Source organism: Harpia harpyja, chromosome 10 (assembly GCF_026419915.1).
Source record: "Harpia harpyja isolate bHarHar1 chromosome 10, bHarHar1 primary haplotype, whole genome shotgun sequence".
Taxonomy (NCBI): Eukaryota; Metazoa; Chordata; class Aves; order Accipitriformes; family Accipitridae; genus Harpia; species Harpia harpyja.
In genome coordinates, this window is record NC_068949.1 from 42,320,609 (window position 1) to 42,392,697 (window position 72,089).

A 72,089-nucleotide genomic window follows, 5' to 3' on the forward strand; every position below is an offset into this window, starting at 1 on the left:
CATGTAAACCAGTGCCTGTTTTTCTTAGCAGGAGATCCTTTGTTTTTACTGTGCTTCTTCCAGCCAGCCAAGATGCTTGGCCCAAACACACAAGGTCTTACAGAAAACACATTTCACATTCTTCTGCAGTAGCAGTGAGAATATTTGGAAACGACCCTTTCCTCAGTGCCTTTGCACTCAGGAAAGCTGCACCTTCGCCTGATTACTTCTGTTCAGCAGAGATAAGAGTAAAAACACAGTATGAGACACACATTTTCTGTGGTCTTTGCAATGAGCCACTGCTACACTTCGGCAAACATGAAAATATATTGTCTTGATAGTAAGTCCAATTTCTTAGCAAAATACTGTTCTGGGGATATAGGTCCACTCAGTGCTACAGTGAATAATAACAATAATACTGAATTCTTTCACAGCTAGAATTGTCAACAGAAAGGTAAAGGAACTGGAAGAACTTGAGGTGAGCCTTATCCTATGTAGAGATTTGCTGGGAGACTGGAGTGAAGCCACTGAATGGCAGTGGTACACGGCTCTGTGGCTGAGGAAGAGGGGTCTGACACCCAGCGCTGCCACATCACTCAAGAAAATCAAATGCTATTTTATTCTGAGTCAACAGATCAATACTATTTTTACAGTCTGGACTAGAGAGCAGCATCCTTACCTCCAAGATGCCCTCTTGACAATAAATGTGCTACTTTTTGATATTTAGTCACGCCACAACCCAACAGTATAAGGTTGCAACGTGTTAAATCAAGAGATCGTATTTTGGAGACATAAAAGCAGCCTCACTGGAGACTTCACTTTCAGAAGGACCACGGGCTTCTAACCACAGCTATAGCCCCTTCCCCATGTGTTCCTGTGCTACAGCACAACATGATGACACTCAGTGGACCACCAGCTCTCTCTTTGATCTCAACAACCCTTGGGCACACGTGGTCACCACTGTCCATCTTTGTACAGGGAACCTTCAACCTCTCTCCTTCCTCTGAGTCAGAACTAGGCAAGGTCTTGATCTAGCAGGGTGGTGGGTATGAGTCAACCTAAAACAGAAATTTTGACCGTGAAGAATGTTTTGATTTAGATTATATACATAGACAAGGGGCAGATAGAATCTCCCTGAACAGTGGCGGGCTGCTGAAGTCTGCAGGCAGAAATTAAGAGTTCAGCACCATACATAGGGTGGCACAAACTAGTGTGTGTGATTTGTTCATGGAATTAATGCTCACACTAAATGATAACGACAGATACATCCATTAGCTTTTAGGACTGGTAAGATAATATCATTGGATCATGGTTTTAGCTGACAACTAAATGGAAATATTTGACCATGGCAGATCAGGTTAACAAACATTCTGTATAGTTATCCTGACCACACAGTGTTGACTAATTCAGAGCACAGCTGGCAGAAGTCTTTAGTTAAATAAATTGTTGACTGAAAATTTTACATTTGCAAACAGTGGTGAATTCTTTCTGATTTTCTGATTCGTGCTGCCACGATACTTTTTTGGTATTACTAAAATAGTCCATTCTCAGTTCTCTAACCATTTTTGGTCTGTAAGTATTTCTGAACTAGAACTAATCTGTTCTGGTTGTCTAGAACTACTTCCCTAAATTACGTATTTTAGGCTTTCCAAACACCAGACTGAATCCTTTTTAAACAGCTCATTGCCAGTTGGCAAAGGACCTAGAAAAGGACTTCTGTTACAAAAAAATCTCCCATCATCCATCATATTTGTGTGTGAAATGTTCAGGATTCACAAAGTTTTCAGCATTACTTCTCAATTTAGAAACACAGGAGATGAATAACGTGTCCCCGTGGAGGAGGATGGTGAATAGTTACCCTGTAGTATTTCTAAATGTATTTGTGAATCTGTCAGTGAGCTGTATTGTGGGGTCCAGCATAAAGGTCGAAAGGACACATGAAGCCAGTTAGAGATGATTCTTTGGGCTTTTGATACCTGCTAGCTAGATACCAGCTTCATTTGACCCACTCAACATGCATGCAGGGAAGAAACGATCAGTTTAGCCCTTGAAAGGAAATTATCAACATGCAGCATTTTCATTTGTCTCTTAAAAAAGTCCCTAGCTTATGTAGACTAGGCTGGCCAGTTCCACCTGCAGGAAGACTGCAGACTGTAGCTGACGGTCCCCCTAACCAGGTGTGTTTGAAATCAAATATTGAATTACTGTGCGTTTATATAGAAATCCGGCCGTTTTAGTCAAATAAAAAACTTGCAGATAGACCAAAGTTTCTCTATAACTTTTAAAATGTTTTTTTCTCAAGTCTGCATATCTCAACCTTTTTAACTAGATGTAGACATCTTTCCTGAAGAGGGTAACACATAATGTGCAACTAATTCATTAGGTAACACATCCTTTCTATGAGGATACAAGATACTTTGTATCCTGTCCATTTATGCATATAATAACAAGATTTCATATTGATTTTAAAATGCATATTTCTTTGCAATGGAGAAGAGTAATTGTGTAGGACCTAAGACAAAACTCCATAAAAGCTCTCCATGGCCAGCAATGGACTTTACATCAAGCCCATTAGTGGTTTCCTGGGAAAAATGTGTGAATGATATGAATAAATGATACGTATTCAAATTTACATGAACAAAATGTGTAAGACAATGGATTCACTATACTAAACACTAAATGTGGCCTGTTGTTTAGATTTCAATCATCCATTCTTACCTGGAATATAAAATTTTCTTTTACAAGAGCTATGCCTATTTATCTTGATGATATAAATTAGACTTGGAAATTTATGTAAATGCGATTATCCCTTATCTTCGTTTCAGAATTAAGGAATCATTAAAACCTTAGTGCAAGTGAAGACCATTTGTGAATATGCTGACAAAAAGAAACAAAATTTTAGGTTGAATTCAATTAAAAATTTTAATGACTAAATGACATTGATAGTTTGAAAAAATGAATGAATAACGTATACTGAAAATGAGATTATAAGCGTAATTGTAGGAAACTGATGCTAATTCTGTGTTGCAGCATCTTAGAGAAGGTTAAACTCCAACATCCCCGTGGAGAGTGTAAGACATCATCTTTGTACTAATGCTTTTCCACTCTACTCTTTTGCTGGGGTAAAAGAAGTTGCAATAAACTGATAAACAAGATGCTTTACATTCTCACAAGGAAAATGTGGTATAACTGTCGTGAAGTGTGCTGACTGAAGGTGAGAGTCTCAGCTCATCATCAATCGGCTTCTCTTTGGAATGGGAAAAAATGTAAATATCCACGCACAAAAATAGAATTTAAAAAAATAAAAACTCCTTTAAGCACTGTATTTGTGGCACTAAATTTACATATTATGTCCTCTTCCATAAAAAAGCATCATCAAAAAGAACTTGTGCCAGTTTTGTATTAAAAGGCCTATAGAAATCTCTTAAAATTGCCTTCGTTGTTGGTAGCATAGGTCCCAGGCTTCTGTCTTCAGGTCGTCGAGTGTTTGATGCAGGACTCTTTGTAATCAGAGCTTCTTGTTTCTCACTTAAAGGTCCTGTGGAAAAACAGAATATTACCTTAAAATATTTCACCAAAAATGCCCACGCTAAAGAAGACAAACGACTAAATCAGAAGGTTTGCCAAGGGAAGACAAATGGGATTTGTGTTAGCAGCGATGATGTTTCAGAATATTGAATACAGGCTTAGATTAGTAAAATAAATCACTGTTAGTAAATATGGAAATAATACATTTTCCTTTCATGTTAATTAATCGTCTTTACAACAAGCAGCACAAATCATTTCTGGCGGAAAAAATTTGGTTTTAGAAAACAACTATGACATTGAATATAACTTGTGTCCATTTTGGAGTTACAATTATTTTATACTGTTACTTCATTTTATGATGTGAGTTGTTTAATACCTGGTAGAAACTCCACAAGCCTCACTCATGTAAGCCCTTTTTTTGTTTGTTTTTGAGGTTGTCAGTAGGATCAAAGTGCTAGACAGATATAGTGGTGCCCCTGTTCCAGGGATAAATGTAAGCCCTTGACAATGTACTTCAGCAAGATAAAAATCCACAGACTTTTCCAGCATAAACCATATTCAGGAAGAAGATGCCAAGCTCTTCATCTGCTCAATCTGCTACATTCAAACTTTCTCATCATCTAGACCAGTGTTTGGACCAGCCAGACTATTTTGCAGCCACATTTTCATCCTCTTGCTACTGTCAAATCAACATTGGGCAACATTTTGTCTGCCAGCCTTTCTCTGAGGATTAGCAACAGATGTCTCAATCAACACAGCAAAAACACAATTTCCCCCTTCTCCCCGGCTAGAAATGCAACCTTTCATCATACTCGGATTTAGACTCTGGATTGGTGCATGCTGGCAACAGCATGCACATCACGGTAGCACTTCCATTTGTTTAAATTGCGTGGGATGATAGCTCTTGCACCCATGCAAGCCCATGACAAACAAGCCCCAACCGCCTTCAGAAGCAGGACTGGCTTCCGTGTGGTAAGATATATCCCTACATTCTGAATGGGTTTGATTTTTTTTCTTGATGTAGTCTTATTAAGATCTTCTAATGCCAGCCTTTCTATGGGAATTTGGGAATTTTAGTTTTGCTTGACTCCAGGCAACAAGATTAATGCATCCTTCAAGACGATCCCCGTGCTTCTACTTTGTGTCTTAATAAAGCAAAAATGACATAGAAGAAGGATAATAATGATTTTTCACACTTTTCTCAAAACAGCCAGAAGACACCTACCCAGATCCAGAAACTGGAATACCATGTGCATGGTGTATTTCACATTTGATGCATGATCCTCCAAGCGAAGAACGAGTATCTGATCTTTGTCAAAAACTGTCAGCCAGTCCAAAAGATACACAACATAGAGTCCAACCTGTAACCTTACCTGTAAGCACAAACCCCCCAAAACAAATATAAATTAATTCATCTTACAACCTTCCAGCAGTAACAAACTAACACTCATCTCTGCCTCCTGGGCAAAAATCCCAAATATGTGCTGTCGAGGAACCATAAAAAGACAATATCTGAATATTTTTTTAATCTTCCTCTTGTTTCCAGTGCAGCTTAAGGAAATCTTTGCAAATGGCCTCCCTGCTGGTTAAAGATGTGATTTTTACTAAGGGCTTGGCTGTGCGCTTGCACACAAGGTCTGCATAAAAGCACAGAGACGAGCGTACGCAGAAGGATGCTCGGCCACCTCACCTCTGCGCTCCTCCGTGCTTGGGATGACCCAGCCTTCAGAGAGAACCTGAGGGCTTTCAGCCCCTGCCTCAACAGCAGTGGAAGGGGAGATGCTCAGTCCTGCTGCCTTCTCCAGGTCCTAAGGCTGCTTATTTCACCTTGACTATCAGCTGCGCCAGATCACACTGCCATGAGTAGTACAAATACTCTGATTTGGTGTCAGGAATTAGATTTGGGTGTATTTGCTTTATCCTCTGATTGCAATCATCAGATTTAGATATAAGCTGCAGTAGCAGCGGCTGCTAGACAGTGTCTGAGTACGCAACGAGAGCGCCAGACTGTTAGACCAGAGATGTGAAAAGGCAGTTTTTCAGCCTGTCCTGACCTAATCTCTTGTTTTTCTTCCCTCCTCAATTTTACATAACAATTTGAAACATAAAAAGGGTAGTCTGGTGTTCTGAAAACTCCAACCTCCAACTGCGCTTATAAATATTTTTCTAAATCCCTTCAGGCTCAGAAGAGAGAAACATGAATCTCAAGTCATAAGCATCTTTCATAAAAGAGACTTAACATCTTCAAGTCGCATTACCCCAGAACCCATGAAGTCAGATAACAATAGACTCCCTTCTTACACTGACTCATGTGACGTACATTGACACTTAAATTCCAGTAAAATAAGCTATATTTTGAATTATTGCTAAGTCATTATTATCATAATGTATGATTCTGATGTGTGTCTTTGGCTGCTTATAACAATAAGCCTCCATATTTAGCAGATTTCTTTATACATGTGCTACAGAAGAATTTGAAAGGTCTTATTTGATTAAAACACCAGCCTAACATGTAATAATACTGGCAGGGCAGCACTCCAGCCCTCAGTCAATGCCCCAGTTCACCAAACACTGGGGCAAACGTGCAGCTTAGTGATGGGTTTTGCTTTTCTTTCTCCTGGGAGATGGAGATGAGGGAAAGGCAAGCATTGGCTGCATGCTATAGTTTGGGATTGCAGCGCTTTCCCGCATGGGCTTACAATCTTTTTTAAAGCTTTTCATCAGAAAAAGGAATTTAACTAGTACGTCCCCATAATCTTAACTAATATGTCCCCGTAATTTTCGTTTTTCTTGTGATCAGCAAGAATCTTGATTTTCTTCCCTATACAGTGTGTTGTACTGACTTCTTCTTCATCGCTGTTCTTTGGAACCAGATTGTCTCCTTCCATAAAGCTCCAGTACTTCCCCCTATACATCAAAGGCATCAGTAGAGTTTCCCAAGCCATTCTCCCCTCAACAATATCCATTTTTGCACTTTCAGTTTGATCACCCTGGCTCCGCGTGCCTTTCTCCGGGTAATATACTTTTCACTGATTCTAAGTGAGGATAAGCTGACGAACACCCCTTTCTTTACAGGTTAGCATCTATCAGCAGCGACAATGTCTATGACAGCTCTCCTTTTTCAGGAATATATTAACAAATAACAAAATAAAATTCTTCTGGCGTAGTCGCACAATTAGCAATCTAATGAGCTCACCAGGGAAAATAATCCCTACCTTTTCAGTATGGAGCAAACCATGCACATAACAGACTTTAGCAACTTGGCTGAAGAAACAGCTAAAAAAAGCCCGTTGAGGAGCACAGTTAGCATTTGTGTTTTATTATGAACACCTGCTTGTGGCTCTTTGGAAAGAGGCATCCTCTGCTCATTTTCAAAAGTATCTTTTTCAGAGGGCTGCCTAAGACAACAAATGAAGATTGGTTCTGCACCCTAAGGACGAAGATAAAAAGAGGACAAACTTTCCTTCTGGTTTTCTCTCTGCCTTTCTCTCCCCACACTGAAAGAAACGCATTTGTGCAAGCAGATGGCTGGAAAGTACTGTGATACCACCCGGCAGCAACTGGTGTGTGTGGAGGTCCTGGAGGCTATCATCAAAGACGAGGAGCTCCACTCTACCTGCCAAGGTAAGTAAGAGGAATGTCCTGTTTGCCCTACTGCTGCGGGGCTCAAGCTGTGCGATACACTCTTTTATGGCTATTTTATCGAGTGGAGGAGGCAATTAACTTCACCCCGGAGACAAAGGAGGGAAGTATTCCCTCTGAGTCCTTTACAGCCTGAGCAAATAAAATAGGATTGAATGGCAAACCGGCCTGACATGATACTTCAAGTCAACCTCTTCCATATTATTCTCCGCCCTCAAGCAAAATTTGAAGTCAGTTCTACACTAAAAATGTGAATTTTGGCATACTGAGCCTGTAATACTTCTCCACTCCCCTGCCAGCAGTTTCTGTATTTCCTTTTATCATTTTCTGATGTGCACAGTTTAAAAAAGAGAAAGGTTTTATCTAGTTATTGGTAGTCTTTTCTTGAGAAAGAATACATAATTTATTCTGATTTTGAGGCAATTCTGCACCACAAAGATCCTTGCCAGAGCTACTTTTTGGAGAGATCTGCAAAAAGCTTACACATTAAACTGTAATCTTCACTAAATGTGCTCTCCATACACTTGCACAATAGAAAGACTGTATTATTACTGTTGGCATTCATCGGGGAACAGACTGAGGAGACAGCTGAGCCAGTACATCAGCTTTTACATGCTTACATATATATTTATGTCATCTGCTTTACAAATGAAAAGGGAGAAAGTTTTATTTCTTGATGCTTATTTGCACAGTATTTTGGTATTTTAATAACCTTGACACAACGTACCATTAAACAAGCAAGGAATCAAATGTTCTTGGAAATACGTACGGGCATGGCATTGTTCAGGGTGTTGTTGTAGACACAGGCTCTCAGTGAGTAATCCAGCATGCAATTTTCAAACAGCTGCAGTGATTCTGCCACTTTTTCATGAAAATCTTCCACAGATTTATTAGCACTTGCAAAGTACAGATAATCGGAGTACAATCTGCGAATGAGATACGTGTAAGTAAAGGACAGAGGAAATGAAAGAAGATTTATTTACATGACAATGGCAATCAGTTACGTGAATCGAGGGAAAGGGTGCATGTGTGTCACATTGTGCCACGGACAGCCTGTTCAGCCAGTGACACATTTTCTATTCATTTTGATGGGTTTTGGCTCAGAGGAATGGAGTTGCTAAACAGCACCCCTGCTTTCAAGGTCAGCATCCCTTGGGAACCTGACCCTAGTAATTGTGCGAGCCAGTATTTTCTCCTGAAGGTAAATTTTTCAAGTGTAAATACTTTAAATCTGTGTTGCCTACGAACAGTAGGACTGGTCTCAGCTGACATTGGCACCCCTCTATATTTGGTGCTCCACACTGCCATGGATAGAAACAGTCCTCATCTCAAAAGCTTAAAGCCGATTTCAAAACCAACAGAGGAATGGGATGGGTTAGAAAGAGTGATTTTTATATGATTACCAAGCTGGCCACCATCAAGAGTAGGAAAGAGTCCAGATTTCCTAGTTTTTTTGCAGAAAGCTCCACCTCTGATCCTAGATTGACTTTCCATCAAAACCTTCCGATTTACAGCATTCCACCTCTTGGGTTTTTTAAGCTGTAATACTACAGCTAGGTGAAGGGTTCACATTTGTGCTACGGTCCATAGTGCTGCTTTCCCCAAGCAGCCCCACCTCGGCTTCGAGGACAGCGGGACGTGAGCCCATGCGTGTTTGCAGCTTGCAGGGAAGCAGAGCCCCTGCATCAGCTCCTGTTGGGAGCAAAAGCCACCAGCAACAGGAATTTCTGTAAGTTCCAGCAGAGGAGTATCCCCTCATTGCACATTTTTAGCGCAAGTTTTACAATTGCTTAATATCACTTAAAAAAAGGTTATCTAAATTCAAATCCCTTTGGGGAGTGGGGGTGGTGAAACAAGCCAAAACCTACAGGCAAGTAAAATATCTACTTTAGCACTAATCCCTGAAACCTTGATTAAACTTTTCCAAGATAAACATGGTTCAGAGATAAAGGAAATGCTCTGACACGGCATAAATATTAGAACTGCTGAACATGGTATTTTAACTTTTTTTTTGCATTTAGGCTTAGAAACTATGACCAGAACCCCAACAATGCCACAGGGTTTTAATTTTGTAACACTTGAGAAGGAGTCACTTCCCCAAGTGTGTTTGCAGCACAAATATTATGCCTCCATAGCACCCACCTCTCGACAAAATTCAAGAAATCCTAGATATCTTCCAGCCTTTTTCAAAAAACACAGGTGTCTAAGAAATGATCTAAAAAAATCGATTTATTTAGGTCTCATTTTATTGCTGCAGTAACCTTTTGTATTGCACTTTATTTATTTTTTAACTTCCCTAGATTTCCACAGGTACTTAAAAATTCATCATTTAATTTAGAAAGCTTAGGCCCTAATCCAGCAAAGCACTTAAGCACAGGAATAGCCCCTCTGCACTCATTATTTATGTTAGTGTTTTAAAAGAACAGGATTTTAATTCCCGTATGAAACAAATGAAGACTGTCTCTTCATTTTGAAAGGAAGAAAAGGGATACATTTGTTGGAGGATGCTTTTAAATCAATTTTTACACACTTTTTAAAAGAAAAATCATAGCGAACTGTAGAAGATGAGGCAGAGGCACCCAGCACTATCTGTAGGAATCACCACCTAAGAAAGAGAGAGACCCTGATTTTTATCCCGTTCTTCCCAGTCTGGCAAATGCACTTCAGACAGTTTTCTTTAAATGAAAAAACTCCATCTCAGAGCGGAGGGAGGGTACCAAGCTTGGACCAGACCAGTCGGGCAGACTATTTCAAAGTGATGCCCACCGGTGCTTGAGGACCACAACCACGGCATCACGTGTGTCCTCTCCCTCTGCCATGGCAGACCTTGGATCCCTCATGCTGCCCCCATCAAGGAGCCACCCCACCAGCACAGGGTACGAGGACAAGATGGGGAGAAGCTAAGGGACAAAGCCAGCTACCTTCAACTAAATGAGGCACACAACAGTATCTCCTGCTTGCAGAAAAATGTGTACATCAAGACTCGGGCTTGCCCAGCTTGTCCCAGGGATGGCAGGACTGACTGCTCCTGGCAGAGCAGGTGAAAAGCTTCTTGCTGGGGGGAAATCAGCTGGCAGGCATCACGTACAGAATGGGCCCGGCTGCAATTTTATTTAAAAGGTTTAATATGACTGCCTAGTATTTCTAATCATCCATTAAAATAAATGCATCATTTTAAAGACTTGCTGACATCTTATGGAAAACTATGTTCTTGAAGACAAGTTCTCTCTCCGCAGGGCAGTTGAGATTTTCTATGTTTCTTTCCATCTGTTTTTAATTCTGGGGACATCTGCCTGGAAATAAAACCTTTGCTGATTAGGATTTCAGCTGTTCGGGCTAGTTGAAATCATTACCCTCAATCACCTTCCACTACAATGAAATAATGGCATCATTGACACCCACCATCGCAAACCTTGACATCCTCCAAATATCCCCCGGTGGGGGATAGACCAGACCCTGTGCAGGTTAGATCAGACCCTGTCCCAGACCCTGTGCAGCACCCACGTCCTCCTGGCTACTGCAAAGCAACTGCCCTGCATCACCGATGAAGCTGCCACGGCTGCTTTTGCTCCTTGTGGTTCAGATGAGTTATCAGCAACAAGGGCACAGGGAATCATAAACAAGAAGAAACCGTTTTATCATTAATACAGTAAGGGAGATGAAGCTGACTTTTTCTCTCACCCTTATTAAAGCTGGCAAAGAGCTACACCCACATTACAGAGGGTGGTTAAAGCAATCAGGGAATTTGTCGGTAATTTACACGAGGAAGCCACTTCAGCCAGCTCTCTCGCATAAAATTACCATCTGTTAAATCCTGAGGTCAGGAGATGCCATTAGAAGTTGAGAGCTGTATTTCCTGACATGGGAGACGGGAAGCACTCACACAGCTCTGCCTCTCACCGGTAGCCACGTCCTACCCTCGGGGAAGCTCGTCAAGGAGCACCCGTCCTTGCCGGGCAGTGGGGTATGGTTCCCTGCACGAGCACCCACGCCTGCTCTTCTCCCAGCACCCAAGCTCTCACCAGAGCCTGGTCCCCATCACCATCTGCATCCCCTTCTCTTTCCTGGGTGTTGCTGGGGCTTTGCCCTCGAGCACTGACTTAGCCCAAAGTATCTGGGATATCCCCATGGAGCTACAGAGAGAAGGAATTCACACCCCGCCTTGGTCTGATCCTTTTGGACTCTGCCTCCGTCCCCTCCACGCTCCCCGTTACCCTCATCATTATCACCCTCCTTCAGAGGACACAGTGGAAAGAAATGTGCCAGAAATCTGGAGGAAGACTGGAGGGAAAAAATAAAATGCGAGTGGAAAGAAGGGCATTCCTGGTTAACACAGTGGAGAACCATTCAAGAACAGCCCACAGCTTCAGAAAAGCAGAGCCCTTTCGCTGCAAAGTCAGGACAACCAAGGATGAACTCCAAAGTAGCTGTTGGCTGCGTAAGCTAAAATTGTCTAGTGAAGATTTAAATGAATGTTGCACCAAACATTTTTTAAATTAAAAAAAGTTTGTATCATTTGCTGACTCTGGAGCTATTTGCAATCTTTTAGTCATTTTCAACAGTATGCCCCTTGAAGACGTAAACCTTATTATTTAACATGAATTGAAGCATTTCACAGGACCACTTATGCTGAGACCTGTAATATAGTGCCATACGCTGTCTAGTCAGCCCTGCTGAGAACCAGGGCTTATTAGCTCAGGTAATAGAGTTATATTGCATTTGGCAACATATAAATCCTTTTTTTCAGAGAAGCTCATAGATCCATGCATGGCACTCACTGTGGCATTTATACTCACATGCTCCTCTTTAAAACACTATCACAATTACATAAGCCAAAATACACAGAATAAACCCCCTTGGCAGCTCTCCTCATAAACCAAGTACCTGTGTCAAATACCACGTGAACATTTATTTGCATCCAAGAGAGCGAGAACAAATAAAATTATTATAGTAAGAAAATTTTCTTGCGTATTTAGCAACGTGATCCTTACCTTTCAACAGGGTCTCTCAGCATGATGATAAGTTTGGCATTCGGTTGGAAGGCATGGATAAAATCCTGTATTAAGAAGGGAGGTTCTCCTTCAGTACTGTTGTCATAAAAGAAAATCCAAGCGTTGTTGTCCCACATCGTCGAGGCACTGGCCTCCCCTGGAAATTAAAAGCATCTCTGCTAGTAACTCATTTCATTCTTTGTATTGGAGTGGATATCAGCTGAGTTTTGAACTCATGTAGACTGATTAAAACTGACTCTATTAATTTCAACATACTTTGGTTCTTGCAAATTGATCAAGTTAATGCTCCCCAGAGCCAGATTAATCACACTGCCTTGTACCTTTGTCAATGTAGTGATGGTTAAGGCACGTTTTATGTAATTCCACCTGAAATACTACTGTCCACTAACCACACTGCTTCCTGTTAGCGGTTAACACATGCAAATATATTTGATCTGGGCTGGAACAGACTGCTCAGGGTTTTGGCCCACCCTCCAGCGAGGAGGCAGGAGCTCATCGCTGCCGAAGACCTGCCGTGCTCTCTGTAGCACCCCAAGGGCTGGTTGTAATGCTCCTGATCTCAGAGAAGTAACTTGCTAACAGATCGTACAATTTGACACAAACTAAAGAAAAAAGCGGAAACCGCCACTTCAGCAGATCAATAAGGTTTAGAACATAAACGGGAGAGTCGGTGAGCACGTGAGGACAGGCTGAGAGAGTTGGGGTTGTTCAGCCTGGAGAAGAGAAGGCTCTGGGGAGACCTTAGAGCAGCCTTCCAGTACCTAAAGGGGGGCTACAAGAGAGATGGGGAGGGACTTTTTACAAGGGCCTGTAGTGATAGGACAAGGGGTAATGGCTTTAAACTGAAAGAGGTAGATTTAGATTAGATATAAAGAAGAAATTCTTCACTGTGAGGGTGGTGAGGCACTGGCACAGGTTGCCCAGAGAAGCTGTGGCTGCCCCATCCCTGGCAGTGTTCAAGGCCAGGCTGGATGGGGCTTGGAGCAACCTGGTCTAGTGGAAGGTGTCCCTGCCCATGGCAGGGGGTTGGAACTAGATGATCTTTAAGGTCCCTTCCAACCCAAACCATTCTGTGATTCTATAGGAAATATATAAAAAAAAAAACCAAAACCTGCACTAACGAACTGAATTGTGCCACTGCGGTTTGAAATACCCCTTTTTGAGAGTTACCCATTATCAGAGCTTTTTTATATAACTACAATTATTCATGTAGATTAAGTCAAATATAACTACTTACTATTAGACAAAAGGTCTATAGAATAAATAACACATTTGGTTAAATGCCAGAATCTGACATCCTTAGTTTCTAAAGAAGCTTACTCTAAATGTAATGCTACAGGGAGAAACACAGTTGGTAACATCTCTGCCAGAACAAGGTATACGATGCTTCAGCTGCTAAATAAATGATCTGATACGATGTTTTGAACTGTGTAATCTTCCCCATCTTTTTAAGTAATACTGGCATTTATGTGGCACACTAGCATTTAATAAAACATATACAGAAGCTTTTTGGAAACTTCCACTCTTTGACAGTCTAATGAGAGCTAATTCTTGTTAATGAGGTTTTTTGAATCAAAAGGAATGAGATGAAAAAATAATAATGTTGTAGGCTTATAGACTTGCACATGATTTCCCTTCCCCCCCCCCCCCCCTCTCCTGGGAAAGTCCAATAAAGATTTTAAAAGATGGCCAAAACTCAACATGAAAAAGGTACTGGCTCCAAACTTCAGCTTAACATAATGTGATTCATTAATAAAGTCTGGGAGTTGTTAGAAAACACATTAATCTTCTGTCATGTTCATTTTGCCTCTTTTCAGAAGGAGGAGATCAGGTCCACTGGCTAAAGCTGGGTGTCCACAACAGCTCTGCTTTTCCATTCTAAATTAATTAACCAAAGCACTGCCTAATCATCGGTGGGCTTTGACTTGTCAATTAAAACTCAATTAGCCCAGCTCCCACACTGGGTGAAGCAGAAACACAAAAGACTAAATATAGGACAAGAGCTGAGATAGCCGTACCACAAAAACATCATGCAGCTATTTCTGCGCTATCAGAAGATGGTGTAATGCAAATGGGTGCGAGCACTTGCATACACGGATTTACAGAATAGCGCGTTCCAGGGATGAGAGCGACCTTGGAAAGTCACTGCTACATCTCTGTGACAAGAACGGCTAGACTTAAACTGCTCCCTCAAAAATGTTTGCCTAAATCATGCCAAAGATTAAAGTCTGTGACCTCATCAAGCCACCCATTCCTCTCTATAAGATTTTCTGATCTTGCTTCATACCTCTCTGCTCTGTAGACCTCTGATCGTATTTGGTGCTCTATCGGATTTATTCCAATTAGCTCATATATAGTGAGCAAACCTAAGAACATCCGCTTACACGTGTGTTATCAGAACTAAATAAAATCAGTGCATTTACACATAAATGGGCAGATTCTCTTAACATCATGGACCAGAACACTCCATAGACATTGTTGGATCAGCCGCCACCATCGAAAATCTGCAGGCAGCGCACGAGCAAGGGAAGATCACAGGCACACAACGGAATCACGCTAATGCATTAACAGGGACTCAAGGTGCTGCTCTAATGCAGTCACGCCAGGATAGCCTGGGTTCAAGAAGGCCAATCTTCCCAAAATGAGATGACTCTCAAGAATTAAGGGGGGGGGGGGGAATAAAACCCCCCCATCATTCTGGTCTCTGCTGACTCTTATAATTTTAATTTCCTGAAGCAGCCAAAAATACTCCTGACAATTTGACGGCAGTCCTTTCTGGTTTGTAATACAGATTTAATATCTGCAAAGAGAACCAGCCATACTAAACATGAGATAAATTAATCAATGCTATAGTAATTACGTCAAATTACTGCAGTGCAACCAAAAATACATTAATTTTCTTATGAACTTAAAGAACATAAGAATTGCTAAATTGCCTAAGGAATAGATGTATAACCTCTTTACTCAGTCATTAGCGGATTAAAATCATACTGTGTTTTCACAAGACATTCCTCTGAATTTATCCTATTAATGATCACAAATAAACAAGGCCTGCTCAGAATGCCTCAGGCTAGATCCCCATTGTCCTCTTTGGTTCATCTCTAAGAGGATGTTGGTTTTGGGGGGAAAATGCAATTATTACCCACTAAGTATAATATACAGAGAAGCTTAACTTTTCAAAATAATGTAACATGATGAACTACTGAAATGTTTGTAGTCTTAATTTGATTTTTTCTTTCTAGTCATCTGAAATAAGAAAATGGAGGATTCCAAGCAAACCTGATATTCACACAGATTCATTTCAGACTACCTAGCTTTGTTTTGTTTTTTTTTTACCAAGGTCATAAAAGACTGACTTAATGAGTATAATCATTCAGGACTTTTCCTGTAAACTTAATAAGAAAAGCGAACAGAACCTTAATGAAACAAGAAATGAGACTACAGGAAAAAGAAACACAAAGTGAACTCCAGAAAAAGCTGTAACAGGAGGTAAGTAATCAAAGATGTACGTTGCCAAATAGATTAGTGAATTTAATTAGTATAAGCACTTCACCCATGAAAGGACAGGAGATATTATTGTAAGTAGGAGGAAAATCTGCAGATGTCCTTGATGGCAACATTTCTTAAGACCCCATCTTGCAAATTTTGCTCAATGTTGAATATTTAATAAAGTGAATGATACACTTAAATGGAGGCTGAGGAAGTATTGAACAAATCTAATTACAGCCAAGTCTCTGGTTTAAACAACATAAGACATTGCCACCAGTTCATCCATTCAACAATAGGTTAATTTTTTTGGTTAGAATGAGGCCAAAAAAAAGGTTATTCTGAGGACATTCCCTCTGAGGGCAGGCAGCAAAAATCTTGTCTCTATTTTCTGTAGAATAGTGACTTCAGGCCTACTTGAAAAATCTCTTTTCACCAGGGAACCGTGTCTTGCACAACTAGTATTTTCATGGAATGTGTCTGGTTTCCCAGGGAAATTTTGAGGTGACAGAGTAAGACTGGTAAAATACTCTTCCTCTCAGTTTTCTGGTTTTGGCAGACAGCAAAAGCAGAATTAAGAAATTTCTGCTGACATTCCTCATAGGCACTGGAAACCGATGGCACCATGGACCACAGTGGATGAGCACGGTGGATCCACCGCTGCGTGTCATGGAAAGCAATCCAGGGATCCCTCTCTAGACCCCAGTCTTCCATAAGGTACAATACAACCGTGAAACCATTTTTAATGCTAATCAGGTGATTTAATATCAACTGAAACTGTAAGATTATCTTCAAATAGTATCCTGTACTGTGCCTCTAGGTTCCACGCCTGAAAAGAAATACAGCACAAGATAGCTTCAACTTGACTCTCTATATTCCGGCTCCTGAAACTTGCATTATCATTGCTGTTAACAAAGCAGCTCAGGAGTTTAATCGTATTTATTTCGGTCCACCATCGACTACATAGGGATGGTGACATAAAAAATGGTGGTCCTTCTTCCTACCTGTATCTTACGTTGGAGCTTGAGAAGAGCTGTGCTGCTATCGTGGAAACTGTCTCCAGTCAGCTACAAGATTTCTACAGCACCCATTGCATGTTGTAATACCACAATTAGTGTGTTATCCCAGACACATTGCTACAGCATTTGAACCTGAACCTACAATCCTGTCACTACAGGCAAACCCCTCGTAATGAAAACAAAATGAAAACAACGTTTGAAGGAGTCACCAAGGTCATTCTCACTCTTTTTTAAAAAAAGATTTAATTAAATGCTGATGTTCATCAGACATTCATTGCTTGCTCAGGCATTTTCTAAAGATAATCATAACTTTTTAACAAAGCAAGTAACCACCCTCCAGGAAAAGGCAAGAACTTCTGCACTATCCACACACACCAGAGAAAACCGACGTCAGGGGCTCTGTGCTGTGAACCATTCGCACGTGGGGAAATGCCCTTCTCATGCCTCAGCTATCAATGCTACCAACCTGGAGCTACAGAAACATATTTCAGAGGCTGTATTTGCCCTACCAATTATGATGTTGTTCATCTTGCCACGCTCTTTTGCCGCTTCGCTCTGCAGCACACCCTGAATCTGATGTGCTGCTAAGTCAAACAGATCAAGGTAATCTTCCACTGGGTAGCGATCATGAAATCCATCCCTCAGACGAATGATTCCTAAAAACAGCGAAAAGAGAGGAGTTAAAAAATAAATAATAATAATAGCAGGGCAAGATTAACCATGGGTGTAAACCAAGACGGCTTCATTGACATGGCTGGCACTGAGCCAGCTAACGTCAGCGCAAAATTGGACCGATGAAGTGTAACACTCAGATAAAAGTCCCAATAATGAAGTAGCTGAGATTCGAGATACTATACGATTAAGCCATAAATTCAGTGATAGGAAATATCTTAAGTGTTCTGTTTTATAGTTCCTGCATGAATAGCTTGCATTTATTTTTTTCTAAATTTAGCTTTTGGAATGAATATAAAAGACCAGATTCTGCTTTCATTTGCACCAATATAAACTGAAGTAATATTGGACTCCCACTAGATTTACTGTATTGAGAACAGACTCTGATGCCAAATATGCAAATCAACACGCACTTATCAAAATCAGAAAACTGGGAAATCATTTGTTTTGTCTTTCACAAGTACAAAAACAGAGCTCCACGATAATGCCTTATTTTTCTCCTCTCCTTCCCTACATCCCAGGGTGTGTTCACTATCACCTTCTTCCCGCATTTTTCAGCATCTTGAGGCACATCTGTGATTTTTATACTCCTTTTTCCACTCTTCTTTCCAAATCTAGTCTCACTTCTCCGCTGTCTGTACATGCTCCCCATGTCCATCTTTGTGTTCTCGCTTCTTACCATACCACAAGAGAGTTTCTCAAGCAGGCAGTGGTCGAGGACACTATTGTGAAGGCAACAGAGTAGGAGCAAAGCTACGAGTATAGAGAAGGACTTCTCAGCTTTCCCTTTCTTGTTCCTGCAAGGCCAATAATTATCAATTATGTGAGAGAAAAGCTCAGCAAGGGAGTTCTTTTGTCCACTCCCTCTGATTTTCCCCTTTAGGAAAGTAAGATTTAATGAGGGTAGAAGAAATCTCAGCAGTGTATTTTGATTTGTTTTGAGGGGAAAAAAAGAGTATAAGCATGGTGCTACAGACTGCCTTGGTTTGTTGCCATGCCACTCATGGGAATAGAAATTGTGGCTAAGAGCCAGGAAAGAGAGACAGTCAAGCTGGGACAAAGTCCTGTAGAACATCAACCACCCCAGCAAAACGGGAAAGTGGTGATTTGCGAAATGGGGCCTCCCCAGGAGGGCTGTTTAGCTTCAGCTGAAATTAGTCAGTCTCATAAAAACCCACTGAATCAGAGGATGCCATAGAACAAAGAGACTTTCTTGTCCAGATAAATGTTACAAACGAAACCAAGTTAATAGCCAGGAGCATAGGAGTCATATCCACTAGCTGGCTTATAAAGGGGGCTGTCGGTTTCACTTGCTAGCCTATTTGTCATATTATCTTTTTTTTTCTTTTTTTCTTTTTTTTCTTTTTTTTTTTTTTTTTTTAATAGTAACCATTAGCTAATGTACTGTTAAGGCAGAATGAAAGGACTGAGCCACCAGGAGCAAACTTAATCTTTCATTCTCAATGGCAGACAGCCTGCGAGATTGGAAGGTCGTCTCTACGGGTCTCCCTTCCATGAGATCACAAGCTCTGCAATTTTTCCTCATTCTTCAGCTTTACCAAATAACTTCAAAACATTTAATTATGCAAAGAATGTTCTCTTCAAGGATCTGCACTTGATCCCCAGAGGCTGACCACAAGACCGTGCGAGTGGAGCATTTGTGAATGCCAGCACAGAGATAGGAATTCATCCTTGTTCTCAAATTATATGCACTCCAGCCTGATTTCTGACACTCTTCTCCCTGTTTGGTAGGTCCACTTCTGAGCTTTAGTGAGTCCAGTCTTGCTTTAGTGAGTTTGGATGCACTACCTCCTCCAACATTAATTCCAAACATTTATGTTGAGGCTAACGTAGGTGTAGAGAACTATTTAGTATAATGGATTTTAGCTTAACATATCAGTTCGGTTTAGCCTTTCCTGCCAGCAGTCTCATGGAAGACATGATCCTCCACAGGTGGTTTTGCTGCCAGTCCCTGCATCTACACACCCAGAGACCAGCAGAACAGCATTAGCACTGGAAGGTGTCCAAGTCCAAAATCATGTTTCTTCACTGATCTGACTTTTCACCTTCAGGTCAGGAGGCAATTCTTATCATTTGTCTTCAGTCAGCCACTGACTGTGATGAACGAGTTCATCGATGAACGATGAACCCCCTTCTCATGGGGCTTCAGGAAATACCACGATGCTTCTCGTTTGGCTTTGTCGGACTCCTCAATTCACACTGGTACCTCCAGTATCTCCTAAACTGAACTAAATTATCTCAAAAGCAAAACTGTATTTTCATCATATTGCTTTAACTCTTAATTTATACCAAACATTTAGAAAATGTCTAAAATACTTATTTTAGCCACTTTCTTACGGCATTTGCGAAGGAAGAAAATACAAACTCTTAAGAACACAGCAAAATCATGAAATCCCAGTTCTGTGGCTGAGCCCTCCTCTTCACCGAGCGGCGAGGAACAAAGCCCTGCCTGCAGGAGCTTAGAGGTTCTTCTGGGCTCCAGGGCATGGGGAAGGGAGATGGAAACGACAACACCACATGCAGGAGAAAAAGAATTGAAGGTACGACCCCAAAATAAAGAACAGAAGCAGCACTGAAGGTGTCCCGGTCTCAGAAAGTGTCATTCCTTGTTAGCCACAGCAGTTCATGAGAAGAGACAGTTTCCCATTTCAAGGAAGCTTAGAAAAGCAACAAAGGAAAGTAGTGATGCAAAGTCCTCATCAAATGATCTACCTCACAGCGCTAGGTTTTCCCTTTTTCCAAAGGCAGTGCCTGCAGTAAAGCAACAGCAAATGAGAAACAGAAGTGAAGATGTCACCATAAAATAACCAGCATCTTCCTCTTGGGAATAGTAATATCACTGAAAAGCCTGTGATCTTTGATACTGAAGTCATGTAAAGTGAGGGCATACCAGCACTTAACAGCTAGACCCAACAGTGGGAAAATCCAGAGCCTGGGTGGAATACAGCAAGCGTTATATGCATCCGCATTTAAAGGAAGGCACTAAGCACTCAGCAGAGTCAGGAATTGAAAATGGGTCTTCTGCGTCTCATCTAGTCTCTAACCGCAAGATTGACCTTCCTTGGCACCCGGGGAAGAGAGAACAAGAAGAACATAAACACTTCAGATGGATAAAATGATGCGCTCAGCCCCACTGCCCTCAGACACCCTTTGAAGGTACAATCATGAGGGGTGGACGCATTTTGCTCCAGCAGGCCATAACCTCAACTATTCAAGTCTGCCTTCAGAGACGAAGGGTCACTTCATGAAATATTGATGTCACCCAGGCAAAGAGCATCAAAAATATGTGCAGGTTCCTCAGCGTGAGTGAGCTTTCTCATGCAGAGCATCTCTACTGCTCAGTGCTTGACTAAAGCTGCAACACTAACAAAGCTCCTACCACAAAGCACAGTTGTTTTTATGGAACCGTAAGGACTGAAGCCACCACATTTCAAATACTGACCCATCATTTATTCTTGTAAGAAAGGCTTTACAGAATTTTGCAATACAAAACTATCACTGCTATTCTTTAAATCTCCCATCACAACCTAATAGTTCCTTTTCCTGCTTTCACAAATTCACAGGGTTGGTTTTATCTAGTGTTTTTATTTTTTTCCCAGATTTTCCAAACCACTGAAAATAAACCAAATGAAATGTGCATCATCTTGAAAAGTTTAACCCAAAACATCGTTAAACAAAAGCAGGCTGGAACTTACCAAGCATACATCACCTGGATTTTTCAAAAATATTAACTTCAGTGGTTTCAAGGTAAGCCAATATGGAGCAAATCCATAAACTTCAACCCAAATATATACAAGAAATGTCAAAGTTTAATAGACACAGCTCGCCTGGATACCAGGGGACACGTTTACTCACCAAACCGTTTTCTTGTCCACCAGTGTGGCTCTTTGATTGCTGAGAAGCGAACGTCAGGGTGCAGCCTGAGCCGGTCGTACAGGTCCGTCGTCCCACACTTGGGCTGGCCAATGATGTAGAAATGGGGGAGACAGCGCAGGCGGTAGTGTTTGTCCTTATAATGGTACAAGTGGTTCCAAAATACCTTCCTGAGGTAATCAAATATGGTTCGAAAGCGCTTTGAATACAGTGCATAGGAGTTTGTTGCATAAGGATCTGTGGTTGTGTTTCCTTTGTACTCCTCATACCAACAAGGATTCTTGCTATTTGGAAGGAATTTATTAGGAATTACCGAAAACATCTGCAACATAAAGAACAACAATTTCAGTCAATGCAGCAAAAAATTGACAGTTATACTTTTCCAGCTTAGCACAGTAAGAGAACACAATAGACACACTATGTGGACATTTTTAACCCTTATTTTTTTAATGACAAAGTTGACCTAACTTATTTCTTCTGATGACACCAGAACAAAATCCTGTACAAACAGTTGGACTGGGAGAGGAGTACCTTTACAAATCCTTTAATTTTAAGGCCAGAAAGGACCTCAATAATTCCCCAGTTCCCCTGCAACCCCAGGAGTTATTTTTTAAGGTCAAACGAGTAATACTCAAATCAAATTAACTTCCAGTTTTTAATGCTGAAATACAAGGTTTGCAATGACCGGATTTTCAGGAAGGCACACTGGTATTCAGTTATTAGAAAGGCTCTTTTCTTATTTATCATTTAAGGTGACTGGCAAATCTAAGTCAGAATGATTTTGCATGAGACAAGGTAAAAATTCAATGAGATCGTACAGCTATCGGAAGACTGTCTGATTTTTTGTTTCAGATGTCAAGACCATTTATATAACCCATCTATTTTGCCCATGACTCAGAAGGACGTGATCTACAAAATCAACTTTTCAGCTGGTTTAAATCAAGAGGCTCTAGATGGTGTAAATCACTGTATGAACCTCTGAGCAGTTGCATTTTTTTTAATCTCAGTAAAAGATTGACCCAAAAGTCTTGAAATAAGCGAGTATACAGCAGTTTAAGACACACTTCAACTCATACTTACATGTGGCTCTTGTTTCCTCAGCTCTTCTAAATCAGGGCGCTGTCTTGTCATAAACTCTATCTTTGAAGTAATAGTGTCAATAATTAATTTAATGCTTGGATAATCCTTTACATATGAAATATTCATTTTAGAAGGCTGGTAATGGTCTTTCATGTCACTAAGGCTTTCATTGTCCATTAAGCTTGGATTGCTAGCAAAAGCTCCATAATGGAAGGGAGACGGTATTAACAACAGGCCATGTTTGGCTCCAGTCAGTATGTAGGATGCCATCACTAGAGTCATTATAATCAACCCAAATATTAAGCTGCATAGCTTCCCCTTCCTTAAGCAGAAAAATCCATTCCAGCTTTCCCTGTGATCAGTCCTTACTTCCAAAACTGCAAGCAACTTCATCTGCTTGCTGTCAGTGTACAAAGGGATCTTATTTTCTCCTTTGCAAACAGGACACTTCTGGTTATTATGATTAGGTCCACGGCATCTGAAACACTGTCTGTGCAAGTCATTTGGTAATAAATGTATGCAACAATTAATGCAATACCTCATATTATTACTGTTAAACTCCTGTATTAATGAGCCAAGCACAGCCATAAAAATGTTTCTGAAGCATATGAGTCATCTTCTGTAAGTCTGAAATTATTTAATTCCTTGAGTGATTCTATGACTACTCAGCAACGCAAAAGGACAGGTTCAAACCAGAATAGGTAAAAGCACTCAAAAAGTGACATAAGTCACAGAAAGGGGAAAAAAAAAAAAAACCCAAACACAAAAATACATGTACTGTGATGTGGTTTCCAAGAATTTGGCTCAGAAAGAGGAATGTGGTGAAGTAAGAATCAGCTACACAACTGGCTCAAGTTTTTCCCATTGAACAAAATGAGAAGGAAGAAAAATTGTTACGTAGCGTGAAAATATGCAAAAAATAAAAATAACTCATTGTCCTCTGATTTATGCTGGAATAGGCAAATATGGGTAGAAATTCCCAGGTATTCTTAAGACAAGCTGGTTCCAAAACAGACTGCTGCTACTGGAAGCTTCATCTTCCCAGAGACAGTTTCAAAGATTTGCATTGTACAACCTAAAGAAACAAAAACATATATATAGATACACACAGAACAGCAGACATAATATCTACATTGACCTTCATTCAAAGCCATAGCAAAGTATGATCTACCACAAGTAATTTCACAATGCTATTTGAAAGATGTCTTCTATTTGCCAAGTATATTAATTGCAGCACTCATGATATTAAACCCAGGAAACATTTGGCTTCAAGTTCACGGTGAGCTGCCCTTTCTTTTCATTCACCCATCTGCTCACATCAACGAACAGTTGCTACCACAGGTAATGCTACACGACTTTCCTCAGCTGCTCACTAACCTATCTAACAGATCTTAATCTGCTTTTTGTATATAGAAGCATTTTTGGACAGTGTCCAGTAACACAGGTTTAAATATTTACACTCTATCTGTACATGGGGACCTTAAATTAACTGTCCTGAAGTGGGCTAGGACCCTAGTTAAGAGAACAAGGCAGGGATAAGATAACAGTCTCCTTCCAAGCATATGAGACAAAAAGCCAAAGAAAAACCCCAAAAGCCAGAAGTAAAACATTCAGCAAATTGAAGGGATCAAATAATAGACACGAGCGAAAGCTCATGACAGAATCTCTGGTTTCTGGACCAAACGATTCTGGGACAAGAGTAACCACCCGCGATGTACTCCCAAGTCACCAAGATGCTTTCAGCACTGCTAGCCAAATGTGTTTTGAAAACACAGTACTCACTAAAAAATGGCAAGTTGGGTTACTTAAATGAAATGCACCATCAGTACTGCAACTTCAAGGCAAGACCCTGGATCCAGCAACTCCTCTTAATGGTGTGCACTTTGGTACCGGAGAGGTCGTGCAGAAAAGGCAGGCGTGGATGTCCCCTTGCTCCAAGGCAGGCACCGTGGGCAGGGACCTGAGCCCTCGAGTGTCCCGTGAAGGTCTCCACATCCACACAGACCAGGGGCTGAAGGACCCTGTGGCACAGGGTACGTGCCATCCTCCTTTAAACTCTTCAACGCCATGGCTGCTTACAGCCAAAAAGTGACCAGAGCTCTTTAAAGTATTTATGTCAAGCTTTGGTCTTGGTTTGAGCATGTCCGTGCTTGGCTTTCCAGGCAGCATTCAGAGCAGAGACGCTTAAAGTCACAAACAAGTCATCAGCTTAAGGATGGTCTTAATTAAAGCATATTTATGCATAGTTCCTCTAGAATTTCTGTTTTCATGGTTTATTAAATACCTTACTGGAACTACCCACATTTTAAGGTCAAAATCAACTCTCTATTTTGAGAAGCCAGATTATCAACTCCAAAAGTTCACAGTTAACATACCTTCTTCTACATACTAGAAAATTAGCATTTTTATTTTCTAGAATTACTTTTCTGGAGGAACTAAAGACAGGAAATATTTTAAAACAAACTTGAAAAGTCAGAAGCAAAACAATAAACTGGCATAGGATGAAAAGGAAAAGAAGAAGATGGGGAAAACCTAAGGGACAGTAGCTGGCTCTGACATATATGGCTCTGACAGGGAACTTCTATTTTGGCTTTTGTCACCTGCTAAAGACAGAACTTCCCTTTAGCCCCTGGGAAGGAAGATACCTTAAGGCTCCGGTGCCATGATGCTCCTTGTCCATCCCAATGTAGAGACCCATGAAAGCAGCAACCCAGTTCCCCTCTCAACATCTCCATTTCCTCAGCATCACCCCAGGACCTGGTCTGCCGCAACCCACTTCTCAGCCCTTCCACCGACAACCCCAGTATTAACCCGAGTAATTACCCTGAAGGTTCAATACAAACAGTTTTAACCATATTGTGACTAAGAGGCTCGATATTGCCTCTGAAAAACAGAAATAAAGGACTGTCCCTTTTGTGCGAGGTCAATAAAGGGCATACGGACTCCACGCATAAAACGTAACACTTTATTGCAGATAAAAGCAGCAGGTGAAGGAGTTGGAAGAATTCAGGAGCACAACTGCTTTACCTGAACAGAACGATATCTTTTGCCCAGAGGACTATGGATGATGAAATACTAATAAATTGAAATTATTTTTCAGATTAAGTTAATCTGTGTTATAATTAACTTCACTAGACCAGAGAACCTGCTCATTGCGTATGGGATGTCTAAAGGTCTAACGTTCACTTTTACTACTTAAATAAAAATGCATTTCCAAGTCACCTTAATCAAAATATAAAAGAGAGAGATGTTTGACAATTCACACTTATGAAAAATTAGTGTACTATCAGAGTAACACACAAAAAATCAACACCATTATAATTCTCATATAGGTACAGTTCTCCTAGTTTAAATATACCTCAGTAACCACGTACAAATTTTTTTCTCATTACTTTTTGCCAGTGGCTCCCTTCTCTGGACCCACAGTAGTTGCTCCTTCTCTACAAAAAAACTCTTCTCTTTCCTTTTAAGGCTCAGAAACGCTTTTTCTCTGCATTGTTTCCAAACTTCTTTCTTTCCTTCCTATCCTACAGTGCTTTTCATTCCACCCAAACCCATCTAACTTAACTCATCCTTTTGCACGTCTCTGTCTTCAGCAGAAATCTTCCTGTCTGATTTTGTCCCTTGATTCCTAAGAAACAACACAGACTTACACATTTCTGAAGTGCATGTTTGTGTAACGTCCAAGACACCAATAATGAAAATAACTTCTCATGACGATACAATGGATACACAAAGGGTCCTCTGATTACTCCTACAACACACCAAATCATAGATGTATAATCATTACTAATTATGAGTCCCAGAATTTGGTTATTTTGCCTTTAGCTCTTTCAACACTTATTTTTAATTCTTAAGAAACATTGCTACAATTCTAGATAATAACTCTTGGCTCATGCCTACAAAAGTGTCCAGATCAAATGGGGCAGTTACTTCAGATCCTGCATTAATCATTGTTCTTCTAGCTTCATTTTTTGTATGAGACAAAGTGCTTTTGTAAAATCATTTGTATTCTTGATGTTTCTCCCACCTAACACTGCCACATATTGGAGGATTTCTGCAATCAGAGCAAGCAGGCTGTGTCTCAAGGAATCAAGAATAATTATTTAGATAAATACCGAACAAAAGTATTTGCAAAATACCTTCCTACAAAAAAAAAAAAATTTCCTTAATGGGTTTATTCTACAAGTCAGATGAGGCAGACAGAAACCATAGCATAATCATTACTGACTACATTTAAACCAAAGGGAAGAAAAACAGTGTAAGACTTCTCAAAGAAACTAGTCTTAAAAACTTCTCTAAAGAAATGGACCTGTGATGATTTTGACAGAAGTTTGAATGACTAGAGAGACTAAATCAGATTCATATGTGTAATATTAAACCCAGAAAGTTTATGCTTTCTCATACCCCCCCCCCAAATGAATGTCCAAAAGAAAAAAAGAAGCTACAGAAAGGAGCCAAGATTTAAAGCAGGAAAGAGCTTGTCAGTTGTCCAAACACCACCAATGGTCCTAATGGCTGGAGAGAAGGAGGACGAGAAAGGGAGGTCCTGACAAGAAGTGAAAAGTTTCCATCATGCAAGTAAACATTTCAGGCAGCAATAAGATATCTGAGCAAAGATCTTCAAAGAAGAAAAAAATGAGGCAGGAGACAGAAGTACTATCAGGGCAGGTTTGGACATCATCCATGGAGGAAATAGAGGAAATCATGAAAACAGAGATAGTTCCAAAAAACAGACTGTAGAAAAAGAGAGGATGGAGATGAGGGTCCTCATAACAAAAGATAAGAAAGGGAGGTGAGAAAAGCGCCTCTTCAAAAATATGCACAAAGAAGGGACTGCAGGTTTCAGTGGTAGCTATAAAAACATCTGGTAACCAGAAGGTACCCTACAGCATCACTTCAATTAAATTTATCATGTGCTACACATTTGTTTTCATGTAATCCTTCCACGTTGAACTCCTCCACTTTGACACCCAGTGAGTATCTCAATATTCTCCCAGACCTCTGCTCTCTAGCTCCTTGCTGTTTATTTTCAGAGGGACCAGTCACTATGCACTGTCTATTTAGAAAATTAAAAAAAAAAATCCAATTTATTTTCCAGTTCTCTTCTAACAGGGATCTGAAACTTGCTCAGTGATACTGATTGAACAGATTTATCTGACATAGTCTTACAGAATCAATTCAAGACTTGTGTATTTGACATTAATTCTCAAATTTTTAAAAAGAGCCATCAGAAATACATTAATGAATACAGAGTGCAGGACCTTAGAAAAACCACATAAGCTTCTCTGTCCTATCTTATGTCCATTTGTATGTTAATAAAATGGACTGGAATTTATCGAACGCCTTCCAGGTGCAGACACTTCTCATGAAACTCCATTACAAATATTACGAACTTAAGGAAAAACTATGTTAACTACATCTTTGACAGCTGAGGGAAATGCTTTATCAGGAAGCTGATACAAGGGAAAGAAAGAAAAAAAAAAAAAGAAATATGCTTAGGCTACAGTAAAACTGAGATCTTAATCACACCAGTCGTGGGAAAATTTAAAGTTCCACCAGCAACCATAACTCTGCCAACTTATGCATACGCACTACAACAGACTGCTTAATTAGATGATCAGTCTGACGACCTACCACAGGGCAATATGACATATTACTCAGCTAATAAAGATGTTGATTTTATTTTTTTTAGTAACCGCTAGTTGCAGACTTAGCATTTCACATGATTTTCTACTGTCATGTTCATGTAATAAAAAACCCCAGTTGTAATAAACACAGAAAAGTCAGGATATAATTCCCTACTGCCGCTCTCTTCTCTTTACCAAGAAGGTTTTTAACAAAAGTTCATTCCCCAACCTTTTACCATGCGATGAAAGATGCTCACCAGAAGGCCAGGATCTCTCCCCAGCATAAGCAGCCCTCGTTTTCCTCATTCACCCCACGAAATCAAGACATCTACAGTATCTTTTTTTGTTGTTGTTTCTTCCATTCAACATTTCCAGTAGTGAGAACCACAGCCACAGATACACTTCACCTTTTTTGTATTTCAATACTGAAAGCAGAAGGATGTGAATTGCAGGCAGAGGAACGGCTATGAGATTTGAGTTGGTAATAAACCATTTATGTCTTTCATATTTAGTTGCAAAACTGCTGTCGGTTCACTGGCAGAATACTCTCCTTACACAACAAGCAGTGTCTTTGTATATTGTTGAATAATGTAGCATGTAATTTCCTCTTGTTGAAGTGGATGGTGAATTATTTATGAACATGTCTATACGGTATTTGTCTGTTGTACATAAATGTATACCAGCTCTAACCACAAAATAAACATAAACCTTTTCAAGGTCCTTGGCCAAAACCAATCCTCCTCGTAAAAATGAGGATCTTTGGGAATCTTCTAAATAGGAAACATGAATATAAGATATGACACACAATGGAATGGGAAAAAAATGAATAGCTGTCTTAGATTTCAGTATACTCCCGCTGAAGCCAAGGGGACCTGCATCACTGTCTCAAATTGAAGCTGACTCAAGCTAACAAATATATCTATATACAACAGAGAACTTAACAGCAAACAGGTGAGACCTTTTCTTTGCTAGTTTCCCCACACAATTCCTTCATTATATAAAAGGAGGAACCGTTGGGTACAGAGGCTGCTGGATGCGGGAGAGAAGGCTGGCAGGTAACACTTGCAGGTACCACGAAAGCAAACAGCACATGGCAGAGCCGCCTGCTAGAGCCTCACAATAATCTACTGAAAATGCAGTATCCACCGTGTCCTACTCATTGCCATACGGGAAGCTAAGTAGGGTAAAAAGAGAAATTCCACCACAAATAAAACATGCAAGATTTTTCATGATTCACATCTTTTTGTTCGCTATATAGAAAATATTTGAAATTCTGTTTTATTTCTGTTAAATAAACATTTCATAAAATTACTCTCCTTTGTCTTGTAAGAGAAAACTGTAATTAAAATAGTGATAAAAAGAAATTACTTTCATATGCTCAGTCATATAACTAAAATTCTCCTCCTCTATGAATAAGATAAAACAGATAGAATAGATTTTACATGCACACACATCTTCTGGACATCTAAGTGTATGTCTTATTTTTCAGGTCACCAGCCTTAATATTTAATGTGCTTTCCTTTTTTTCATAATTCTTTAAAAGAAAGATAAAACAAACTTTGGCTAGTATTCTTAAGGCTAAATTTTATACTAGCCTTGTTACTTTCAGTCGTATTCAGCTTTTCCTACTACCACATGAAAGAGCGGCATGCTGTTAACCTGTTACAAACACACTTCAAGTACACCAGCAACACATTTCTCAGCTTGATGTATAACTGTTTCTCTGTTTCATGTCAACGGAGCTACAGCACTTTGTTTCGGCTCTTCACGCAATATCATTAAAATGTGGAACTCATTGAGGCCAGAAGTACGAATGCATTTGAAAGACGTTAAACAATTAATGGAGAATAAATCTATCAATGGTTGCTATCCTCAATTCCCAGAAGCTAGAAAGGGATGGGGTTTGGAGAAAGCTATTAATACCTGTTCATATACTCTTCCACTGAGCATTTATTACTGGCCATGGCCAGAGGCAGGAGAGAGGGACAGAAGTATCTGTGCCAGTTGAAGATTTGCACTAAGATTGTCCTGTTGGGCAGGTCACAGCCTAAAATACAGATGTCTAAAACAAGTTAGAAAATAATCCACCAGCTCTCAGGTGAGATGGGATGAAGCACAGCCAAAGCATGCTCCTCAGCTACAGCTCCCACGGACGGGCTCCGCGGTCTCAAAAAACACATTGGCTTTTTTCTTTCTGTCCATTTTCCTATTACCACTCAGGCATCACATCAAGGACTTGTATGTTGATGTGCTTATTAAAGCTGAGAAAAATGGGCTCTTTTTCCCAAGGAATCCTGTTACTTCTCAGCAAAAGTGAAAAACGAGAACTATTAATATGGGGAAACGCAAGAGCACTTCATGTTCTTGCTCTGTGGCTTCCTTGCCATGGGAAGACCTTCAGCTGCTGGGATGTCTGTTATTTCTCTGTGTGATGAGAAGCAGTTGCACCACGAGAAGATGCTTCAGCTGAAGCATCACCCAAAGCAGACACGTGGAACATGTCCTCTGCAGCAGGGAGCCCTTGCCCCCCCTTCTTCTTTTTTGAATGAAAGCTACGGATGCTATAAAAATAAGGATAAGCACCTTTAGCAAAAATTAAAAAAAAAAACAAAAACAAAAACAAAAAAAGGATAAGGCAAAAGATAATACTGCTGGATCTCATCTGGTCAGTAACTTCTAAAGGAGCACATGGCTCCTAATTTAATAATATCTAATGCCATTCTTTGAGTAACAGCTATGTTGTTTTATCCATAATATCCCAACTGTTTTCACTAATCTGGATAAATATTCGCACTGCTGAAGTGCCTTCCCTGCCAAACCAGGAAGATTTGTTTAATTCAAGTTCTCTTTTTTTGCTGCTAATGTGTTTTGAAATCTCAGAGCAAAGCTGATCCCACACCCTCCATGAACACTCCAGAAATGAACTTCCCTTTGGTAATATTTCACTCTCAAGAGTTCCTGTGAAGACAGGGCTGTCATTAGTCACAAAAAGATCAAGGTCTCTAAGCGAAACGCTGCCCACAACTGTACCGTGATAAACTTTCCATGACTCACATGAAGAGGAAAGGAAACATGAAAGGGCAGAGTGAGGATGGTAGAGGAAAAACCTTCATAAAATTTTCATAGGAAAAAAAAAAAAAGGCAATATTTAGTAGCAGTGCAGCACAACCACGTAATTCCTCTTCCATTCCTCCATCAACCATTGCAATGTGGCCCATGGCAGTGGGGACCAGCTTTCTCCCCGTACAACAGCAATTCTTCAGCCTGTGCAAGATATGTTTATGACCTCCAGACACGTAAAAAAAACCCTGCAAAACTTTACCATTATGGATACTTTTTAGCTATCGAGCTTACTGGAAGGGATAAGGATTGAACCAGACTACAGGCTGTGTGATGATTTTGCTCTCAGACATGGTCTCTTCAGAACAAGCTGAAGTATTTGTACAAGTGTAGTGAAGTATTTGTACAGCCTGAGGAAGTTCATCCTGTTAGCGGGCAGGTTGTACCGTTTTAATAAATAAACAGTACGAGTAATAAAAAACTGACCAAAAAAAAAAAAAAGAAAATGAGCTTAGGAAAGGAAAGGAATAATCGTAGATTTTCTCTATCCTGCTTATTGTACACATTTGGCTCCTCAAGTTAACATTTTTGTAAATAAACTTTGCCTGAACTCACATCTATTTACCTCAGAGAAATCAACAAGCTGCCAGAAAGAAGATATGTCAATAAAATGAGAATCATGAATCACCGACCTCTGCAGCCTCCTTGCAAAAAAAAGAAGGGAAAAAAAGAAAAAAAGAAAAAAAGCTATTGCAGTGGTTTAGAAAAGCAGCAGGACTCATTACAAAGCTCAGCAACCTCCTGCAGACTGAAGTTATGTAAAGCACCACTATTTGCTTAAAAATCCTAATTTAAAAAAAAAAAAAAATCAATAAATGCAACTCCCAAGAAATTATATAAACCCACTGCAAACATTTTTAAGGCAACTACTTGAAAACCAGTCATACTTTAAAAGCTAGAATATGTGGTAATAATCCATGATTATACCTTTAACCTGCTGAACAACTGCTGAACCCTTGTTCAAGTGTAAAATATTCTTTAAAGGACCCGGTTCTGAAGTCTTTTAAAGCCAAAGAAAACCTCCTGAATCACCACTGAATCAGCAATCTTGCCTAAATAACTGCAGCTTATTCCATAACCCAGCTGGTTTCTTTCTCCAGATCTAATCCAACCACGCTCTGCTCGTTTCTCATCAATATACTTCCAAAGAAAATGTGAGAATGGAACAAAGGACACCCTCCATTTGCAAAAAAATCAGCAAACTCCCCTAAAATCAGCGTTAACGGTAGTCATTTCAATCAAATAAGGACCCACTCTTATGATTTGTGCTGCAACGCTCAGGAAATAGTTACTGAACTTGAATCACCACTCAGTTGGGGCATAAACACTGCCTGAATAAACAGATTATTGGAAACAAGGGAAAAAGGCAAGGGGAGAGGGGAGAGGAGCAGGAGACTGTCCTGGATCAGCTACAGCACGGTCATGCCTTCCCCCAGAAACCAGTTACGACACCTGAAGTCTTGCGCAGGTTCCTAGAAATTACAAAGGTCCAGCTTCTTGCGCTCCTAACATGCCACATCTGCATGTTCTGACGTGTTATTGTTTGATCTGCCTTGAAAATGTGAAAATAATAATTAAGCTTGATATTAGCCATTTTTAATTTAAACTGTTTTTCAGGAGGAAAAAATATCACTAAAAAATTTAATGACTTCAGTGTTGTTTTTTCTTTCTATTTCACCTGATTTAAATCAGTCTCGAATCAGACCTATCATTTATTTTTGGGCTACTTGCAGAATAAAAGGTCCACGCAGGAAAATAAAACAGAACCAAAGCCAGCCAACCTCTGGCCTACTGATAAACTCCAAACTATCTTATGGTCTCCCAATCAGATCTAAACTAGCATACAGGTTTAGAAGACAACGGACTGGTTCCTCCACATTTAAGGCAGGGATGAGATCTCGTCAACAATTAATCCACAGTCACACCTGTGGGTCAAGGTCATTTTCCAAAAGCTATTCCCATGCAAGTTTTATACTGAAGGTTTTATGAGAGCTGCAGAGAAGCGTAGGGATTTGGGGCATCAGCACTGTAATGACTTCTCCAGAAACGCAGGTCCAAAAGCCCTGAAAGAAAAAAAACACCGGTGCCAGCCACCCAACCTGTGGCACCACATGTCCCAAGCACCGTGAATCCATCATCCTGCGTCAGGGTGGAGCTCACACCAATGTATTTTTGTCCTTCCTCTTGTACAAACATGGAGCACAATTTTGTTCTCGTGTATTTATAAGGATTCTCAGAGCAGAATTTTGCCTACGGTACACACTGGCTTCTCAGCTTTTGATCAAAACTTGCTGCCTATGATGTGCAACATCTCCAGCAATTCATCTTTTCACTTCACTTAGTTTCTATGCATCTCACATAGTGTCTTGCTACAGAAACACTGACAGATTTATATTGAATATGAAAAAACTGCACACTGTAGAAAAACTTTGTCTTTACATAAATTACTCCAGTGCGTGTCTTGTCACAGAAAAGCCATTTTAAGCCAGTTTCAGAAATCATTATGCATGGTTGAAGTTTAGTATCTTTTCTTTTTTTTTAGATTCTCATAGTAACTGCGAGCAACCTCCCAATATATCCTACACAGTCCTTGAGGTCATCCCACAAAAACAGAGATAAACTGATGCATCCGTTCTGTGGGGCTCACAGATTCCTTTCCCCAAAATCTGGAACCAGATTAAAAAGTTCTGGTATTCAGAATACAACCAGAAATCACATCTATTTAACAAAAAACAGTCAGTCCCTCATTAAAACGATCAGATCACTAAAAGCCAGAACAGATATAAAATACCAATGCTAATGGGAGTTAACTTTTACGCCTTGCTAAGAAAAAGTGTATTTTCTTAAATCTCCGGAAAGACACCCAATGTCAAAACCAAGATGAAGACAGACGTAGAAGGTTAAATCACTTATTTGGTGATTTAATATCAGTGAGAATTCTTCAGGCTGAATTTGCCATATTTATTTTCTTTTGCTATGTAGCAAAGAAAAAGAACCGAAGAGCTCACAGTAAAGGTAAAAGGATCACCTGAAATACAACTTGAGGTGCAGAGAGTGGATGTGATAAGGCTGGTCTTGCCACAAATGTTTTTATTACATTTTTAATAAGATCAAACAGCCATTGAAGTTTCATTCCCGAAACAGGATATCACATTACTTTACAATAATAGAAATTCTTACCTACATGCTCTTTCAAGTAATAAATCACACTATCAACCCACAAATCAGCCAAATTCCTGTTATAAGTACTAATGCAACAGGGAAACATGAAGAAGGCTGAATCTGTTATGAAGATCTTCCACTCCAGATTTTTTTATCAAACAAATCCAGGGGGTTTGTGGGTTGGCAGGTGGGAAAAAATATCATATCTAAATACAGCTCCCATATGCCCTGCAGTCAGGCTGTAATAAATAAAAAAAAATAAGTACTTATCTTCAGAAAACTCCAGAGGCAAAGAATTGGTCTAGTATCGACAGAGTTCACTTACAATATGCAGGCCATTTTTTGTTACACATTTCTTTCTGACAGCTGCCCATCCTTCTTTATTTTCAGGCTTCCAAGCCTGCTTCATTGTTTGAGTCTCTGGACAGATACTGCTGTAATTTACTCAAATAGCTCTCCTGGAGCAACTTGCTCGATAGAGATATGGGATTTCCCTTCATGCAAAGCTCAGTTAGGTGAGGACAGGACGCTCATTTTCATCACCTTATCTGAACACGAGGAAATTGCTCTGGACGGCCAATTTCTCTGTGTCAGCTACAACGTGAGGTTTGAGTGATGGCCTCAGATTTAGGCATCCGCCATCCATACCTCTAAGGTTAGGTGAGATGAACACCAAAGCCTCACTGTGCTACAGAAAAATAAATCTTCACCTTCAGAGTGCCAGCTGACTCCTATTTGGGGAAGAGATGGAGAGCTAGTGTAGCACAGTTGAATTTGCAGGAAAAGATCTTTCAGTGCTGAAGATTTATTTTAAGCAAGGGTCTTTGTCTCTTGTATTGATTACTGGTCCAGCACCAGCATGTGGGAGAAAAATGTTCTGAGAGTAATTTCCAACGGTCCTGCCAAGCATTTTCAGCCTCGGCATGCTGCAAAATAGTGGGCATTCACAGTTATGTTACTCTGATTACCATCTTGTTCTTTTTACACATTTGATTTTACTTGATTTTAGCAGCTGCTACCTCAAGTTGATTTAAAGTGAGAAACATATTCTTTCCACCATCTGAAATCTAATACTTACTGCCACTTTGCAAATTGCTAAATCTTGTGGGTTGTGAGAGATCAGCTGCTAATTTAAGGCTGCTTTTGAGGGATGAATAACATTATATGGAATAAATAGAATATGCATAACGTAATGCCTTCAGTGTCTGTTTATCTCATGGTGTGGTAAAATGTTTTTGCATGCACTAATGCAGCCAAATGGTATCTACTAGAATTCATCTGATATACCTTCACGCTTCATAAATAAGCAGTCTTTCTGCAGGGGATCGGTCTACGTGATACTTAACATTGCTTTAAACACAATATTGTTGTGACAATTCTAGAGCAACGTATATGCTAACAGCTGCTCATTTGATTTGTAGTGACTGAGAAGGGATTTTCCTCCACCTCCAAACTGAATTTTCTCCATAAACTTTACTATCTTAACACAGTCATCTGAAATTTTTTGTTATGACTCATATATGGTACCTTCTCCATGAGACATACATTAAAATGGATGGAAAAACATCTCTCATCTGTACATAAGTAACATGTTAAGTGCTTTTTCATGAATAGGGCATTTCATCTTTCATCTAGTGCTGAGTGGGTGAAAGGAAACATACACAGCTGTGTCCTGAAAAGACAAACTGAGTATTAGAGTCTGTCATTAAAGTTTCTTGTAAATTCAAACAAAAATTAGTCAACAAAAACTATTCATTGATGCCAAATCACAACTGTGGCTTTGTTTCAATACTTTAAAAAAAAGCAAGAACTGTGTTCCAAGCTTAGTAGTAACTTTTATAAATGTTCAACAACTTTAATTCTTTAAGCAACAACACAGCAGATAAATCTAAGCCCATAAAAGTACAAAGAAACTACACACTTGTTCCAAAGCAAAGTAGATTCAAAGTCCGAGTGGAGATACCCCAAAAGGTCTAAGTATTCTCAGGAAATTGCTGATTAGTTATCTCTGTAAGAGTAACACAGTATCACCAGATAAAATTCCTGCAGGTAACTTCTGGCTACAGTTAATTAAGCAAAACCCGTCTGATGGAATATAGTATATTGCTTTCAGCATCTTAGGAAAGTGTTTATTCTGCATAAGTCAAGCAACATTTATTTCCAAAGTGTCCTACCACTATTCATAAGTGTTTCATCGAAGGCTTAGACTCCATCACTCATCTGTATCGTGTGCTTTTTAACTGCACAAAAGTGCAATAAATTTTTACTAACCAGCTTACAAGATACCATCATTCTGAAGAAGTTTCTGCATGGCTATACTCTGTTTTCTGTTGCTAACAACATATATCTTTATAGGCAGAGCACGTACTTGATGTGGAACCTAATGCCATTTGATAATGGATTAAACACTCATTACTGTCCTTTCATATCTTTAGATAATCACAGCTAAAGAACAACACTTCTATCACAAACTTCAAAGAAATTCAAATATTTTAATTATTTACTGATTTCCACTATTACAAGAAAGAGAACGTGTTGCAATCTTTCACCAGCCTCTCAAAAAAATACAATTTCCATAACATGGTAAACTCCAGCCCGGTAATCTTGCAACTGCATGAAGCCCCCCATTTACGACAGTAGTAACAAAAAGAAAAAAAGCCATGCTATGTATGGGACCCAGTAAGTAAATACTGTAATATCCAGAACAATAATAAGATAAATCTGTTCCTCAGCCACTGAGTCACCGACTCCCTTGACTTGACTGTGTATTCCTACAGGTTTCGCCCATGTTTGGCTTCAGTATACTTGTTTTCCACTTGGAAAGAACACAACCACAAATACCTTTCATGCTTTACGTTGCCCTTAGCTGGACTGCAGATTGTAAACAAACAAGATAAAAATCTGAGAACTTTCTTTACTGAATTTCCATGGAAAGAAACCAGGGAAAAAAACCCAAACCCAACCAACTCTGCATAACGATGAAGGCACCAAGAAAAATTTGGCATGCGCTCCCTCACACCCTGCCTCTTCTGCAACGTTTTCTGCAACATAAAGGCAACGTTTAGCCTAGCAAACTAGATGGTCTTTATTTGTGGAGCGGAGGCAATCTGAGGCAAGCTCTCTACGAGACTTTTTTCCCAATGGAGATGTTAATTAATTAACTTCTGTGGTAGGGAGACTGTCTCAAACTAACCTTCCGCTCTTCCTCTGCTTAAACTGCAGAGAGTTCAAAATTCACTTTTTAAGATCTCGCATTGAGAAATTAAAAAAAAAAAAATCCCACCCTTGATGGACCTCCCAAATGGCACAAGTGCCTAATTCACACAGTGGTCCTTATTGACCCCCACCTGAACACCACCTGGGTGCTGTGCAGGGATGCTTGGGGCCGGGATGCTCTTGCTCGCTCCGTGGGACAGACCATCTCCTGAGATGGCCCAGAGGATGCAGTTTTAAAGAGAAAGGGTGAGCAAATGTTTGCAAACGCTCTGCTCCAGCCAGAAAGCTCTCACTCTGCTGAAAAATCCCTGTGTCCCTGGGAGTAGCAGGGCACAACTTAAAAGCGAACAGCGGGAGGTTAAAATGAGGTTTTATTTTTAAACGGCAGTGCTTATTGATGTATTTGGTTCTAGACAAATAGAGGAGGACATGGAGTCTCTTTAGGACTTTGTAGCTGAAATCAGATCAACACTAGTTCTGGAGCTCGGGTTCCACTTCTTGAAATAAACCATTTACTGAAGCAATTCACAGAAGAAATCTAAAATGAAACAAATTCCATCAACTGCAGTTGGCAGCCAGCTTTGCAAGAATAGAAGCATGACTGTTAACGATAACCCAAAAAGCTTAGTTTCTAATGCAGAAAAATTGAGATAGAGCATTAACAGTATTAAACTCTGCAGTGAACTAGAAGCATCTCCAGAATATGCCCCACAAAATACTTTGCAAGCACCTGTAAGCTCCAAATTTAGCAGGATTAACATATCTAACCAGAAACCATCTCCAGCAAAAATACCTCCCAAGTATTGAAATGCATTTCCATCTCTTTAATTTCTCTGTTGCCAATAGTGTTTACTTTACCTTGAGTCAAAGACATGAATCTTTGACTTCATGTGATTAATGTAATAACTTGGTTTAGGCTGCTAATGCCTTCAAAGCTTTCAGACACGCAGGAGACTAAGATGACATCAAGAGCGTACAGATGCATTTGGAGGGGATATTTTTTATGTGAAATAAACTAGAAATTCCTTAATATATGTCTGCAGCAGGGACTACACTGAAATAAAAGCTTACTGGGGTGTCTTAGGCTGGCAGAGATGGCCTCCAAGCCCATTTATGGTTTCTAAGCACTACTATATAATATAAACAGTAACACCAAGGAAAACCCCTAAAACCCTATCAAGTAAGTGACAACACAAGCATTCTAGGAAAGCAGTGTTCATTTCTCAAATGTGAGAGACAGCCACTACAAAACAGTGAGAAAATATGCACTTTATATGCAGACGCTGTGTTTGTCAGCAGAAGAGCTCAGTCCAAACTGCACCAAACTGCAGCTCCAGAGACGATGGTTCTTTCAGTGCCTCAGATCCAGAGAATGTGAAAAATGGGTCTATACTGACCTGTTGTATCAAGAATGTTATTGAGTTACACGTATTTTTTCAGTGGTCGCCAAAAGGAGCTGTATGGTTTCAGAAATAAGATATTGTAGAAGTTGGCCCGTGCTCAGTTTCCTTTAACGCTTTCCCCCCTCAAGAACGGTGTTAACAAAACACAGCAGTTGCCGTGAAAAGCCATATCGATCATTGTCTTCTACAAAGATCACTCCACACCCACATCTAAAGACAGCAACATGATATTAGGAAAAATTTTTTTACTGAGAGGGTTGTCAAACATTGGAATGGGCTGCCCAGGGAAGTGGTTGAGTCACCATCCCTGGAGGTATTCAAAAAGCGAGTGGACAGGGTACACCAGGGCATGGTTTAGGGGGCATGGTTAATGGTTGGGCTCGATGATCTTGAAGGTCTTTTCCAACCGAAATGATTCTATGATTCTATGATTCTATGCAATGAAGTGCCACGAAATGCCACGTCTTCCATCAAAGCTTCAGGAATGTGACTCAGCAGCTGGCAGGAGCAGTTTGGGACACCGCAACCCCTCCACCCTGCTTTACGTCCTCTACAGCGGAGGTCCCAGAACAGCAAAGCTGCTCCCACCGCGGTGGCTCTGGCTTGCCCTGGCTTCAACAGAAACAGCTCCAACACCAGTTCAGCAGCCTCGTCACCCAGACGCGAGAGCCTCCGTGAGTCTGGGCAAGGAGGTCGTCTGCCAAATTGGTTGTTTCGGTTGGGTTTTTTAATCACGAATTGCTGTGGTGCTCTCCCCATGAAAACCCTCCACCCTTTGGCAACGTAATTGTTCTACCAGTTCACCTCTTTGCTTACGCTTCCAAGGGGGAGTTGGCATCCCCTTCTGCATCTCCCATGAGCTTCAGGAGAGCAGGTCCCGCTTTGCACGGCCGGAGCAGAGCTTCGAAACAGGCAGGGTCAACAAGGGAAGGCGCCCAGGGATCGGCTTTCTGGCCCTGATGGACAAACTCTTTCTAGTGGACAAAACAGAAACCTACTATGCGAATAACTGAGTCAGTCCTGCTGCTTTTATAGCAGTTACTTCACCAGTACGCGGAGAAATTAGGCATGCTAGAAAACCATTCATCCTAGGTGTGTAAGAGAAATGATAGTCTCACCGCTGACCATTTGATTTAATTTACAATTTTCTTGCATGTTTAAATCCTGAAAAATGCCCTCAGCATCCAAAACATTTATATCAAAGCAAGTGACTTCAGAAGTTCTGCATAATAACTCAGAAAATTTCACAGTTCTTCTCACTAAGTGAAAAAATAAATCACATGCTGATAATACACCTCAGTTTCTTTATTGCATGGCTCAGTGTTATAAACTAGAGTTTGATAATAACAGCAAATGAGAAGAAAACCTCACGATTATATGCTTTGTCTTCCTTTACATGTGAAAACTTGACTTTGAAGTTATTCTTACTTTTCCTCCTGAAGGTTACTTGTACAGAGCTAAGCTATGCCAACAAAACTGATTTGGAACAAAATGTATTCTCCAAACGTGAACATTTAAATACAACATATATATCATTTCATTCATCTTTTTATATAGAAGCTTCTGTCCGACCCGAAAAACTAACTAAATGAGTAAAGGCGGTAGTTTCATTGCAAACATTCGTGCCATACGCAGCAGACTCGGGGGGATGCTAGAGTGCACTCAAATGTAACTCAGAGCTTGATTAACGTCTTTGTGTATCAGATCCTTGGGGCACAGACAGTGCTCACTTTCTTGGAGTAACTCCCCACGGCAGATGTCAGAGCACTTTTCAATTTGTGGATGACAAAACGACGGAGTACTGACATGCGTTACCTATACTACCATATGGCATAAAATGGTAGAAGTCCAAGAAAAATCTAAATCTCCTAACTCACCATTCAGAATCCCATTACACGGCGATTGAGGCACTTCGAACAAAATTCAGATATGTATTGTACAACATAGAAAGTCACCGGCAATCCAGTTAGAAATAAACCACCTAAGGCAGACAGCACTGAACCTGAATTTCCCCCAGTAACCATATTAAACGGAGCGACTTTCAGTCTTTCCATAAGCTCAAAAGACAGAGAAGGTAATTTTTCCAACTTTCCCAAGCTGCCATTGCGCTCCCCATGGCAGAGCCGTGCCGGGACCCCGCTGCACGACGGCGGCAGCGAGCGCTTGCCGGGGCCAAAGCTGGCAGGTGGCATTTTCGGGAGCAATGGTGTAAGACCTGCAGCTGGGAAGTGAAACCCTCGGTCTCATAAACAACTCTCAGTTAAGGCACTGGAGCCCTCATTAATATAATTGGTTTCATACTAGCTGCTAAAACGCTAATTTGCTGCATTTAGAAGTCAACACCGTTTCTATTAGTTAAGGAAGGCTTTGCCCACCTCTATTTTTGTTCAAGCATAGAAGAAAAGCGGGGAAAAAACGTCTGTGTCATAAACTCTGCCTCCAGCTAGTGAATGCCATGCTAGAGTACATTTTTCACTGCAGATGAAAAATGAAGGTAGGTAGTCTTACAAAACAGTTGCTCCTGAGGACTCAAAGGAAAATAACTTGGAGAGCAACCCTCATATCACTCACTCAGAGCAATGGATTTGCATCCTCCAACCTGCATGAGATCCACAGAATGAGTATGACTCCATACCAAACTGAAATCTGAGGTAGAAAATACATTTAAAACATAAAAACAAACTACATTACTACCAGTGGAAAAAAAAACCCCACTAATCATTACCCTTCAGGAAATCACTCAATTTTCAGTCTTTCTGCTTCAAGTCCAGAAAATTAAATTTCCCCTTTCTAACGGTGCTGCCTTTGAGTACAGACCAAAAAATAAATGAGCACGAGGCTTATACGACCATGGAAGAGGGTCTGCTCTCGATTTAGCGTTGTGGGTAATGGGAGGAAAAAACCACAGCTGAACACCGTGACCCAGATCACAAGCCCTTTTCTCGCTCTCACTGGTGAGCAATTAGTCGTCTCATCCTGCTCACTGATACTGTTCATGCTCATTGGGGTCGGCAAAACCAGCTTTGTGTTGGGTACCAAGTGTTCCCTTTCCACTTTAGAGATAGATCCCCATCTATCTATCTTTATTTACACTTTTCTTTGAAGCCTTTAAACCCTGAGGATGAATTGCATGGTTCTATAAGTGGATGCTGTTCTCTGATTTTAGAAGTGGTCCTTCCCCTGTCGACACGTACTTCCACCTTACTTTCAGTCCTGCATGACTTTAAGACTCATCTCACTGCTTTTAACTTGGCTGAAGGTGAATATATATTTAAGCCACTGGTTAATGTGTCTTTAATGATAGTACAGTTCATAATAATAAAACTGTCCTTTCCATAACATGTACTTTCATCCTTTTGAAAATTTAGAAAGCCTATTAATTATTTTCTTAAAGACAGAATTTCAAAATGTCACTGCTGACATTTAGGCTCATAAAAAACGCAAGTCTATCTTATCTGTGAGAAACGAATCTATACAATCTATTTTACGATGAAAATATTTATCAAGGAAGACAGTTGCCAATTATGAATACAAACAGAAACAAAACCACTTGCAGCAAGTTGCTTTTTTTTTTTTTTTTACCTTTTACATACCAAGGGCATATTTCTCCCCAGCAGCGTGGTGTACAAAATAAGTGACATCTGGTGGCTATATGCTGTAATATAATAAGGCAACTCATTTCAATGCCGCTAACTAATTCAATTTTTAAGTTTACTACTTCTTCGTAAAGCTTTTTAGATGTTTTTTTTATTCATTTTGACACAGATACTTCTGAGACTCCTAGGCATCACAATCCCTATGCATGGTGACAACTGCTGTTATCTGATTAAAGTGGGATTGTCATATTCACATCAGGAAAACCACAACTCCAAAAAGGAATTAGCAAGGCATAGCAAAACAGCACTAAGATTTAGTTGGGCAACACCAGTGAGAATCGTACCGAGCCAGGCTGTAAGAAAAGGCTGCACAGGATTTTGCAAAGGAAATCCTTCGAGTGCTCAAAGTCATTCATATTAACTCAGCTTTCTCTGAATTGTTTTTCATTAGATTTTAATTAAACAAAAAAGAAACGGCTGCAATTTTCATTCTGAGCATAGCAGCATCCTGGTGACTAAAACTTTTATAAATTTGAAACAGCCTTTCCACTTTTCCTACCTTATTGATCCTCAGCAATGGTCACATCTAATCCAGCCAAGCCTTCTGCACCTAAACCTGCACTCCAGACATAAAGCAATTACAGCTCCCCTTCTAATACCTACAGCCCAGAAATAAAGTTCTCTTTTAGAAAGCTATAAGCCTCTCTTGGATAATTAATAAATATATTGTCAGTCAGCTCCTGTTAAAATTACAAAATTGCTAGCACTGCAATTTCAAGGCTTGTAATGCCAGTTTCTTCAGTAATAAGTATTTACGGAAAAAAAAACTGTAAGCACTATCTAACAGACATCAGACGAAATATAAACAGACTCTAAATATTTACCAGCAGAGGAAGTTCAAAAATATCCCTGCAAAAACAAAGCGGATGGCAGGCTAAATTCAGAGCCATTGAGCGTTCTTCGAAGGATGTGCTAAGAGGAACTTCATTTTCAGTTTGACATCGCTAAATCAAATTAATTCCTTCCTCCTATTCAATTGCTACATAAAAATCCTTGATGCCAAAAGGACAAAGCTAAAAATGTCCCTAAAACGATGCCTGAACGCTGCACTTGATGCAAAAGACCGTCCGAACTCCTACCCACACAATGCAGTAATGCAATACTTTATTTAAAGAGTTAGACTTTGGGGCTTTCCATCACTTTTAAGGCCTAAATATCCTTAACAGGAACGTCGACCCGCACGGTCAGCTTCCCTTAGCACTGAAATGGGCACACGTCTACAGTATCTCAACAGAAGGGGACCTCTGGGATAACACAACTACCGATAGATTATTTCAAAGAGAACTATTATTTCCTTTTCACATACCCTCATCCCCACCAGACATTATCTTCACCTTAAGACTTCCTGGCCAAACTAAAGAACATATGCACAGAAAAGTACGGCTGAATGACTTTAGCTCCAGTCATTCATCAAGAAGCAAACTTTTTAAGATCCCATTTCAATTTATTTTTTTCAAATCTTGGCATGCTGAAGTCAGCAGGAAGACATTTCATTGACTTTAATGAAGCCAGAGGTTCATCCTGAGAATTGCTGTTTGGAATGAACACAGCATTTATATTATCTCATTTGAAACACTCAATTTTTGTGTTAAATGCAACTTAATGATATTTGCTATTTCAGAATTATTTGTTATCTTTAAAAATACACAAAGAAGGTTATTAAAAATACTGCACTGTAAAATTTTTAGTGATTATGGTCGGGATATTCTTGTTTCAGTAACAGGCAAGTATTTTTAATGCACAAATACACATTGTCATAAAGTTTCAGTTCATTTTCTAATACTGAAAAGCCTTAGAATCTAGGACTTGTAATCACAAATACTGTTGATATTTACGTGCTTACCTGTATTTTCGCAGTACACTTTTTAGTGCTTTTTTTTCATTTATTACCCTATGTACTAGTACAGCAAGATAAAAAACTGGAAAACCGGATAGATTACTACACCCACTTAATGGGTACCATTAAAAGAAGTAGCTATCAAAACTCAGCAGAAGCTTTTTATGCATTCCCCTGTATCACACCAAAATGAGTTATTGCAACACTGGAACTCTGATATCAAACAACACGAACACTCAATTTTTAAAGCTGTAAGCAGAAATAAGCAGCAGGTGATTTGAAGCCATCTAAGAAGCATATTTTACCCAAAGAGTTACTGAAATCTATTTAAAAAAAAACCAAACCAACCCAAAAGTAGTGGGGACTTAACCGAAAAGCTACTCACTGTGAAGTACTAGAGTGTTACAGCAAACCACTGCTTTAAGACCGGTTTACCAGTCTTACCACCACAACCACACACTTCGTCGAGCAGAGGACTCTGAACTTCTCCAAAACAACTGGAAAACATTTGCAGTGCCCACAGTTTGGAGGAGCCAGATTCTGGTCCCCCTTACACCACTGAAAACCAAGAGCTGAATTACTCTTGATCCACCCTAATGCAAGAGAAATCCACGTGGGATTTCCATGGATACCAGTATATATTCAATTTTACCATGCTGTGTATTTTTAATTTTGCTGATCTCCTTAGCAATGTTCAAAAATCTTCTCTGAAGAGTTAAACACTTCAGCATTTAAAATAGCCTGATGTTAGACAAATGAATTTTTCCTCTTTCCTATAATGAGAGGGATGAGTTTAGGTTCCAACGTTCCCTTCTGTTCACCTCTCACATCTCATTTCTTGTTGAAACTGTTTTAAAGCTGGTATAAATAGCTTTGCAAAGTAATTCTACTACTAAATGTCAAGAGCAATAGTGGTTTCATTCTGATTTATCCTTATCTGTTCCTCAGGCAAGTTAATCCTCAACCTGAGATACTGTTTTCATAGCTCTATAATTTATGAAATTTTTCATCTAAATTATTTACTTTATGAATGGCTCCGATGAGCTGCTCAGGGTGTAAAGCTGTAATACTCAATGCTGAAGTGCTCTAGAACACGTTTTTGTCTTTTTAAATGAAAAGACCACCACTGTATCTCGTGTTGTAATTTCTATCGGTAGCCTTTAATGCACAGCAGTGTTTCTACGCAGCCATTTTATCTGACCTCTGCACTTGCAATAGATGCAGTTACCACCCAGATATCACCGTGTTATCCCAGGCTAGAGCTCCAAGGAGCCACAAAACAAGGAAAAAGTCCCTGAATCTGAAGAACAACCTCACAGCATGAACCCATATTCCTTCGGAGAGCTGAACTGGCATCAGCTCTGCATGGGCTCAAAACCTGATGTACACGTGCAACCTGCTCCTCTTCCACTTCAACGAAGCAGCATCCAAAATACCTTCCAGAAATGGCCCCAGGAAATTTCCTCAGGCTTCAGCGGAAGGATGAACTGTACAGCAGCACTCCTGCAAATCCACTAACCAGGGATGGAAGACAGAAGAGGAGCACAACCGCTAGCCTAACATGGTGAAATAAATCTATGAAAAGCTAAGAAAAGCTGACCTTTCAGAGTGTTCCCTGAAAACCCTAGACATTTCAGATTCATTATCCATTTAACTTATTTAACATTAACAATATCTGTTGAACATTATCTATTTAATACATACATAGCTTAGTCGGAAGACAAATTTCTCAACTAGCAAGTAGACAAAATCCAAGAGGCTGGAAAGGAATATTAGATCAGGTGTTTGATGGACTTGCAAAAACATGTTGTTTTTAAGAATTTTCAGGAGATTAAGGTCCCCTGTGAAGAGCTGGCCCTGCAGGCAAACCCATCTTATTACGTGATATACGCTCTTAATATTCTATTAAACTACCCTTCTCCATTTCCTCCCATTTCTAGCTTTACACAGACAAACCTCCTGGCTGCACTAGTCAAACAGAGTCCTTCTCCACCTTTGGAATAATAAATTCTGGCACTCACAGGCCATTATATCCTAGCTTAGGCACAGCAAGGTTAACACTGGGCTCTTACATTTTCTTCAAATCATGTGCAAAACCTTCCAGAATCCTGATTTCTATTACTTTTTTCCTGAGGTCTCTCCTATTTGTTGGTATCTCACTACTAACTTGATGCCAGATCTAAAGCACTTTAATTACATGCTTTTTTCCCCATACTGCTCCAAGACCTGAACTTCTAACTGGGCATGTAGAGCATATAAGGACATTATCATCTTCAATCATCTGAAACCATCCAATATTGCTAACTCACATCTAACATGCTGGCACTTTGATAGCACTCTTTCAACACGAGCATCTACCAGGCTTCTTCCATCCCCTAAGTACACATGTTGCAGATAAATCTTCATTATCTTTCTTATGTATCTTACAGAAGTTTGCATTTTTCAAGGCAGTCTTGTCTTGTTTTCTCTGTACATCTTTCAGCCTTACATTTTATCTTCACTCTTTTTGTTTGATCTCACAGTTCTTCCCAGTTAAAACTCACCTGTAACACAACTGCTGTTATTTGAAAGAAATGTCCTTCCCCATATTCCATGCAATCCTGAGAAGTTACCAAGTCTAACTTAAACTTGGCAGATTTAAGCCATGCACCAATATATGCAAAAAAAAAAAAAAAATACAAAAGTCTTTTTCAATCTCATCAGTTTTTCTAATTTTATGGTAAGATAGCAGGGTACATTCACCCACACTGAACATCAAGGTTTTTCTACAGGAAAAATATCTCCTTGTGAAAGATATTTTTCCCTACTGGAAGGCGTGAAGCAAAGGAAAAAAATGTCAGTTTTAGTATTTTGTTATTTAGGTACAGATCTGCACCTTGTACAGTGAGGAACGACCTGCCTTAGATACAGAGCTGGCATAAAAAAACCCATACTTATTTATAATATGGTGTGCATATTTGATGAGTCCAAACGATGGCACATTAAGTTTTAGAATAAAAAGTGTGTATTTAGTAGCGCTCGGTATATAAAAGAATAAAGGTCTGTGTCACTTCCCCACCTCTCCATCACCACATTTCTTCCCGTGGCTGTGTTCATGTCAAAGGAAACCCACTACACAGAAGGCAGGCACCTCGGCAGCCCAAGTGCCTTTTTCACCATCCCTAATGGTGTAGGGGCTTTAGCTTCTTTCTGCAAACCAAGGGACTCCTTCCTGCACCAGGAGCTCCAAAAATGTTTCTGGAGCTGAGTCAGTTTAGGTGTACTACCTCATTTCTGGTAAGTTCACAAGGAAACCAGCAGGCTTGCCACTTTAGAGATTTGGAAAACACGCGTTTCAGCCAGTTCAAGCTATTGTGGGAATTTTAAGAAGCCGGATCTGGGAAGGAGAAGAGGCAGGGCAATGGGTTAGGGTTGGTGGGACCATGACCTCTGGTGTGCTGCCACAGGAGGACAGAGGGAGAGCACTGGGACAGAGCCTGCCATGGACCGCTCACTCCTGTTTACACTCGCCATCACATCTGGGCTCTCGCCACCAGCACAGCTGCCTCGTCATTGCCATCAGCCACCGGTACCCAACTGGACATCATCTTTCTCTTTCTTCTCGCAAGGTGTCATGCGCGTCACCTTCGCAAGGTATCGTGCGCATCACCTGGTTATCTCTTCTTACAAGGACGCCACGCTCCTTAAAACTGGTGCTTACAAGCCACGTTCAGCAGCTGCTGGAAACCAGGTGTAACATAAATCAATAAATATTCCATGGCAAAGCTACATTAACTGCTTGCCCCTAAAGTGCTGTTTCGTGGCATGTCAGGCACAGCTGTGTAATCAAAGGATTACAGTGCTCCCATTGCAACGCGCCTGCCGTGCTCCAGCTCCTCGGTAGCTTTCCTGTCTCCCTCGCATGTAAAAACCAAATCGAGTAACCGGGACAGAATTGTAATCGTGTCTTTCAGCCCGGGAAACACAAACGAAAAGGTCGCACGGACAAACGGCCAGTGTGACTGTACAACACGCTTGCTGTTAGATACACGGACAGCCCTACATGTTTTCAAGGGAATGGGTCAACAATGCTATACATAATTAGTTAATTTTAGTGAAATTGCAGTGTAAGTGGAGAGATTGGTGTAATTCAGGCTGCTTTGCGATAAGAACTTGTAGAAGCTTACAGATCCCTTCCCCTCGCGTGAATAGCTGTATTTAGACTCCAAATCTGGCACCACACTTCGTCAGTAAGAAAAACAGTGCACTTCACTAAAACACATAAATAAATAAGGAATACTAATTTGTGCAGGAAAGCAGTGAAAAAAATGTTCTCTTATTGGAAATCTACCTTGTTTTTCCACAGCACTTTGGATTCTTCCAGCTGAGCAACATAACTCCAGCCAAGGAGTACGGTGGGAATGCAGAGTTATCCCTCACTGTGCAAGGTACAGAGGAAAAGAGGTGGGTTAAGGAGGAACTGAAGCCTGCAGACATCAATTAAGGAGCCCAGTTCAAACTAGGGTACAGCTCCTGCAAACTCTGTAAGACGTTGGAAACAGGGTGATTCACATCACTTAAGTATCCAGAGTAGCACTGAATGATTTAATAGCACATTTCCTCGGAGTTTCTGACTGTGGGATATACGGCCTTTAAGGACACAGTAATGGTTAAGAGTAATTAAGAGTTAAGAGGGAGAGGGAGCATATTGGCAGCTGTTTTAAGTCGTGGCTTTCTTCTCGTGAGTGATGTATCTGTAGTGAAAGAGAAACACAGTTGGATGTTCTTATTTAAATCAATATGTCATTTAGGCAAGATCAGACCGCTGCTGCTAGCTTATCTCTAGAGAAATATCAGAACATGATTGTAAACACAACGGTGAGTTATAACTTCTTAAAATTTTGCTCCCATGAACATACGAGGAAGCACTCAGCATAGGAGAAGTAGTTAACAATAAGAAGGATTCCCTTCCTAGTCAGCAGAAGAATTTGATAAGAAATCCTTTTTGGGGGGTGGAGGGATTGTAGTATCATGGCTAGCAATACCTCATGAACTTTGGAAGAGTTTGCTGTCATCCACCTAACAACCTGATCTTAAATATAAACCAATACTTTCAGAGATACTTTAGTATTGAGACACAGTCCATCTTTAAAAACATGTGTGATAACACTGAAATCACCTGGGCTACCAACATAATCTTTGCCCACTGAAACTCCTGGTTCCCATAGAGTTCCTGCCGCAGGTTGCTTAAAATAATGTTAAAATATAAGCGGTATCTTATCTGCACCTCTATGATTATGCCCACATAATCCTATCCTTGATAATGCTGCTAGTGGATTACATAACTTCATCCTTCCACTTCAACCACATGAAATAATTCAAATATGAGAGTCTGCTTCAACCTTCTCATTTATACAGTTTCCAGATACCTACTTTTAGTTTAGCAAAGAAGACAAAATCCATTACTGTCTTCCATTGCATTACTGGAATGAAGTGTTTTGTCATGTAAATCTCCACTGTTTCACCATGTTCCTCTTACAAAGCACCAAACAACACACTCTGAATTTGAGATTAGTTCTCCTGTTACAAAATCTGAACCATAAAACTATTTTGTTATTGATTTCAGAAAAAAAAAGAAGGTAGTTTCACTGCTAAATCATCATACAAGTGGTTTCCTCTTTTCTGCATTCAAATTGATTTTCTTTCTTTTGGCATGTGAAGAGCCAGATGAATACTTTGACTCAATGCCCAAGAGTGAAATGGCACCAGCAGCAGCAGAGAAGCTCTCAGGGCAAGAGACGTGTGACAACATCTTAATCACTGACAAAATAAAAGCTTCAAGATGACTATTCCATTGGTATTTACTGTTTATAATTGAGTGTGTGTATATGTGTGTGTGTGTGTATACAATCAATGTATATAAATAGCATAGATATAAATGCATATGTATAGTTCATGTATATGTTGTGACCTCTAATTGATGGAAATTTCCCTTTTTGCCAGAGATCAAGTAGTCCCCAGTTAGTATCAAGTGCAGTGCTGTTCAATTAGGCATTTGTTTACACAAACGAGCGCATACGATTTTCAGTCAAACCTTAAAAATATTTATTCTTCATGAACAGTTCCAGCAAACTTTGCATTTTAATCCTTAACCTGCTCAGCTGACTACTCTGCTTTTTCTTAGTTACAAAATACAAAAGGCACGTGTTTGTTCTACAGGAGATGATAATGATTTTTTGTCTGGCTAATGCTTCAAGAAGTGAAACCATTCTTATGTCATATGCAAGCAAATCAATATGAAGAGAACTTTAGGCGATAGAACCATATGATAAAAAAAAAATAATTACAAATACACTTCCGTATCTGAAAGTTTGGTAGGTGTTTAGCTGCACCAGCCTAGAAATACTATCATCTATCCTATTAACCTACAAATCTAGCTGTGCCTACGAAAGTCAATTCACTGCAGAGTACAGCTGTAGTATTACAATGAAGCAGCACAGGAAAAAAAAAAAAACAAACCAAAACACAAAACCGTATATGACACCACCAAAGTTCAGCTGGTGAATTGTTGTTTAACAGACTCTAACCATAATAACCCGTCACTGAACCTTGACTGCATTCTCAGCAAAAGCATGCTACGAAGCTATTTTTAACAGCCAACAGCTTGTATTTAAGAAATACCCCTCTTCACCTAAAAATATGCATCAGTGACTGGCAACATCCATCCACGGCTTAATTCTAGGCAGGCTGCGCTGCCGGAATTAAACGAATCTTCCAAAGCAAGCCGCTTTACAAGTACCTTCTCTCCCAAACCACCGTAAAAACCAGCGCAATTAGCCCAGGAGCAGTTCTCCGGCAAGGCAGCCCGGCGAGATGACAGCAAATTACATTATCTTTGTCATCATTCCGCCCTCCCCGGAGCACTAACCTGCTCGGGGCCACGGTTTAAAAGAAGCGTGTCCCCCCCCCTTCCACCTCTGCTCCGAAGCACCGGGGGATGCTGCACCCGAGGTGCCCGGTACCCGCCCGAGGAGGAGGAGGAGGAGGAGGAGGAAGGCTCCCGGCCCCCCCCTTTTGCTAGGGAAGGCACCACCAGCCTTCACCCTAGAGTAAGACTGGGGGGGGGGGCAGCCGGAGGTATCCCCGCACCTCCAGAACCGGCTACCGCGGGGGGAGCACCGCGCTCCCGGGGTGGGGGGGGCTCTCCGCCGTACCGAGCCCTACCGAGCCGGCTGCCCAACTTCCCGCAAAGTCCCGTCGCCTTCCAACTTGGGGAGCCAACACCACCCCCACCCCCACCCCCCCCATCCCTGTATTCCCCCCCCCCCCCCCCCCGCCGGTATCCCCACGGCCGCCCTCCCAGCGCACCTACCTCCGCCGGTTCTGTCCCGCACCGCGCTCCTCCGTCCTCCTCCTCCGCCGGCTCTGCCCTGCGGGGGGGGGTGGGCGGAGGAGGAGGAGGAGGAGGAGGAGGAGGAGGAGGAGGAGGAAGAAGAAGGGGGAGGGAGCAGCCCCGCGTCGCTCCCCGCCCGCGCTGCGCAGCCCGGGAGGCGGCGTAGCTGCCGCTCCGCTCGGTTCCGCGGAGGGAAGGGGTTCCGCGGGGAGGGCTGCGGGGGTCCCGCCGGAGCATCATCATCCCCCCCCCCCAGCACCAGCTGCAGGCTGGGCTTGCTTGAAAGCTTTTGGAAAGAGATGGAGCTCGCCCGAGCGATCCTACAGGGAATTTGAGCCGTCCCATGCAAAACGGCGTTCAGGTGGAACCGGCGGCATCCCAAATTTCGGGGGGGGACGGGGACGGGACACACCAGTCAGAGGTCAGCCCGAGACCCATTGCTCATATGCTGCCAGGTCTCCGTGGCTTGAGCAAGTCAGACTTTTCACGCTGCGTACCTTGCAGACCACACGCAGCACGCACCGCCGTGGTCCAGTTTTGAAATGGCAACAGCGCAAACGTTGGCTGAGAAGCCAAAATCTTCCGCTCAGTAAGCGCAAGGTTCATTCCCAACCGAGAGGATCCTACCGCATATACATAAATACATGTATGTAAAACTATAGTCTGCTTATTAGGTCGTCCGTCTGATATACGCACATACCTTCGGTGATGTAGCGCGCAGTTTCACGCGAAGGTTTAATGCAACGCTTGCAACGTTGATGGTATCAGAAGTTGTTGTGCAGCTGTGACTGTCTGCAGCTGGCGTGTGAGCACGCTGGAGGAGAAAAGCTCTTCCTATTTCCCTCCTAACACTAAGTCAACCCGCTGCTGGGCTTAGATCTGCATGTTTCATATTCGGCAACATTATTTCTAAGAAGTTGAGGGGATGAAGCCTGAGCTAAGTAGGAGAAAACAGTGAATACTGTGTTTTAGTATTTTCCTTTCGTGATCAAGTCTATCTTTGGTTAGAAGCGTCTAAAATTTACACAAATTTGTGGCAATCTGTTCTGAAGTGAAACCATATGTAAATTAATAGTAAAATACAAACCAGAAGCTTCCAAATTACACATCTGTGATGGGGAGCCAAAGTTTAAGGATTTCAAATGGGTGATTATACACCTGTAAGACCATATATAAATAAGAGACTGACTTAAAAATCACACAGGCACAAGTTTCCTACGGCACAGCGTATGTATCTCTCCTCAGGTCACATCTGTTTCTCACCTAATTCTTAGCTAAAAAAACCTCACGCAACGCAACACCTGACTGGGTGAAACCTGTGATTTATAGAATATTCACTCATATTCAGTGTTTCTGGTCTGGCTTAAATATGCTGCCCTCCAAGGCCTTTTTAGGCCTCCTGGGATGCTCCGAATAGCAATTATGCTTAGCCAGATTTCTGCATAATTATACTCCCTTCCTTTTTATGTATTTTTAAAAAAAAATTCGGAGAAGCTGTCATGAAAACAAGATCTTCATTCCCTGGGGAAGTCTCTGTTCACGCTATTCCTCACCAACCATCAGCTGGAGTAGATATCTTGATGGCGGTATCTACATGTGGTAGCTCAAACTCTCAGGCACTCCATAAAGGTTGTGTCTGTCCATCTCTCAGACACTTACAAACTATCTTCAACATTACCTTGTGATATGGGGAGGGAAATACAAAATAATAAATCACTGTCCAGGAACTAATTGATTGAACAATGATAGTCAGAAGAACAGTCAGAATAAATAGTCTAAAAAAAATCTGAAAACTAAGACCAGACTTTAATTCTCATTCTTCAAGATGTTCAAAGAGGGAAGAAATTAAGAGATTTCAATATAGAAATTATAGTAAAACTTTCTCTGACTAGATTGGTTTTCATGAACAAAAGCTCCTGACCTCCACCTCTGTAAATATGATTTCTGCTGGTTGCCATGCTTACTCTGCAACATATGAAGGATCATCTCACTTTTAAAAGGAGTTGGTACATATTTCTTAGCTCTGAGCAGGCTTATCTGGTAAAAAAGATGGGAGATCCCTTTAGTAGTGTTGAAAAGCAGGCACGCAATTAGTAGTGCAAGCATGTGAATTTAAAAGGTGGGTTTTTTACGCTGGGGAGTCATTCCTTATTGCTGCTGACTGCGGCTTGGGGCAGAAGTCTGGCGCAGAGGGCCGGTGGCTGGGTCTGACAGCAGCAGAACTGTACATTTATAGCCAGATTTAACTCTGAGATAAACAAATCAGATTGTGTCCTCAGAGCACCGCTGTAATGGGATGCTAATCCGGGGAAACGAACTGCTCTTCCTCCATGTGCCTATTTCAGCATCAGCATCTTTAGGTTATTCTCACAGAGAGGGGTTAGAAATGCAGACAGATGTTTCTGCTTTGTGCTGCATCCCTCCCAAACTCAAAAACCCGAGGAAGAAGTTCATTGCCCGCAAGCACCCGGGACGCTTTTACTTCCCACTCCTGCTGCTTTTGGGGAGCCCTTTTCCCATGACCTCCCATCACCAGGCACTGCTTTCCGAAGCTTTTCTCGAGGGATGTTGTTGCAGGGTACCAGCATAAACCAATACCCTTACGTCAAATTGTAGTAGCACCAGAAACGGATGTGGGTTGTGACAGGAAAAGACAAAAAACTTCCCCAAAACGTCTCTGTCCCCCCTCTGCCATGAGCTGTGAGGAGCAAATGGATGTGCCGAGTTCTCCAAGAGAGCTGCCTGAGCGAGCAGCTTCAGGATTCCCCCTTTGCCCAGAAAAGCAGAGGGGGAGCTGGAGCTGGAAGCAAAGAATTTACTGGGTGGGGACCTCTAAATTCAGCCGGGGAGTTTCCGTGCAGTAAGTCTGAAAAACCACAAGGTGATATATAAGTTGTACTTAACAGTTTTAGGATTTACACTGCTATGCCGCCGAGCCGCTCTGCTGAGCAGAGACACAGCAAAGCCCAATTTCACGCAGACATTCAATCCTGTTGAATGCACGGTTGCTTTCTAACCCAGGCTGGGGTTAAGATGTGCAACCACGGCACCCTGACACCCGTGGAGACTATTTCGGCTCTTCCTCCAACTCTGAGGCTGGGCTCTGAGCTGTGAGTTGGTGCTATGAGCAAACTGCAGAAAGATTTACTATTCTTAGTTGTCTGTTCTCCCATTAAAACACTGGTATAATTCTCACTGGAATTAATGGAATGTGTGTGTTTTAAAGAAATGCATTATTAGTTTTATTTTCCCCACGGTATCCTGGCAACAGACACATTCCTAAAATACAGATCACTGATTTCATATCTTATACATCCTTTGCCTCTCGTTAAAGGGTATATCAACCTTCAAATACTCGGAATGCTTTTTTGCTGTTTTCCCAACTTGGATTGGGAATTATTCTTCTTGACATGCACATCCCTGGAGCGCACCTGGGAGTTCTTGCTCGGTCTGTAATTGAAGACAATGCCTTTTTTCCTAGAGTAGGCAAAAATTAATACTGAAACATGATTAGAAAAATGTGTCAGAATTCGGTTCCCCACAAATGGTCTGTTAGATTTTAATTATGTACGTCGAGAGCCAGTTTCCTTTTGCCTAACGGCCTCCTTTCATCCCAAGTTGTATGTCCTTCAGCGCCCTAAAAAATTCCTTTTTATTTGTGATATTTATGCCCTCCAAGTACTTGTTAAAAGGTATCGTTTCCCTCTTAGTCATCATTTAGCCAAGCGATATATATTAGGTTCCTTTAATCTTCACTCATAACTCAGTCTCTTCAGACCCTTAATCATTTTTATTGCTCTTCTATGAATTTTTTCCAATTTGTCTGCATCTCTCTGGCAATGAGGTTACCCAGAATTTAATGCCTTATTTTAGGTGTGATCTCCCTGCAGCGATACAAAAGATGTTACCTCCTGCTACTTTTATCTACCAGTGATTTAACAATATGCTGGAATCATGAAGTAGCTGGGAATCAATTAAAATAGATTTTAAATGGTTCAGCGCACAGAATTACCATAATGCTTTTGTGGCACCGCACACAACGAGGCGGCTTGAAGCTGGTTGAAGCCTGCTGCTTTTAGAAATACATGTATGTGGCTCCTAGGGCAGGCAAAGCTTTTAAACCTGATGCACGCACAGCTCCGTGATTCTCTAAAGGAATATGAACGAGGAGTTACGATTTAGAAGACAAATGGAGACGGGTTCAAATTGCCACCAGAAATAGCTCACGTGTGCCCACGGCCTGAGGGTTTCACACTGCTGCTCCTATAACTCTTAGATATACGACACCATCCAAGGGTTCATCGCAGCAATGGTAAAACTAGGTGAGCCAGCAGCCAAGGACCTTGAATATTAGGTTCGTTCAGGATCTTATTTAAATTGTTTGCTTTAATACAAAAAAAACCCCAAACAAACAAAAAAACCACTTTAGAAATCTGTAACACATCATGAGATTTGATTAAAGAAGAGCTTGAGATAGCTAAGAAGCAGACAAAATGGGGAGAGATGCTCTAAGACCTCTCAGATCCCTGCTAAAATGATCAGGGGGCTTCTTTGTCGCCGTTGCGTGTGGTTCCTGATGAAAGGCACTGGAGCCAAGGGGAGCTCTGCTCCTGGCTTCTCCTTTCCCATTTGAACAACCCTGTTGTTTCGTATCGCTCTTATGAATAAGGAGGGAAGAGTGTTACTCTTGGAGGCGTTTAGTTTCTGTTACAGAATAATCTTTTCCCCTCTGTGTCATATATTTAAACTGTCACTCTCCAGATCTATTATGTATGTTAATATATTTCATCTCTGAGCCACTGGTAGAGAATTGTAGGTCACTGGGCCATTTTGTGTGCACTCCACTGCCCAGAGTTTCTACTTTCATGTCATTTATTACTCCTCCTCCAGCTCCTGAATTCAAAATGAAGTATTTAACATTTGATCAGGGATGTGTTTTAATGAGTGTTTGGATTATATGTGTGCCTTATTTCCTTAACTAATTTTGACCATTCTTACTACCTCAAGAAAAATCAGATCAACTGTATTTTAGAAGCTTTTTTCCCTGCACACTCCAGCCTTTCCTCTTTCCCATCTGTTGCTTCTCATTCATGCCTAAACCTGAAGTTCCCTGCAAACCCCAGCCTTCAGCAGGGGCTTCAAAGTTGAGAAAAACCAGATTGTGGCATGAAAAAAATATACATATAATATGCATGCATGGATGTGCATGCACATATGAATCTTTCCTTAAGAATTATTTACATTCTGGATAAACACCTCACATTGCTGGACAAAAAAAATGACTCTCTCTTTTAGCTATAATGTATAAATATTTCAAGTACCAAGGCTGATTTGTTAACGTTGAGTTTGTGGGATGAGTGCTTGCCGTATGGACTTGCCATTTGTTGCAACAGAAATTCATGTAGGAAGAGCAAACCCTGTACCTGTACGAGAGGGGATCCAAGGGGGACCCCGGGCGTCCCTCACACCTGATAAGAAAAATCTGGAGCCCAGCTATGAGGTCCCACTCTGGCATGCTTTTGCACGCTCCATTTCAGCCCAGATGGTACCTGGTTCAAGGAACAGCGTGGTCAGCGACTGTTCCCGTAGGTATGACGTCACCAATGAGGTCAATGCATGAGGTCAGCCTGCTTTTCAAAGAAAAGGGTTTACTTCTGCAGAGATGGCCCACGCCACGCTTCTTTCCTTCAGGACCAGAGGATGGGCCCTGATCCTGCACAGCTGCAGAGGGATGAATTTCCAAGCATGCTTGTGGTAGATTAGCCCTCATTTTAGATACACAAAGAAAGTCATTTAACTTGCTAGATGTTATATGAAAAATACCAAGATAGGTCAACTGTCTTTACCTTCAAAGTTATGAAAACCGTTATTACAAAGATAAATCACATACCTGCTTGCTGACATAATGATAAATGTTTTCTCCAAGTGTTATTCTTTCTGCTAATTTCAGAAAAATGAATATTCCTTTTCTCTTCCTTTTTTTTTTTTTTTTGCTAACTCAGGCTTCGTTACAAAGCCATTTCAATTTGCAATCATTCTTCCAGTACACCTGCAATGATAGAACTGATAAACACTTTCTTATATTATAATTTTTAATGACTACCATAGTTGTAACAGAATTTTGGCTTTAGGAAGAATACCAGAGATGGTGGAAAACAGAGAGATAAAATTCAGTCTCCATCACCCAAGCTGAAGAAATAGCATGGGAGGGATGACTTTCATACATATATTATCTATTCTTAATGCATATTTTTTTCTGATAAGTTTCTACTCACATAGTTAAAACACTGCCCTACTTGAATCTGTAAGGAATCTCTTAGTTTCTCCTCGTGCTGCTTACTTCCTCTCTCCCGGTGCCTAAAAGCTGAAACATAACGGCAGAGCTTCTGCACACTGGTAATATCTTGCTGAATCAGGCAGTTTGGTGCAAAGCCAATTCCTGTGACTCCTGTGGTCTCGCATGAGAAATTACTTTTGTTGAATAAGCGTTGACCATTTAATATACAGTGCTCATGACTCACCATATATTTCAAGAGCACTTTGAGATATTTCGATACTGTCTCTGTATTTTTACAACCTAAACATATTCCCTGGAGATTTATTCAGCTTTGCATTCTTCTTCTCATACACATTGCCAGGGGTTTTATGGGGAAGCAAAGAGGAAGCCTAACCATTGCAGGCAGCTCACTTAATTTAGCACAGTCCTGTCCTTTCCAGTTCACCCACCTGCAAAATGGGAATAATAATAAGCACTTAAGGGAGAATATTCACATGTCTAGCTTGAGACCTCTAACATTAGGCTATCCAGAGGCTCAGCAGAGAGAAATAGCTTCTAATTCAGATGCTTTGAATGGGCTTCTAATGGAGCCTGCTTCTCTCTGCTGGCAGTAAGGGAGACCAAGTTCTCAGCTCAAGCACCGCTACATCAGGCACTTTGGTTACACGTCGAAAGCCAGACGCTGTGAACATCCTCTTTCGTGCCTCACCCTGCAACCATTTCCATGCTCAGCTTTCCACTGCGGAGCAGTATCTGGTTAACTCAGTGGTTTTCCACATACGCAAAGTGGAGTGGGTTGCAGGATGAAGACCATGCATACCCCCAGTGATCAGCGAGGGTGAATAAATTAGTATTTCAGCAGCACTTTACATGTATTAAGCTCAGTGAAAGTGCTATTAATTATCAATATGGTCAGTCGTTATTATTCATTAGTGGTTACAGCAAACTACCGAGACTTAAGATTTTGCGTTTCAGTCTCAGGGCTGCAACTGGGTGATATTGAGCGAGTCCCTTCGCTTCTCTTGTTCTCATTTTTCCTGTCATTAGGATATCTGCCTCATTCTTAAGTGTGATGTGAACCTTAATTAAGCTTGAAAAGAGCTTTGAGAACTTCAGGTGGAAAGTGAAATATTAAAGTCAAGCATTACTATAAAGCAGATGAGACAGAGAGATAGTCTCATCCCTATTCAACGAGCTTGGACCAGTGCCATGGAGCACTTCAATGGCTTGTGAATTCTACCCAAAAATACTGAGGACAGAGAAGCACACCGAGCCAGTTCTCCTCAAAGTGAGAGCCAAGAAGCGCCACCAGGGAGTTCGGATTTGGAAAACCCATCTCTCTACTGCTTTTCTTCTAGTTGCACAGGCAAACTGCCCATCGGTATACACAAATGAATATTTAGGCATCTAAATACCCGCTCCTGGACACAAAAATACAATTTGTGAGTGTGTTTCACATAGAAGGAGTGGCACAGAAATCAATTTTTATTTCGGAAAATCTCCTCTTCGGTGTTTAGTCTTTGTGTTGATTATATGAATTAGATCCCTATTACAAATGAGCCTCATGTCCCAGAAACTAATGTGCTTTGCTCAAGAACCAAGACTTTCTGCATTTCATCATCATTCTGTTCGTTAATGATTCGGCTTTCCTGGCAATGATGAGAAACATTTATTTCCCTGGAGTATTTCTGGATGGTAAAATTATCGTGTTAGTTGTGGGCAATTGATGCTGTATTAACTCGCCAAGATTATATTGCCATATTTAATCACGCTGTTTGGAAAGCTGGACACCTTCCTTCACACCTCTGGTTGCCACGATACCCTTTGGCCGTTATTAATTCATTCAATTCACTTTTATGCTTAAGACGGTGGCTGCCAGCTTCTGACTGCTTGAAATCATAATAGCAAGACAAAATGAAAACATGACAGTGACATAAACACTACTGAGAGGTCTTAGTCTGCATTTTAAGGACTGTTGTAAATCAGAGTGGTGGAGAAAGACAGATTAGCAATGCCAGTGTAGAGAGGTGAATGTGCCTGCTGGAATCTACATATTCCTATAAAATGCATCTACACTTCATTTATACCCAGTTCTAGTAACACTGTTGTAGAAGTGTGGAAGAAAAAGCCTGCGTTGATAGCGAGGTCGAGCTCTCGCACAGTTCCTTAAGCTCTCCAGGGGTCATTGACTGAGTTAGTACAGGTTCCCACAGAGATACAGCCACATTTTCTTATTCACGTCTACCACCCAGTCAGAAACAGAGAAATATATTATTTAGGCTGTCATGTACAATAAATTCTTCTTCATATTGAATGTCTCGTAACTTCTGTCTTCAGGTGTTTGCTGATACTCTCCATCCCATTGTAAAACCCAGCTACCTTCCCCAAACTGGAAAGCCAACCCCAAATATCTGAGATGAGTTACATATGCACACATACATACTTTTTGTCGAGATGTTGTTATCAGTGAACGTTTCGGATAATGTAACAGCATCAGCTAATGCAGCTTCTCTGTGAATTTGATCACACGCTTCCTTCCACCAAAAGATTGCACTCAAGAAAGTTACATTAATGCAAAGTCAGGCCTGAGATCTGCCGTCTGCTAAACCAGGAAACCTTAAAGTTCAATTCACTCTCAGAATCAACGCTTGCCTGCTCTGCAGTTGCCATCTGTAGTTTTTTACATTACTGTTTATTCTGTTAAATTTATGCCTTTTAGTGTGTAAAAATGTCCACAAACTATGAAAGCAAATGAGCAACGTGACAGGGTTCGGTGCAATGAGGACAATAACTTTACAATTATCAGATTTTGTAGACTTAAAAATCTCAAGGCTTAACCTTACGTAAACCCATGGTTTTTAAATTTAAAATCTCTGTGCTTAGTATTTTAAATCTTGCAATATCCTTATTCTCTCTGACTGCACTTTCAGCAAATTGGCATACCTCTCATGTTAGACTAACAAAGTACCATATGTTTGAGCGCTCTTTGTTCAGAACAGATTATTCTCTCTTTTGTAGAACGTAGTACTACTGGTATCAATTGCTCCTATAGGAGTTTTTAGGTCAGCACAGAGTATGCTGTAGTAAAATCATGTAAAAGCTTTGGTACTCAGTTTCATGTGCTCCCAATCTCAAATTCAGCCTATATGTGAACAAAGAAAAATGCTTGGGTAATATACAGGGATGCAAAAATCCCTGTAGTTGATGATTTACTTGGAGGTGACTCTTTTTAAAAACGCAAAGTGGTGCAATGTAAGAGGGAGCAAACTTCTGTGTGGTTGACTCCTTTATTAAATGAGTTCTACGATGCATTTGCTTCCACAAAGTTTTCTTCTCTGGTGGGCTGCAATTTCAGGATTTTGTCCACTTGTCCAGGATTTCCAGCGGTTCATACCAAGCAGCGAGACCTCTAGAAATGTTTGATGTGTCTCCCACAGTAACGGAGATCAAACGTAGAGACTGTTCACAGCCAGTTCAGTGGTTCTGGGCCGTGGCAGGCCAAGTGCTCTGGCCTTGCACAGATGGGCTGGAGACGTGCAGGAGGTCTGATGTGCCTTGAGCCGCCTGAACTGACCGTGCATTTGCAGATCACCCGCGGACAGGACGTCTGTGCCTTTCTGGAAGCTCTCAACTCCCTGGGTGTGAGGCTGTCCTGGGACACGACCTCTGGCTTTGCTTCATTTTGCCATATGGGAACAAAATCATGCGCTAGTATCCTTTTCCATCTCAGCTGGCATACAAACCATAGGGGAAAAAAAGATGGAAAAGGAAAGCTGTTCGGATGAGAAAATGCAGAACTGGCTAGAAAGGCTGCTGTAGCACTGTTGCTTTTTTTTTTCTTCTGGATCAAAAAAAGAAATGTCAGTCTGACCCATATGCTGGGATCCATGCGGAACCCCAAAAGACCTACATACATGCTGGAAGACAAGTGCCCATATGGTGCCTTCATTCATTCATTGCAGTGCTGGTAGGCAGCAGAAATACCTCAGGGAAGAATTGGGGCTGAGAGGATATTTTTAATAAAACAAGCTGCAGTGATCTATAATAGGAAATAATCATTGAGCCTTTTTCACAGATATCTAAATTTCTATATCTCATATACTTTCCCTTCCAATGCCGGCAGAGAAAAACCAGAAAAGAAAGCTTTCTTGTACTATAAAACAATGAGAAAATTTCCTACTTACTGGTGTTCTACTGTATCAAGGTTACTGTTAACTTTATTAATATTCATTTTCATTTACACTACTGCAAAGTCATTAATGTGATAAGAATGTTATTATCTTTATAACAATAAGTATTTATTAAAAGCATGTACAGTGAAAATTGGTAATATGATGAAGCATTGCAAAGTAGAATGCAATGAATCCCTTAGGAAGAATAATAAAGATTTCTGGCTCTTTTTATTCCTCCCAACAACTTCACAGTATAAAAAAAAGCAAGATAACAATGCAGGCTTGAAGTCACTTATCAGAATTTGCAAGTGCTTTGAGTGTTTATCCTCAGTGAGAGCTGGAGGGATCCATTTCTAGAAAATGATTATTGTCTGCCCTTTTAGCAAGAAACCGTCTTGCTGTTTTTGTTTAATTAAACTGCCACTGTCGATTACTACCTGCAAATAACATAAAAGTATTGAATGGTGAACTTCAGAAGGCACTCGGCAGTCGCCAGAGCGTTGTGAACTCCCTTTGCACTCCCTGCACATTTATTGAAGGTGGGAGGTCCGCTGCGAGATAAAATTCCCCATTTCTGTCCATTTCCCACTTCCTTCAAGGAAACAAAAAATGATCCAGAATTGATGCGGCACCATTCATTAAAACATCAGCATTTCCATTCCAAGTTGCAATATTTGCTTTAATCCCGAACGCTTTGCGTTTGTCGAGCCTTTCCTGTTGTCCTGGCTAGGGCTTCCTCCCGGGGGGGTTGCAGCGGGACGCTGCCCGCTCTGCTCCGCTCCTCTGACTCCCACCCAGCCCTCGGGAGCACTGCCCAGGCCAAACTGGGCTCTCCTCTTCCTCTCCCTACTGGCACGTCCTTCTATTTCCAATTCTGTAATCAACGTTTTATTCCTGCTTTTTTTTTTTTTTTTTTTTTTTTTCAGGAGAAAAAGTGATTAGCTTTATACTCAGCTATTTACCCAGGCTCTAGGGCCGGCAGCTACGCAAAGGTAGAGCGGTCTCAAAGCAAAGGAAAACAAAAAGCTGTCCTTTCCGCCCGTACGCTGTGTTCCCTGCAGCTCGGCTGGAGACTTCCTTAGGCAACAAGAAGTCTCACCGCCAGGCTGCAGCTGAGTCTGGCAAGTGTTGCTGCGGGAAAAATGACAATCTATTTTTTCTTTTAAAGTGGTCACCAGCTGAGCAATGGCTCCTGGTACTTCTGCTGTTGGAGAGCTGAAAAGGTGACCTCTGATAAACTTTCTGGGCCAACAACCTCTTATACTCCCTGTCACTGTAGCTGAGGACTGCGGTTTGGTTATTAGCTGCTCCAGAAGTCCTCTCCCTTATTCAGAGTTTCCCCTTTTTTGTCCCAAAGCTAGCCCCCAAACAGTGTGAGGACAAGTGTTAGTGACATATATGATCTTAATTGAATTGGATGCAATCTCTGACCAAAGTAATTGAATTCTTAGGAAGGTACAACCAGAGAAGTTCCACCGCCAAGCCTTTTTCTTTTTTGCAGTGTAGTCTTTCTGCAGGGAACTCTTTTCAGTGGAGTCGAAGGCATTGTGCTCTTTCCGATGGCCATCCATAAAAAGATTGTTCCCCTCAGCTTTGGATGCTGAGGATAATCGACTCCGGGGTAAGATTTTCCGTGATGTATGTGGGCTGTACAATCAAGATAGTGTGTACCTGGACTCCGAGCTTTATTTCCAATGTGTACAGAGATATGAAATACCATTACGGTAGAGTGTAATGTTAATTAGGTTCAGTTTTCCTCCTGTCTGCTTGGTCCACCACAGTTCACTGATTTTATTTGTGGATAGACTGGACCAATGCTCAAGTATTTACTTGAATACCTGCTCATCCCACATACCTGTAAATCTTTATTTTCAGTAATTTTTTTAATGCTCTCATCACAGGAGGAAATCTAACGTCCCAACCTGCTCTTTTCCAGAGGCGTGTTGTTGCCCAGAGTCGTTCCCACGTTCTCTCAGGGTTTTCTGCTGTCCCCCAGCTCTGCCTGGGACACCCCCTGCATAGCTGCTGGTCCTGCAGAAACTGCTGAAATTTCACTTCATCTTTTTAGCAAAAAGACCCTCTGTTGGTGCCAGGGCTTGCAAAAACATTTTAAAAAAGTGTGGGCTCATGGGAGCTTCTATGCTCAGAGAGCCGACGGTCCCCACTGGAGATGGGTATCGGGTGCTGCATTTCACACCCTCCTCCCTGGGTGCTGCCCTGTGCTTGCAGAGAAATATAAAGCCTGTGCTCACACTTCTGCTCTGGAAGACGAAAAGAGGGTCAGGTATCCCGGCAGGCACAGTCTGGTTAAGATACGGAGCTGGGAGGAGAAGGGGCAGCCACCGCTCCTCGGGCTGCGCTTGCGATGGGACACGACGCGGGCGCAGACGCAGGGACAGGGTCAGCCCAAGGGAGGGACTCTGCCCTTTTAAATCATCACTTCTATCAGTTACAGCACCGCTGTCGATACCGTTCTGGCATACGTACCTTGAAAACATTGCTCCGCTAAATATTTTCTAAAGTACGCTAACCTTACTTTTAAGGTTCTGAGCAGCTTTTTCCTATTTCAGGTACTATGCTTAATTTATATTGGAGATGTTACTTCAAGTAGTAAGAACATGAACACGATAAAACATAGAGGTGAAAGAACCACAGCTAAAGCAACACATTTATTTTATGTTCCAGATGCCTTCACTTTTTCCTTACTATTTGAATTCTCTCTTCTCTCCATGTTACAGATTTAGCTTTGATCCATCCCAGCAGAATCAACAATCTCCTGTAAAAGTTCTTTTCGGTCTAAGCCCTTTTTGTGATAACAACTAAAACAGTACGGAAAGAAGATTTGGATTATATTTGTGTGTTACTAAACTATTGAACTCTCAGCCCAGAGAATAAAAAATAGGATGAAATGAGTGTGATTTTTAAATTTGACTGGGAGGAGGGGGTTGGGATGAAGCCAAGCCCAGGTCAGTGCGGTCTGTGATTCTGCAGGGTCTCCAACCACCTCAGAAAATCAAGTTGCAGTGTTTGTATGACATAAATTCAGCTGCTTGAACTCGCAGGGGCCTGGTTTTCTCCAGGGAATGTTTTCAGCCTTTTTAATTGACCTTACTCCCATTACCTATGTGCTGCGGAGAGATGGCAGTGCATTCTGGCTTGCAAGGGATGATTCTTGCCTTGAACACCTCCGTTCCTACCCCTCGTTCACCAAAATCCAGCTTTTATCCCACTTGTTTGACCAAGGGCTTTCCCCTGGGAAGGGTGGAGAAGGACTCGCAGCAGGTTCTTCTCTGAACTTTGGGTTTTCTGCGGTGAAGAAACTGTGCCTGTTTCTGGCATAAGGTCCTCGTATCTCACCACCAGCTGCTCAGACCTCTTCTCATCTCAACTAGGACTTGGCTCGTCGTAGCAATCATGAGGCAGATTGGTCTGAAGGGGAATGGTGATGCCTGTCTGACAATGTGCTGGGAATTTTTTCTTCCTTTTTCTACTGTAAAGCATTCTTCCTTCCCCAGCCTGCCCTTAAGAATCTAATTAGTGGCCTAATTACCACCCCCATACTATGCCCTAGCTGACCTTTGCTGGCTCGTGTTCTCAGTCTGCCTTTCCTTGTCAATATAATTTTGTGTCCCAGGTCTGCAAGGTCTGTGCTACTTCCTCCGTGCATCGCAATGTCACCGCGCTCTACTCAGTGGTTATTTTTATTCCGTACTCCAACAAAATTAACTGTGAAAGGACTGTAAATTTTCAACCTCGAGAGGCTCTTCATTAAGCAACAAATAACTCTCTGCACCTACTATTATCCTCCTGTTAGCTGTTTGTCACGCGACGTGCCTTCCTCCCCACTCAGCCTGCTGTGTCAGTTCCACTCAGCCAGCTAAATAACTGCAAGTTATATGATGTTTTCCGATCCTCTGACTTTAATATAAAAGCAACAGCACTATTTTTAACCTGGTTGAATTTAGTTCAAAGACTCGCGCTATCTCACCGTTGTTATCAGATGTCGGCAAGCAGTATTTCAGACGACCAGATCCCGACACTATCCTACGGGAATAGCTTTTTATGGCTTCAACACCACTGCTGTTGCTAATGGCATTTCCACACAAAGACGTGCTGTCCAAAATAATGAGCTGCATTTAATGCATCGATACTCTGTTCCTGACGCTGTCCCACGAGGATGCTGGCAGCCGGGGTGCCTCTGCAGCCCAGCTGCCCCATATCTTGGAAACAGTTTGAGCTCCAACTCCTTTGCAAATCCTACCTGTCCTTGGGGCAAGCGGTATCACAGCTCTCTGATAGGTGCTTTATTAATTTTCAAGACACAGTGCATCTAAAAGCCAACCACCACCCTGGGAAGTATGTCATAAAACAAATATTCCTTTCCTGCTGAAATGCATTATTAAAGCCTCTACCCTATAAATCCCGAGTAGATAACACTCTCCATGGCACCTTGTAAAATAAGCAATTTTCTGCTACCAAGGAAACAAATTCTTTTTCTCAATCGTATCTAAACTCCACCAACATGGTGACAGACACAACATTGCATCTGAGTTTGTTTTTGACAGCCTCATACATTTCTAACTCTGTCAGTGAGAATAAGCGTATGAAGCTTTTCACTTTAAAGAGCTCTGGAGCAAAATGGACTTTCTGGGACCTGTTTCACCCTTGGCTATACGAGCCTTTATGCCCTAATATTTCCCACCATTTCCACCCCTGCTTCATTGCAAGGGTGAGAGAGAATTTAGGTGCCAAGATCAAATCCAGACCAAGTTGCCTTTTGAAGAGAAGCAGTAAGGCTGGGATTAGAAAGATAGACATCATAGATTCCCCAAAATATGCTTTTTCACCCCCAGAATATGTCAGAATGAAGCTCACCGTGTGTTGTACCCTTCCCAGGCGCTGCTGGGGCAGAAACAAGGAACATCTGCCTGCTGTATCCAGCAGCCTGTTCTCGCACGGGGTGTCATGACACAAGGGCTTTAGATACCAGCACTTTCAACAGTATTCTTGGAAAATTCTCTGAAAACGCTGTTAATGCATGAGAAAAGCAAGCTGCAGGACGCAGTCACGACCATGTGTACGTGGCCCTTGCTAAGACAGACATGGAGCAGGACCTGGACAAGTCCAGTTTTGCAGCAGCAGAGTGTTTGAGGTGACATGTCAATTTTAACTGCATTTTCTAGTTTCCTAAAGAAACTGTCAATATTTTGTTTCAATAAGATGTTAGCTTCATTGTTTCTTTGGGTTTTGTTGGTTTTGGTTTTTTAACTATAGCACTACAATACTGTTTCTTGATGATTATTGTATCAGCAAATGTTAACATTTTATTCCAGTTTGGAGTGAGAAGAAATTAAGAAATTCCAACATTTGCCTACAAAATGAAATTGCTATTTTCTAAATAGTTCTAATCAGTTACCAAGGCTTCTGAAAATAACGTCCTATTTTCATCCATTATGAGCCTATGCAGGTATACAAATTTATTTCCAAGTGAGAAGTCTATGGGATCATTCATTTCAGAAAGCTATGTAATGTCTCTCTCTTGTGTTCATTTCTAGAGCAATCAGGAGAGTTAACTTAGTAGTTCATTGTTATTTTTCTGTTCTTTGGTGCATAGAGTGTATCTCCCGTGTACCGAGCAGCTGCCAGCAAAGTATTCAACATCAACAGACCTTACCAGGGTCCATATGTGGCCACAGATTTTAAATACGGACATTTCCTTTTTCTTTTAAAGCTGAAGTTAAATTCGAGAAAACTCTATCTACATTATCATGTATTCAGGGATCAGCCTGAAGCCAAAATAAATTTGTTTCATATTATGGGTGAAAAAAATGGCTTGCTCTCCAGCTCAGCAAAGACAGATCATTGAGCATAAATCCCTCATATTAAAGCCCCTGCTTCTCACTACCAATACAGAATTCCCAATAAGAAGAAAACATACACACTTTCCTTTTCCTCCTCAATCTCACAGTTCATGCAAGGTGTAGCCTATGCATTTAAAAGCATTTCTATTTCAATATTCAGAAAGCAAAGCTTAAGCAGATAGATACTGCAGCAGGCTCCTGTAAAGCCGGTGAAAAGGACTGGTCTAGAATGACTCTACATAATTATACTGGGATACTGGGGCAAATTCACAGTCACCTCCAAGTCCATCCTGCCCATGAGAGAGCTGCATAAATATTTCAGTAAGATCTTCAGGGAGCTGATGTACCCACTGAGAAGGGTGATACCAAGCAGCTTATCATACAAGGAGTATCTTCAGTCATGGGTCTGAAAAAATGTACGAGGGACTGCACTAAAGTGGAGATGGCAAGGATACTGTTGAACTAGTTAGAGCAAGAGAGTAAAGTATGCCAAGTCTCGGAATTGACCACTCTTCCGTGTTGCTTTTCCTCTGATAATATTTGTAACAAGCTACTTTCCCTGTGTCTGAGGAAGAAACCCAGGAGCCGTGTCCATGAGAAAGGATGCACTGTGTCACTCAGCCTTGCCATGAAAACCAATTAAAATTCCTTCATAGGGAAACCAACTTTGGGTTGGTTTTCATCAATCTGCTATTATAAATAATAGCAAGGAAAAACAAAGTTTTGAATTTGTGCAAATGCTTTAACGAAGTTGAGCTTCGTCCTTGTGTAAATATTGCTCCTGTAACACTGCCAAGGAATGGCCTTGAGTGTCTGCAGCCAAAAAACCCAGACCGGCTCCTATCTGAGTCCATGAGACCTACGTATAATTCATGTTTGTGGCTGCTATTCCAGCTCTTACAAAATTGTCTATGAGCACCTCCTGACTGGGAATCCAGGCTGCCATTCCTTGACTTCTGTGTAGCATTTTGGGGGTGACCATGACAAGTTTTGCAAGGAAAAATACTTTTATTAAACAAACTGACAAAGCTGGAGAGAAGGGGCAAGCTTTCAAACAAGCAGTTCCTTTCTGAGCAGTTGGACTTGCGTGCCTGGGTGCTTATCTGTTCTTTTACAGTAATCCAATAAAAGATAAACTCTCTCCCCCTAAAAGCCATTACCTCATTTAAACCCTAGACTGTCACGGCTAAAATGCTGTAGCTAACTACAGAGGTGATGATGGAGAGAAGGAGAAGAGAATCTGTTTAACTAAAAAAAGGATAACTTTATACAGAATGAACAGAAATGTAATAGCTCTATCGCATAATCTGGCTGTATTCCTCATTTCAGCTTCTCCAGTCGGTTGCAGCCTGAATTCAACTGGGGAAAGAAGAGAAACTCCAGGCAAAACCCAGTCGGAGGTGGTATCTGTAGGATGTGTCTCGGCTCTAAGTTTCCATTGAATCTCTAGTTCTCCTATCTCATTTGGGAGCAAACACTAACTGTTAGGAGCAAGGCTTTTCCCAGTGCCTCTGGAAACTAGAGGGTTGAATTAACTTTCAAGAAAAGTGATGTGAGAATAAACAGAAATTACGTGGGTTTGAAAAACACAGGCTGAAGCTTGAAAACCTGCAGGCATTTTACGATTCTGCCATTTCATAACCCATGAACTTGCAGATTTGGAGATAAAATTACAGATGGAGTTGAATTTAAAAATCCCATGGGACGAGCGACTTGATTTTGATGAGGTGTCCAGACTAGACTTTCCATTCCAAGATAATGCTTGCTGATATTCCAATCTAAAATTCAGAAAGCCACATATAGGGTGAACTGCTGAAGAACTTCCTGGGTAGGAGAATCACCTCCTCTTATGCATAAGCAGGCTAAGGAGAAACCTCCAATAAAGCATAAAATTCTTCTAAATTCTGCTCCTGAGTCTGCACTGCAAGCATGACTTGGACCATTCTCCAGCTCATGACTGCTTTAAAAAACATGTTTTTGTACAGCAGATACATGCAAGTGGTTCATTACTTTTATAGATATCTGCAGATGATTTTGTGATCATAAAATCTTCAACATGGAAAGTTTCTGAACATGCCTTCTGGTGCCAAGGAAGGTAAATGCTGGGGAGCACTGTCTGCCAAGGAATTTTTAGTTGCTCTGTTATAGCCAATGCTTTTAGTATATCTGTTAAATAAGTCAACAGACATTTTAATGAGCAGAGCTGGTGTTATAGCATCTTCCTGCATAGAAAAGACTGTGGGCACATAATGATGTGGGTTTTTTTCCAAATCTCTGTTGTTGTCCAGGTACAGGAAAAAATCTAGTTATGGTTCACTGTAACACTAGATGTAAAACTCCTGAGTTATTTACAAATTCCGGTAGTGAGAACTACAGCAGGCAGAGAAAGAGAGACAGAGGGAGAGGGAGATCTATTTATAATGGAAATCCACAGGAAATCTGACCTTAAAAGAGAAAATCTGGTTTTAAAAGACGAGGTATGGCAGTTAAAATGCCCAATTATTTCTTTGTTTTCATAAGCAACCCGGTCTCACTCATGAGTGCTGTGATGTCCCAAGAATAACTTCCCAAATGCCAAGAAGATAGAAGATTTCATTGCTATTGTCCTTTAACTGGTTTTCCATGGGAGTTGTCATTTTCTGCAGAAGCAGGAGAGCAAACACAGGTCTTCATCCCACAATCACTTCCACAGGAAGAATGTCTTCCTTTGTCTTCCTATGAATTAAAAAGTTCATATCTGTGTACAATAGCCTAGGACAAGTACTTTATATACAAATATAAAAAAACAGTGTGAGATCTGAGTTGTCTGTCTTATCTAAACATTTCTGTGTCCCGTCAGTGGCTTCAATATTTAGGCTTGCCCCTCACCATCTGCTGTGGACACCTCCTCCATCGCTGACCAGTAAAGATTAACACTCGTTGTGTACTGAGGTGACACAAAATACCGAAGTTTCACACTGAGAAGTGTATTCTGGCACCAGAGACAATCCGATCTAGTGAAAGACGTGGCTCCTCTGATTATGCATTACTTTTAAGGCCCTTTTCAAAACTTCATTTATGAGTGTGCCTTCCTCTGCAAAACCCCCAACACTGAGATAGTAGTTCTGTTCACCCAAATGGTTCAATGTACTACTGTATGTTCTACATATCTCTTTGCCATTGGAAGCATTTGCTAGGAAAACCTAGTATAATTTCAGGGAGAAAGCAATGCTGACAAGCTTTAAGAGTGGGCAAGGCCTTAGCTCCAAGTTATCAGTAGACGTCACTATTGCCAACCAATTGAAATAAATAGTTAAATTATTCTGGTTTTTAAGGTCAGGAAACGGTGAAACAGTGAAACTGTTGCAGGAAAGCATATTTTACATAATGCTGCTCTCAGCCCTGAACCAAAAACACTGAGAATAGCCTGGAGGAGATCGGCGCCTTTCATCCAGTTCCAAGAGAGTCTGGAAACACTCATATTTAAATTTGTTAACCATCCTTTAACCTTTTCTCCCTTTTCTTTCCATCTACTGTGGTCTTTCCACATGCACCTCCTTCCTGTTTATTAGTTTATTTGCTTTTAATAAAAGAAGGGGAGACGGCTGTGATAACTTGCTCCGGCCTCCATCTCTTTACGACGGGTTTGCTGCAGGCAGAGGCACGTGGCTCTGAGCTGCCACTATTGCTCCTCTTGTTGACACGGCGACTTCTAGATGGTTTCTCAATAGGTATGAAATCCTTTTGTGTCACGCTTATTGCCAATACCTGCTGCCCCGTGAGCAGAATCCTGACTTTGCCTCCTCTTCCCTAGTGCAGCCTGGCTAATGAGTCCTCAGACAGGGCTTTTATTGCCTCAGAAAAAAATAAAAACACAAAACCCACAAAACCACGGCTCCCGTGCTGTCACTTTGGCTGTGCATCTCTGCGCTTCCAGCCGGCCGGCCAACACATTCTTTAACCTGTCCGCTTGGGTTTGCCCAATTCTCTGAAATCCACTGAAACGTTTTTCCTCTCTCTTGCTTTGCAGCATCACAACAACGGGGAGTTGTACGATTTTACAGCCTGAAAGATTCTCTCTCTGCAGGGCTG

At 41.1% G+C, this 72,089-nt stretch overlaps 1 protein-coding gene across 1 annotated transcript; it reads right to left on the reverse strand.

The window, feature by feature from the left end:
- Positions 1-2,875: 2,875 nt before the first annotated feature.
- Positions 2,876-51,763, reverse strand: CHST15 (carbohydrate sulfotransferase 15). The gene is made up of 8 exons (XM_052799488.1): positions 51,688-51,763; positions 22,313-23,387; positions 21,215-21,554; positions 17,176-17,322; positions 12,141-12,297; positions 7,919-8,075; positions 4,733-4,880; positions 2,876-3,517 (listed from the first exon to the last, which is right to left on the reverse strand). The coding sequence occupies exons 2-8, from the start codon at positions 22,898-22,900 to the stop codon at positions 3,327-3,329; spliced, it is 1,728 nt and encodes a 575-aa protein (XP_052655448.1). The 5' UTR covers positions 22,901-23,387; positions 51,688-51,763; the 3' UTR covers positions 2,876-3,326.
- Between the last annotated feature and the right edge of the window lie 20,326 nt (positions 51,764-72,089).

Coding starts and splice junctions, on each gene's coding strand:
- CHST15 (XM_052799488.1), bottom strand. CDS start 22,900: ATGGCTGTGCTTGGCTCATTAATACAGGAGTTTAACAGTAATAATATG. Junction 4,881..7,918: donor CCCTGAACAATGCCATGCCC/GTACGTATTTCC, acceptor TTGTGCTTACAG/GTAAGGTTACAGGTTGGACT. Junction 3,518..4,732: donor ATTCCAGTTTCTGGATCTGG/GTAGGTGTCTTC, acceptor GTTTTTCCACAG/GACCTTTAAGTGAGAAACAA.